The sequence below is a fragment of the Ochotona princeps genome, chromosome 4 (assembly GCF_030435755.1).
Source record: "Ochotona princeps isolate mOchPri1 chromosome 4, mOchPri1.hap1, whole genome shotgun sequence".
Classification (NCBI taxonomy): Eukaryota; Metazoa; Chordata; class Mammalia; order Lagomorpha; family Ochotonidae; genus Ochotona; species Ochotona princeps.
Genome location: NC_080835.1, coordinates 107,157,539 through 107,229,627, shown reverse-complemented (window position 1 = coordinate 107,229,627; position 72,089 = coordinate 107,157,539). Strand labels below are relative to the sequence as shown.

General features: G+C 41.4%; 1 long non-coding RNA gene across 1 annotated transcript; it reads left to right on the top strand.

Annotated features, from left to right (window-relative positions):
* The first annotated feature begins 43,810 nt into the window (after positions 1 to 43,810).
* On the top strand, positions 43,811 to 58,500 carry LOC131480122 (uncharacterized). The gene is made up of 3 exons (XR_009245262.1): positions 43,811 to 43,922; positions 58,137 to 58,228; positions 58,317 to 58,500. It is a non-coding gene; the product is annotated as an uncharacterized LOC131480122 (long non-coding RNA).
* Positions 58,501 to 72,089: the final 13,589 nt, after the last annotated feature.

Below are 72,089 nucleotides of genomic sequence, written 5' to 3'. Positions count from 1 at the left end.
CGGCTCCCATGGTCTTACCCTTTCCATTCATTCCCCACCCCACCCTGCCATCACATATTACTGTACATTTTGCTTACTAAAGCCTACCCTGTTCTATTAATACTAATTTTTGAATCTAAAATGTGACTTAGTTTTCCATTCCCTCAAAACAGCTTGCTTTCTGAAAGGTACCACCAGTAGGTGACTAGTAGCTGAAAACAGGAAGAAAGTAAGCCGTCTGCATATTTTCCTATTCTGGTCCCTCATCAAACCCATAGCCATGTTAGACACCATTATACAGGACTTTTATTAATAAAGCTGTTATTTTTATAGATATCACCAACTACTTTGTTCTGCCATCTTCTCTAAGTCTAAATGATTCTATTTGTGCTATGACCCATGTTTGTAAGCAACAACAAATGTAATCACCTAGATTATATTTATGCTATGACACAATCATATTTCAGAGAGTTCATGCAAAAAGCAGTATTAAAAACACATTTTGGAGCTGGAGAACTTGGCCTGCCCTGAGGGCTGGTTCCCAGACAGTGGGGTTCTGAGGCTCCAGCCCATTGAGCAGCCATGTGCTTGAAGACACGTGGGCTGGTTCATCCTAGGAATGTGGCTCAGTTCAGAAGGCTTGGGCCTATTGGGCTGCCAGGTGCTTGGAGCCAGAGGGCCAGCTTGCCCCTCCCCTCCCTTGAGGGGAGAATATGAGGACTTTAAGGGTCAGACCAAAGCACCAATCCTTGTGGAAGATTGCAGCTGGAGTAGTAAGAATCAATTAATGCTGAGTACCACTCACTGCTCACTAAAGCTAGGGCTGAGGCCTACCTGGTAGGGCTAGAGCACAATACGCGCCAGTGAGAATTGCAACGGGGAACGGGAAATGTTATGCCATGCCACCAACCAGCATGTGAGAGAGCTAGGTCTGGGGACAGCTTCTATGGGGAATGTGTTGGCCCACCCTTGTGATCTGAAATTTCAGCCGTTTGCTTGAGAACTGGAGGTGGTGACAGGCTGAGCTAGGCATGACCACCATTCATGCATACTGGGGCTAGGTACAGGTGGGTTGGCCCAGGCTGCAAAACACCTGCAGGCACACCCAAGAATCCAGTGTGGGGTAGGCAGGGCCACAACATCCACCACTCATACATAGGCCAGGATGGAGGGAGTAGTGTGTGACTGGTAAGGTCCTAGAATACACTAGCATGTGCGAGATCTGGGCGTGGGATGGGTATGGGTATGGGCGCGGGTCTGATGGGGGAGCTTGGGAAACTCCACCAGTGGGCCATAGCCCCCACTCATGAGCATATGCCTCAGGCTTAGGTGTTGATCAGACTGAACAGGGTAGTTTCACTCATTGGCAAGTGTGCATGTGAATTTTGGAAGTGCATGGACTGGGCAGGGCCACCTCTTAGCTCACTGCCAAGTACAAGAGTCAGGCTGAAATGTGGAGCATACTGGACTAGGCTATCATACCTACCAGTCTGTATGAGTCAGGGATGGAAGTAGACTGTGCAGTGCCAGACTATAACACCAGCAAGAGTTGGGACTTGGGGTAGGCCAAGTCAGGCCAGGCTGCATGCAAAGGTCAAGACAGGGGATGGGCTATGCCGAGGTGGATCAGATGAACCATTGACATGCACAAGATCTGTGGATGGAAACAGGCCTGGTTGGAGAGCTAAGGGGATGCCCTAGGCTAGGGTGAGATTCCCACTGATGAGCGTAAAAGCCAGAATGGGTGTGGTGGTTTGGGCCGCATAAGGCTGCAATGTCCCTCAACGTGGGTGTGGACTGGATCTGGGCTGTACCATACTGGACTTAACTCCAGCACCCACTGGAACTCATGACAGCCAGAGTGTGTGTAAGATAGGCTGGCTAGGTTCCAGCTCCCACTGGGCCACATGAAAGCTTCATCAAGGCAAGGACTAGGTGTGGCTGGGCTGTAACACCCAACTGTAAGAATCAGATTGGGTGTGGGCCAGTTGGGTAAGGCTACTATTCTGCTAGGATAGAAGGTAGACTAAGTCAGCCCAGGCTGAGGACTTACCTATGTGCCCAAGATCTGCCACTGGGAGGAGTCCCAATAGAGGAACCTGGGAAACTCCTATGTCAGGGCTCAGTCCCTGCAGGTGAGCACAAGAACTAAAGCACGGAGTATCCCAGAGCAGATCAGGTTACAGTACCTATCAGCATATGTGTGGCTCAGGTCTGGGGATGGGTCAGGTGGGGTCAGTTCATAACACCCACTAGCAGATCTGAGAATCAGGATGGGGTGCAAGACAGGCTGGGTCTGGCCACATCACCATCAGTTCACATTATGGTCAGTACTGGGGGCTGTGCTGGGTTTGGAGACGGCATCTAGCAGCGTGTGCTGGAACAGACCAGGTTGGGCCAGGATACAGCACCTAACAGCTAATGCCAAGGTGAGGTGGGCCACTCCAGACTGGGCCACAGCACCCACCAGCACATGTGAAACTGGAAGATGGGGGAAGGTGTGTGAGCCTGGTAGGGGAGTAGTAGGGATTCACCTGCTGGGACACCGCTCCTGGTGTGCATGAGCACTGGGACAGGGGAGGACCAGGCCAGACAGGGTTACAGCACATTGGCTTACATATGAACTGGGTTGGGGAAGAGCAAGGCTTGACTAAACAATTTTATCCACTGGTACAAGTATGAGCCAGAGTAAGGGTAGGTGGGCTGGGTTTTACCACAGCATCAACTGGCAAATGCTGGGACTGAGGGCAAGTAAAATCAAGCTAGACTGCAGAACCACCTGGAGTTTGCAAGATCCAGGGCTGTGAGTTGCACAGTAGGGACACTGTGGGCACCACTCTGATGGGCTGCAACCCCCACTGGTGAGCATGAGAATAAGAGTTGTGGGTGGGTATGACTGGAAAGGTGGTGGCACCCACTGGCATATATGTGGGCTGGAGGGTGGAGTTGGTTTGGGCATATACATGCCCAAATAATGCATATGAGATCTGAATGGGACATGGGGCAGACAGGACCAGTTCACTGCACATGCTGGCAGGCACAGGAAACAGAGCTGGGGGCTGGTCCAGTGGGAGCTAATGGTGGTCACTCTGACTGGGCTTCAACTCCCCCTGGTGTACATGAGAGCCAGGTATGAGGCGGCAGAGTTGGGCTGGGCCATAGCACCCATTGGTTTGCAGAGGAAGGAGAGCAGAACAAATTAACTACCCCAGTGAAGTTTGACAGCAAACTTTTGGGTGCACGGAGACTGTGAGGTGGACTATGTCAACCAATTGACCTTGCAAGGATTTCCTCATCCCTGGAGTAGCGATATCAACAGCATCTCAGAACTATCAAAATCACTTGAGCAGAACCCTCAGAACACGTTCCATAGTGGGGACCCTGGGATGACATCGGGTACCGGGGAGGCTGGGTGTGGTCTTTCCCATTGTATTCTACCCTCCCCCAGATACAGGAAAAAGAAAAAGAAAATGTGGAACCAATGGTCTTGCTTACTTTCTCCTGATTCTGGACCCTTCCCACCCTGATCAACTATGTAATAATCATCACAAACAAAAAAAAATTAAAGAGATACATTTATTTTGGAGCAAGCAATTAGAAATCTGTGAGCAGTTTTTTCATAGTACACTCCTCCATGGACCTGCTGAGGACTTCTTTGTGTGGGTACAGACATCTATTTATGTTTCTGTGACATACTTCTGCTCACATCATCAGATACTATTTCTTGTTTCTTTGTGATTAATTCAAAACATGACAAAAGTCTTCTTCCCCTTTCTCTTTCTCCTTCCCCTGAGCTCTGTGAATTCAAGCATCTCCTACACTGAATCTAGACTCAACTCTAGCTTCTTTTCCTTCACAGGTTGATGTTGGCAAGCAGGAGAGAGCACAGACTTTAGAAGGAGCTGGGGCTTGCTTCCTCTTGCTGTATTCTTGCAATGCTAAGACCCTCATAGGAGCCCAGGTGGGCCTGCTCAAGATAGCGTGGCCGCATGTATAGGTAGGCAGGAATTGGCAGTCCTCATTTTCCTTTGGGTTAGCCAGTATCCTAGCTGCTGCAACATGGGCTTGCTGCATTCTAGATCACCCAGTGTGTTAATCTTGGTCAGTGGAGTTCAAAAGAGATTCACCATGACCAATAATAGCCACCTACTGATACACAGTATGATACACAGGTCTGATCATGGTAAACAACGTGGCTTCTGGATGTTTTATATATATATATATATATATATATATATATATATATATATATATATATATATATATATACAGCCATAGATAGCTGTGATGTTCATAAACCTGGAAGTGGTAGAATATGTTTCTGACCTCTGCCATTTTTTTCTAGGCTTTAGGAATTGTTTTCATAGATTCGGTATTTGTTTCACACCCAACTCTTGACATTGTAGTGAAAATGAAGAGATGCTTGTGTAAAATGCTAGAAGTTGTCCATGCCATTCATATGTATGTAGAGCCTCCCATGTAACTAATCATTTCTAGATGCTTGAAATAAACAGTATACAAAACAGACAAGCATGACTTCTCATGTATCCCACATCCTAACAGAAGGAAATAGGGTATAAAGAAACAATCAATTAATAGGTTACGCGCTTATTCAGCATCTCATAGGAGCAAATGTTCTTTGCAAAGTTCACTTTTAAGATGCCCAGAAACAGAAGCCAGATTAACAGGAGAAAAGCATGCACCTTGTTTTTTAAAAAAAGTGTAGCATAACACAGAAGCCTTCTGAAACAAATACTCAAATAAAGAGGGGAGAGCTGGAATTTTGTGTATAGCTGCACAGGGTGTGATTGGAGATGAAGTGTTTAAGCTCATGAGAATACAGGGGGATCATTTCAAGAACTGATGATCAGATTTCTCACTGTGTCTCATTGTGGGCAGCAGCTCGGGAGTTTTCGGGGCCTGCCTTGGAGACAAAGTGCACCAGAGAACTTTCTGGTTTGGGTGGATGATGCAGTTTGCTCAATCTTTCTGCCTTACGTTTCCCCATGCTCAGCTGCTCTCTTCAAAGCATGTCATAGGAGTTAAGAGTTAATGGGCATGAGATGCATGATCAGGAGTTGGTAATTGAGGGAGCATTGCGAAGAGGTGAGATTACTTGCCTTGAAGATCTCTGAGGGAAGAGCATTGGAGGTAAAGAAAAATCCTCACCTTAAGGTCAAAACAGCGGAGAAGGTAAGCTAGAGAAGTGACCGAATTGTGGGATTCCGTGGCAGTGCATGAGTTTGTTGAGAGAAAATAAGCTGCAAAGAAATTTGCTCAAGTTTTGACCTAAGCAACTAGACAGATAAATCTTCTGTCAGCTGAGAAGGGAGAATTTAAAAGCAAATTGATTAGAAAGAAAAAGGCAGGGCCAAGGTTGGGGCAAGGAAACATTGAGACTCTGATCTTTCTGTATTTCCTCCTCTCTGTGTATCTGCCTTTCAAATAAAAAATAAACAAATGCTAAAAAATGTAGTTACATCTCCAAAAAATTTAATATCACAATGCTGAATATCATCAGCAACTTCAGGACTTTCACTTAAAATTTCTCGTTATTTAACATTAAAACTCAAACTTGTGTTTTCTTCTAATTTGATCAAAATTGATTTCATGTATTTACGCTGCTAGCTTTCTATTTTCATTTGCTCGTATCAATTTTTCCTGCAGTTTTACCATAATTTTTTCTGTTAACATGATTTTACAAAATCAGATTTTGGTTTCATGGAAAAAGTCTGTGGCTTAGTCTGTATTTTTTTTCTATTCCTAGCCTTTACGCTTTTACTTTAGTTATTTGCTTTCTTTCATGACTTTATAGTTAATATTGTTAGATGCACAGTTCATTAATGAATAAAAAGTTTCCAGTTGTTAATTTTTAAATTTGCATATGTCTTATCTCTTTTACTTCCATCTTTTCTCTTTTTTAATAATATATTCATTTTATTTTTGATGATGTTTACAGAGTTGAGAGGGATGCGTGTCTAGGTATATCATTGATTAAGGTGGGAAGTATTGAAAACTGGAGTTAAGTGGATGAGACATCTGCCTCAAATCTCCTTTTTTCTTCTGATATCCAAGTAAAGTGGAGAGAAAAGAGGAGAGGGCCACTCCCAGCTATTATTCCACTCCCAGGAATTAAAGATGGCTACCCGATGCCATCCCAGGCCCCCTATGTGGAGTATGTTATGAGGATACTGCATATGTGATTTTGATAGTTTTGTTATGCTGTTTTCATTGCAGCAAGGTGAAGGAAATTGTTCCAAAGTCTGTTGGCTGACGTAGTCCACCTTAGAGTCTTGATTCGCCCAGGTACTTGTCCTGGAGAGCTATCCAATGTGTTCTGCCCTCCATGGTACTAGACATCCTCTGCAGGCCTCAATAAACTGGTTGCCATGTCCCCTATATGCATCTGAGCCTGCTGTCTACTGCACAGGCCTCAGTAACCATGGAGACCTAGTTCTGTCGCATGCATTCAATGGTCAGACCACATATCCTGTGATTTTCATGTGGTTTGAGTTCTGAGTCTAGTGATCCATTTGGGAGTTCCCAGAAGAAACCTTGCTGGAGGTGACCCCAGAGCCAGTGTGTGGCCTGTCTCAGTCCATCACCCGCATCAACCTACACACAGGCTGGTGGTTGTAGTCACCTGATCAGTTCTGGTCACAATTCCAACTCACACGAAAACCAATGCATGCTTCAGCCCAGCCAAATCTCCCCACCATACACTGTCCTCGTGTGCATCAGCAGGAACTGCAGCTTAATGGGGGTGACACCCAATAATCCCGACCAGGCCTGTCCCCAGACCTGGTTCTTATACATGCTGATTTGTACAGCCAACTTGTATAGCCTGTCCCACATTCCATTATGCTCTTGTACTCATCAATGGGTCTTGGATCCTAGCTATCCAGCCAGTGCAACTCACTATCTGGCCCACTCTCATGCTGGCAGATGTCACCACCTGCCACCACCAGGCCCACCCCCCAACTTCTGTTCTTGTGCTCACCAGTGGGCTCATCAGCAACCTATCAGAGTGTTGCCCACAGTTGATGCTGTGGCAAAGCCCAACCAGCCTGCACTTACTCTGGCTCATTCCTACACCAGTGGACATGGTTGCGTAGCCCAGGCTGACTCTCCCCCTAACCCAGCTCACATGAAGGCCAGCACTATTGTAGCCCTGCCCAGCCTGGTATGCCTCCAGTCTCAGCTCTCACACTTTTACCAGCTGGAGGAGTGGCCCAGCAGAGAAGCTACTGCAGCTCCCTGCTGGGCTCATCCCCCATCCTGGGCCTTCTGTGTACTGGTGGGAGCTGTGGTCCAGACTGCCGTGGCTCATCTGACCAGTGGGTGCTGTAACTGGCTCAGCTCAGCTCATCCCCAGCTCCAGCTCTAAAACTGCATTTAAACACAAAATTCTGTCCAACTACTACCTAAAGTACAACCTATAATTTCAATATGGTGACTTCCTATGTTATTAAGATATTATAATCTATAAACCTATTGTAATATCTTCTTTAATACTTGAGTGTCTTAAAAGTACATATAAGTGGGCCCGGCGGCGTGGCCTAGCGGCTAAAGTCCTTGCCTTGAAAGCCCCGGGATCCCATATGGGCGCCGGTTCTAATCCCGGCAGCTCCACTTCCCATCCAGCTCCCTGCTTGTGGCCTGGGAGAACAGTCGAGGACGGCCCAAAGCTTTGGGACCCTGCACCCGCGTGGGAGACCCAGAAGAGCTTCCAGGTTCCCGGCATCGGATCGGCGCACACCGGCCGTTGCGGCTCACTTGGGGAGTGAATCATCGGACGGAAGATCTTCCTTTCTGTATATCTGACTTTGTAATAAAATAAATAAATCTTAAAAAAAAAGTACATATAAGTTACCAAGTACATAGATGTGTGTTCAAATTGTATTTTCACTGATGGCATTGCACTGTGGTCAGGGGGCTCAGGGTATGTATTTTATCTTTGGAACTTGTGAATTTAAATGTACAATATGCAAACAAACCCTTGTGATAATGACTTAAAATACCATTAATGTGACTCTGAAACATCATCTAGCTCCTGTGTTCTGTTTAGCTCTATTTTTTAATAAAGATTTATTTCTTTGAAAGCCAGAGTTACAGAAAGAGAGTTTTTTCATCCACTTATTCACTCCCCAGATGGCTTAAGGTAGGAGCAAGGAACTTCTTCCAGGTCTCCACGGGCCATCAGCAAGGAGCTGGACAAGGAGAGAAGAACCCAGGATTAGGAACAGGTACCCAAATAGGATGGCAGCACCTTAGGCAGCTGTTTTACATGCTAACCCACAACCACAGTCCCTAGGCTGTGGAGATACAAAGGGTACAAGGTGAGACCCACCTGATAAATGCAGCAGTGTGTAACATGGACTGTGCATCTTGAAATATGCCTGACGAATCCCTTCAGATGGTGACCGACATGACAGATCTTGGGATGATTGCTTTTGTGTGAGAAGTTCCTGCTTGTCCCAGGGCACAATATTTCCTCAGAGGCATTCCAGCTAGACTGACAACTGCTATTTGGTGGCTCTAAAATGAGCTGGTGCAAGTTGCATTTGTACTGTGTGGAGGGAAACTCTGGTCTCCAGTGAACTCTATTCATTTCCTTCCCACTGGTCTTGCAATTTCCATAGATTATTTTTAACCACAAAAAGACATTCAGTAGACACATCCACAACCAGTGTTTTTTTTTTTTTTTTTTTTTTTTTTTTTTGCTGTGTATGAACTTCCCCATGCCCTGTGCCATTAAATTCAGTAGTTTCTTCCTGATTTTACTCAGAATAGACTCCTTCAAAAATTTTTCTTTTATTCTCTCAAATCCCTTTGAAACATTTCCAACTGTGACACAATCTAAAACTATGTCTTCGCCATACTCCTCCTGACCATTTGAAAACCACCAAAGAAGTGATGCAGCTTGCTGAGCAGTCTTACTTGTTTTCTGCGACCACAGTCCTTGGATGGCCCTCAGCATTACCTAGAAATCCTTCTTCATTTTTTCATCCTGGAAAATAAGTGTAATACAAAATGTACCCTTTTAACTTTAGTGCCATTAAGTAAATAGCATTGTGAGGATGGTATTGTTGCTCAGTGAGTTAAGCCTTTGACTGTGATGCCTGCAACCCAGAAGAGCCCTGCTTCTAGTTCCAGCTGATTCACTTCCATCCAGCTTCCTCCCCAGGTTCCTGGGTAAGCAGCAATAGATCCTGACCTAGGACAGCAGCAGAGAGTAGCTGCACCTGGGACCCTGTCACCCATGTGGAAACCCAGAACGAATGCCAGGCTCAAGGCTTCCCCCAGGCCCAACATACCTGTTGGAGAATTGACCATCAAGTGGAATATTCCTCTTTCTTTCTCTCTTCTGTCCCTGGATCTGTTTCCCTCAAATAATGAATGAATGGATAAATAAATATTAAAAAAACAAGCTTACTACATTGTTGTGTAGTCATAGCCATCAACTGACACAATGTTTTTTATTCCATACTGAAATTCTGTGCTCATCAAATAAAAACTCATCATTCTCCATCAAATCAACTACTGGACACCACTGTTTCACTCTCCATCTCAATGAACTTGACAACTCTAAGTAGCTGATATACATGGGTTTTTATTATTTGGTTTTTTTTATGTGACACAGTATCTTTAAGTTCCATCCAGTTTGTAATATGCTTCACAATTTCTTTCTTTCCTTCCTTCCTTCCTTCTTCCCTTCCTTCCTTCTTGTAAAACAATAATATTCAGGCCCGGTAGCATGGCTTGGCAGCTAAAGTCCTTGCCTTGATTCTGCTGGGATCTTACATGGGCACCAGTTCTTATCCCGGCAGCTCCACTTCCCATCCAGATCTCTGCTTGTGGCCTAGGAAAGTAGTTGAGGATGGCCCAATGCTTTGGAACCCTGAACCCGCTTGGGAGACCTGGAAGAAGTTCCTGGCTCCTGGTTCCTGGCTCCGGATCGGCACAGCACCGGCCATTGTGCTCACTTTGGAAGTGAATCATCGGACGGAAGATCTTCCTCTCTATCTCTCCTCCTCTATATATATATCTGACTTTGTAATAAAAATAAATAAATCTTTCAAAAGCAAAACAAAACAATAATATTCTATCATAATTTTAAAAGACATTTATTTTACTTGAAACATAAATTTTTCAGACACAGCAATGTGTGTGTGTGTGTGTGTGTGTGTGAGAGAGAGAGAGAGAGAGAGAGAGAGAGAGAGAAATCTGCTGGTTCACTCCCCAAATGACTGCAACAGCCAGAGCTGAGCTGGCATGAAGCCAGAAATTTGGAGTTTATTTCTGGGCCCCCATGTGCATCTATCCTCTGCTGCTTTCCTAGGTCCTAAGTAGGGAGCTGGATCAGAAGCGAAGCAGTAGGGATGCGAACCAATGCCCACATGGGATTTTGGTGCAATAGGTGGAGGATTAGCCTATTATGCCACCCCATGGCATTCTGTACCTCAGCATGTTTCATCTTGTCATACATATTTGGGTTGCTGCTCATGTTGGTTAGCATTAGTAACATAGTTATAAGGGTTCAAATATTTTTGAGGTCATTGTTTTGATCTAGCTCCAATGTGGAGCTGAAGAACCATATCAGGTATAATTCACATACAAATTTTAAAGATCTTAACTACTGTTTTCTGTAGCAGTTGCATCATTTTCATTTTCACCAATAATATGCATTTGTTTCATTTTCTGTGCATCCTCATCAATAATTTGAATAGTGATGTTTCAATAATGGCCATCCTGAGATGGATGTTTAGAGCAGTGGGCTAAGCTAACTTGGACACCTGTATCCCGTATCAGAGCATCTTTTCTTTCAGTCCAGTTTCCTGTCACTTCATCCTAGCAGGTAGTAGGTAATGGCTGCTTAAAGGCCAGCTGTGCTGGATACCCAGATAGAATCCAAAGCTCCAAACCCATCTCTTGTGGTTGGGCAGCATTTGGGAAGCAAACTCAGAAGTGAAATCAATCTCCTCACTCCCTCCCTTTCTCTCTCTCTCTGTCAAAGTAAATAAACGTTTACAAATGGCACATTCAATGTATCCCTTGATTGTGATTTGCATTTCCCTCATGGTTGATGATGTTGAGAATCTCCCTGTGTGTTTATTGTTTTCTTTGTATGTTCTTTGAAGAAATAATGTGCTTTCAAATCCTCAGCCTGTCTTTGAGTTCTTCCATCTGCTGCTTCACTCCTCAAATGGCCATAATATCCAGGGCTAGGAGCCAGGAGTTTCTTCTGGGCCTTCCAAGTGGTTGCGAAAGTCCAAGAACTTCGGTCATCTTTCACTGCCCTCCCAAGCGAGTTAGCAGGGAGCTGGAACAGAAGTGAAGCAGCTGGGACATGAAACAGAACCAGCACCCCTGGGAAGTGCTGGCAGCTTATGGCCTTAACCACCACACCACAATTCTGGCCCAAAACCTGATTTTCTAAAAAAAAAAATAAGAAAAAGTAATAATGACTCTTATTTTTAACTTTAACTGTTTAGCTTTTGGTGTTATTACTGAGAAATCATTGACAAATCCAATGTCTTCATTTTCTGTGACTGATTTATATTTTGGCTATTATATTTAAACCACTTCCTGTTATTCTTTTATACAGTAGACTATAAAGGTCTAGTCCATCTGTTTACTTGTTGAGATACAAGCTCTGCCTCACCATTTGTTTGAAGCACTTTCTCCACTTTGTATTCGAAAAAATCGTTTGACTATGTATATTAAGGCTAAATTTTGGCCTCTGTTCTTATTCATTGGTCCATATGACTTATTATCCCCTTAATGATATAGTTTTGATAATTACTGCTTTCTAGTAAATTTTAAAATCAGGAAATGAGACTTGACAACCTATCCTTAAATCTATCTATCTATCTATCTGTTCTTCTTAAATATGTATTGGCTATTTGGAGTCTGTTTTTTCACACAATTGTGAATTTTTCTATTTGTGTAAAAATATTCAAAATTTTGTGCAGGCTAAGCCGCAGATCACATTGGTCATCACTGATAATCCTCATTATTATTTTTTTCAGAAAGAAAAAGTCTTTAACCTGTTTGATTTAGTTTACTTTTCCTTAGTACTTAAGGACTGCATTTTTTAATACTATTAAAAATAAAGTTCTTTGGTTTTCTTTATGCATTGCTCACTGTTACTGTAGAAAAATGCAACTAAAATTTGCCTATGGCTGTAACTTGCAGCTTGAATTATGAGGCCCAAAGCTCTGTATGTGTTTTGGGGTGTGTGTGTGTGTGTGTGTGTGTGTGTGTGGTGTAGGAATGTGTATATGTGTCTGTGATCTCTAGGGTAAGCTCACGCCTTTTCGGAAAGATACAGTTTTAGTTCTTATTTGCCGATTCGGGTGCATTTTTTATCGCTATGCATTATTCTTCTGACTAGGTCATCCAGTACTGTGTGAATTAAACTAATGAGAGAAAGCCTCGTTGACTTGTTTCTGATCTGAAAAGAAAAGCTTTCACTCTTTCACCATTGAGTAGAATTTTCTACAGAAGATCTTTCTTATATTAATTTCCTCATGTTCCTAGTTTCTTGAATACATTTGTTATGAAAATATGTTTAATTTTTCAAATGCTCTTTGTGCACCAATTGAAATGATTATGATTTTATTTCCATTATTATAATAATAATAATTTATATTTAATTGTTTGATTTTTATGTGTTGAACCATTTTCAATTTCAGGATAAAAATCCTGTTTGGTCACACTGTGCAGTCATCTCAATATGCTATTCAAGTTGGTTTGCTATTTTTTTAGGATGTTCTCATCAATATTCATAAGCAACATTGTTATAAAATTTTCTAGATTTTTCTTTCCATATACTAAACCTTTCCCTTGATATTTTCCTTTTTATTTTCCTTTTTATTTATTTATTTTTTTTTTAATTCATTAATTACATTGTATTATGTGACACAGTTTCATAGATACTTGGATTCTTCCCACCCCTCCCCAAACCCTCCCACCATGGTGGATTCCTCCACCTTGTTGCATAACCACAGTTCAAGTTCAGTTGAGATTCCCCCATTGCAAGCATATACCAAACATAGAGTCCAGCATCTTATTGTCCAGTCAAGTTCAACGGCTTCTTAGGTATTTCCTTTTTATTTCTTGAGACAACATATTTTAATTTATTTTGTGGTCAAAAGATTTGTGACTCTACTGAAAAATATTTCAACAAATATAAATAATAATAATAACAACAATAATGATACAGTCCAAAAAGGAAAACAGGCAATAATTCAATGTAAGATATTCAAGTTGAATCTTTGCTATACAAAACACTCATTCCACTTTATCCAGTGAAAGACCATTTTTATATATTATTTCAGAAAAAGTTACCAGTTTGCATAAATAAATATATAGGATGTTTTCACCTTATCCTTGGAATGTATTTCTAAGACTTAGAATAATTTTCTATTGATTTTCCAATAACAGTTTTTTAAACCACAGAAAGTGACAACTTAAAAAATACTTATAATTTGTCAGGTTCACCAATTTAAAAAATGATGTTATTTTTAATTCTTGCTAATATGGAAAAAATGTGCATTACTTCATTTACGCAGAAATACCAAGGACAAAGTAAAGCCAGCAATATAGAAAGACACAACTGAAAGAATTACACCCGTTGATACCTGTCTAAAAGTTTATTGTTTGCTGTAAAAGCACAGTTACAGAGAAAGAGGGAGAGACAGAGCTCTTCCATCTGCTGGTTCACTTCCCAGATGGCTACAAGAGTTAGAGCTGGGTCACACCGTTCCCCAAAGCCTGGAGCTCCATCCGAGGCTCTCACATGTGAGATCAGAGATCCAAGGATTTAGGCAGTATCCCATTGCTTTCCCAGGCACATCAACAGGAGGGTGGGTTGGAAGTGGAGTGGTCAGCATTGTAATCTGAATTCATGTGGGATGCTGGCACTATGAGGAGTGGAATAACCTGATGTGCTACAAAACTAGTTGCAGATTTTTTATTCTTGTATTTCTGGTATGTGATCCAATGTGATACAGGATAGGAAATAAGTTAATGAAACAGAAAATGACGTGTTCTTGGGAGTCTCATTACACTAGTATTTGTGCTTGAGCAAACAATTCATGAAGCCACCGCATGCTTCTCGTGTGGACAACTGAGTATTTGTGTGACTCTCATCCTCATTTGGCACAGCTGTGTTCTGGACCCCATATGTAACTTTATCTTTCATGCTCTTAAATTTTACCTGCTTAGTTGCTGCTCTTCATTTTATCCACGATTCTTCCACATTCTGACTGTTATTTCATGTGGCTCTTCAGAGTTCCTAATGTCTGTGAATTTGACAAACAGGCTATTTCGCATTTTTCTCTTATGTATGACTTTATTTTTCAGATTCACAACAATCTTAAAGTGAAAAGGGAACCGTTAGAGGGTCACAGCACCAACTCCCACTCTGCTATGGAACAGCACTGCTTCTTATTCCTGTGGCAGCCTGTAAGAACACCTGTTATCTGATCTGCTTCTATCCTGTCACCTCCCACTATCTCAACCTGTAGTCAGCCCTGTTCGAAGTTCAGAACAACTTTTTCTTTCACTTGTATGCATGAGAGAGAACATAAGGCATTTGTCCCTCTGTGTCTGAAACACTTCATTTAACACAACAATCTCTGGCTACATCCACTTTGCTACAAATGTCAGGAATCCACTCTTTAGAGAAGTAAGACTTGATTTCCTCATTTCACAAACGAAGCTGGCTGAGTTGCTTACTTTCGGGTAATTTTTTGTGGACAATAGCTCTCCTATGGCTCCTCCATGGCCTCAACCTTTGCTGGGACTGCAACAATAGGAGCTACACTGGTGCCACAGGTTCCAGGAGCAGTAGCCACAAAATGCAGAGGGATCATCCAGGAAGACAGGTGGGAAGTTGTAAGCAGTGCCACAGAGTGTGGGTCTACTGGTAATAGAATGGAACAATGATGGGACAGGCAAAAAACCACTCTGCAACAGGTGGAAGTATTGGTTTCCTTTATGATGCTTGGAACATCTGCTTGATAACCAGCCCAAGGAAATGGGGAGGGTGTTCAGCATTCCAGCATTGAAGGCTCCCACTTTGTCTCCAGTCCTTACCAGCTGTACATCTCTCATGACTTAAGTAGGACCACTGGAGATTTTAATGTTGATGCCAAAAGCCTGGATAAAACAAGTTGTTTTGAGCCCCAGGCCAGTGTTCTCAGCTGGCACAGTGACTTCACAGAGGGCAATAATAAAAGCATAAACAGCCTATATCAAACGATTGGCCAGCTGCAGATGCCACTTCCCAGTGAGGTTCTCCTTGGAGAACACAAAATCTACAAACCCAGGGTATGAGGCAGGATGCTTTCCAGAGCCAGACTGCGTTCCAAATGTCCTCGGAATCCAGCATTTTATGGTCAGAAAATACTGTGCACAGGTGAGCACAATTTTTGATGTTTCTATTGATTTCTGCCATTGTAAGTAGTACTTCAGTGGAAGTCTTAATGCATATAAGTCTGTCACGTGCTGACTTCTTATCTTACAGATATATACTCAGAAGTAGGATACCTGGGTCATATGTTAGATCTATTTTTATCCTTTCCAGAAATTTCTAAACTATCCTCCATAACAGCTGCCCTAATTCACATCCTCACCAACAGTGAGAAAGCCCCCCTTTTCCACATCTTCACCAGAATTTGGTTTTCTTCTTCTTCTTCTTCTTCTTCTTCTTCTTCTTCTTCTTCTTCTTCTTCTCCTCCTCCTCCTCCTCCTCCTCCTCCTCCTCCTCCTCCTCCTCCTCTTCCTCCTCCTCCTCCTCCTCCTCCTCCTTCTTCTGCTTTTTGATAATAGCCTTACTGGAATTGGGTGAAACCTCATTGTAGTTTTGATTTGAAATTTTCTAATGGATAGTTAATTTGTTTAACTTTCTGTAAGGTCATTACTATCTTTTGATCAGATCTTTTACCTGTTCATTGGAATTCATTATATTGTTTACAGTATTTTACTTCATTATATATTGTAGGTATTAGTCTTGCGTAGGATGCATCATTTTCTAAACAGTTTCTCCAATTCTTTTTGGTTGTGCTTTCATTCTTTTCATTGTTTCTTTTTTTAAAAGATATTCCATCTGTGGATTCACTCCCCAGGTAGCTGCAATGGCCACAGCTGCACTGATCCAAAGCCAGGAGCCCAGAGCCTCTTCTTGGTCTCCCACACAGATACAGGGTTCCAAAGGATTGGGCCATCCTTGACTGCTTTCTCAGGCCACAAGCAGGGAGCTGACTAGGAACTGGGGCCATTGGGATTAGAAACTTCACCCATATGGGATCCCACTGTGTGTAAGGCAAGGCTTTTAGCCACTAGGCTACTGCACCAGGTCCTCATTATTGTTTTTGTTGTGTAGAAGTTTCATAGTGTATATAAGCTCATTTTTCTGTTTTTATTTTCTTTCTTGTTTTCCTTTTGATGCTTTTGGGATCTCATGCAAATACCCTTGCTTATCTTGAAGTGTTTTTTTTTTCAAACTCTTTCATATTTCCAAGTCTTTCCTTTAGATATTTCATCAATTTGACTTGATTTATGTATAGCATAACGGGTAAGGTGTCTTATTTTAATCTTCTGTATATAGATATCCAGTTTTCTCAGCACTCTTTGCTAAAGAAGCTGTATTTTCTGCAGTATCTGATTTGGCATCTTTGTCAAAGATCCTTTGGCGATGTATCGTATCTGTATTCCTCTTCATTGTTCTGTCTGCTGTCACCACCATACTGCTCTGATTGCAATAGCTCTGGTTTATATATTAACCTCAGATGCAATCCTGCTGGGCTTGTTGTTTGTTGAACACTGCTTTTGCTATTCAGGGTATTTCGTGCTTCCATATAAGTTTCCATTCCAGTTCTGTACATGATGGATTGAATGCATTGAATCCATAAATAAATTTAGAAATATGAACATGTCAGCAATATTAACTCCTCCAAAACATGGACTTGGGATGTCTTTCCATTTTTTTGTGTGTCTTCAATTTCTTTCATCAGCATGTTGCAATTTTTGTCGCAGATGTCTCAAATTGGTCGTTTGACAAGTTCCCAGGAAATGCATTTTTGTAGCTGGTATGAATGGAATTGCTTCTACAATTTCTCTCAGTGAATTTGTTATTGGTGTGTAAGATGCTATGATTTTGTGTGCTGGTTTTGTTTTCTACTTTACTGGGCTGATAAACTCAGTCTTACAGTCTCTTAGGAGCATCTTTCCTATTCCTTATATTTTGAATAAAGTTACTTCCCTGTTTCCTATTTGCGTATTTATTTCTTTTTTCTGACTCATAGCTGTGTTAAAAAACTTGCCGTACTCTATGGAATTACAACAGTGACTGCAAACAACACTTGATTCCAGATCTCAGAAGCAATGTTTTCAGTTTACTACATTCAATATGACTCTAGCTATGGGTTTTGCATAAGCAATTTTTATTGTGTTGAAGCATGTTCCTTCCTTCCTGACTGGTTAGTAATTTTTCTATCACAAATGAATGTTGAATCACATTGAGTGCATCTTCCGCACATACTGATCCTGAGTTTTAGTTTCTAATTCATTTATTTCTGCCTTGATCCTTCTTATTTCCTTCCCATGCTGATTTGAGCTTTGGGTTTTCTCGTTATTCACACTCCTTGAGATGTTTCACTAGACTACTTGTTTGATAGCTTTCTATGTTGTGTGTGTATGTGTGTATACATATATGCACAGATACATATTGCTATGTAATTGCCTGTTAGTATTATTTTGGGTTGGTTCCATAAATTGCATTTTCACTTTAAGCAATTTTAAGAAACTTTTCAATTTCCTTTTGAATTATTTTGATGACCTCTTACTCATTCAGAAGCATATTGTTCAGTTTTTTATTTGCATAATTTCTGGGGTTTCTATTGTTACTAATGTCTGCTTTTTCATTACGGTTATAAAATGCATAATATGATTTTGATTCCTTTGAATTTGTTGAGACTTTTGTATAGCCTAATATGTGATCCGTCTAGGGAATGTTCCATGTGCGAATGAAAAGAATATGTATCCTCAGTTGTTAAATTTAGTGTTCTTCAAATGGTTTTTACACTCATTTGGTCTGTAGTTTAGTTTTACTTGGAGGTTTCCTTGTTGACTTTTCTTGTCTGAATGATCTATCTATTGATGAAAGTGGAATATTGAGGTCTCCCACCACCATTGTACTTACCACTGTTATACCTAATGGTTGAACTGGTCTCTTCATCATTACATGCTCATTCTCTTCATCTCTCTAATGTTTTGTCTTAAATTCTGCTCTATCTTACGTAAGTATAGCCACTCCTGCTTGCTTTGGTTTTTATGTACCTGGATTTTATTTGTCTTCTTACTTTCAGTCTGTGTGTGTTTACTGATGAAGTGAGTCTGTTCAACTAAACCTGTCATTGGGTCTTATTTTTTAACCCATTTGTATTCAGGATCATTATATTTTTAAATGCTAATTACTACGATACTTTGTTTGTTTTGAATGCTCTTGGTTTTATCAAATGAATATAATGTATTCAAATGTGTTCAAAGTGGTTGCTTTTTTCTTTTGCTTTGGAATGTGGAACTCCCTATAGAGACTTTCGTAATTTGTTCTGATGGTAATGAACTTCTTAAGCTTTTGCTTATCTTGGAATGTCTTCATTCCTTCTTCATTTATAAAAGATCTTTCCTGGTAAAATTACCAATAGATATTTGCTATTGTCTTTCAGCGGCTGGAATATGTGCATTCCATTATCTCTTGACCTGCATGATTTCTGTAGAAAGTTCTACTCTTATTCCAATGGGAGGGAGATTCTTTAGTCATGCTCTGGCACTTTCCACTTACGACTTCAGCATTATCTTTCTTGTGTGCAGAAGATTCTGCAATCAAGGGAACCTTAGCCCTTAATCAATTATAGCTGCAGCCATGGGAATGGTGGCCCAGAGCCCTGGAAGTATCCATTTGGTACCTATATTGGCAAGGGTATGTTTGGGCTCAGAGGAGCAGCAACACAGTTTTAGTAGTAGTGTTGGAGTCTTTGCAGACCCTGAGCCAGGTACACAATGCCTGTTTACCCAGCCTCCTTTTCTTCACTTTTTTTTTTTTTATTGTATTGTTGTTGACAATCTTTACATAGTTAATTACAGTTAAAGGAAAAAGAAGAAAAGAAAAGAAAAAAAAAGAAAGAAAGAGAAAAAAAAAGGTTCAGGGGGATAGGAAAGTGGGTAATGCTATTATGTCCATATTGTTTCCATCATGTATCTGAGGTAAAGAGGGATATTGAGGGAGAAGCCCTACCCGGTTTCCCACCCACCCCAAGTCCCGGATGTGGGGCATGCTCTGAGATATGTGCTCGAGTGATTACTTTCTCCATATTATCCTGCCTGAGTTTAGGAGAGGAATGTGATGGCACTGCCTGATCCAGTGCTCACGTTGTGCTGAAATCCAGTGCTTACTACGCCCTATTGTCTTGAGTCTTGCTCCGTGTTGCCTATGCACAGTAGGGAGTGGTGAAGATGGACCCTTGTACAAATTCTCATTCTAATGGTAGTAGTATGAACTGTGGGGCCACACTTGATTCTTTTGATTTTACCCCAAAGGTGGTACTGTCTTTTGAGTCTAAGGTTTGGACCTTATTCCCTTTCCTTTTCCCAAACAAGAGGTGTTTCTCTCTATGCTGCACCCCCTGGGGCTACAGAAGAGGAGACAGAAGCCCTCCTTCCTACCTTCTTCAATGCACCTGTGCTTATTATACTAAAATCAGGATTTTGTAAAGTCACTTGGTGCTTGAGTAGTTTTCCAAACTGGACTCTGTGGGGAGGTTGCTGGAGTGTCTTACTCAAATATCATCTTGCTCCGACTTGGCCATTCTCTACTAAAATGTCATTTTTGTTTGGTTTTGTTTTTTGTCTTTGGTATCAGGGTAATGTAGCCACTCCCGTTTGCTTTGGTTTTTGTTTACCTGGATTTTCTTTGTCTTCGTATTTTCAATTTGTGTGTTTTTTTAATGGGGAAGTAAGTTTCTTCAAGTAATGTCGGTTTCACAGGATGAGTTAGGAAGTGTTTCCTGCTTTTCACTACTTTTGAAGACCTTGAGTGATACTGATATTAATTTTATTGTTGTAATGAAATTGGTAATTTTCAATTAAAGCATCAGATTCTTAGTTACAATATTCATTATTGAACTGATATCCTTGTAGCCATTTCTTTTTCTGGATTTTGCATTTATTCATGATCCAATCAGTTCAGTCTGTGTGTTTCTTGGATTTTTTTTTTCATGTAATTTGGATAATCCAAATTTATGGTGTATACTTGTTCCTAGTACTATCTTCTCCTTTTTATTTTTATTAAACCTAGTCATTTGTAAAGTGTGTTGATCTTTGTACTGACCAATTTTCATTGGTTTGTCTTTGTTTTTTTTCTATTTTCCATTTTATGTTGTATTGCTTTTATCATTATTCCCTACCGTATAGTCTGCTGGCTTTGTGTTTAGTTTGTTGAGCTTTTTAAATTCCTTAAGGTAGAAAGTGAGTTGTTGATTTAAGAAGCTTTTTTCTTTTAAGGTAAGCAATTCCAGCTAAAAATAATCTTCTTTTATTTGCACTGCTTTTGCTGCATTCTTTAAGTTTCACGATGCAGTGTTTTCATTTCCATTTTCTCAAGATATTTTCTGATTTCCTTTGCAATTTCTTCTTTTGCTTTTTGACTCTGTAAGAGTATGTTGCTAATTCCCCATGTATTTGTAAACGTGTGCTTTCCCTCTGCTGTTGGTTTTCTTATTTAATTCCATTGTGACCAGAAAAAAAATCTTTGTATAATTGCAATGTTTAAATGCTTTAAGATTTGTTACATGGGTCTAACATATGGTCTTTCCTAGAGAATATAATTTATGCACTTAAAAATGTACAGTCTACAAACATAGGATTATAGGTAAGTTTCTCTTATGCAGATTTTATTTTCTTTGAATATATTTGCAGAAGTGGAAGAGCTGGGTTACATGGTTGATCAATTTTCAATTATAGTAGCATTATCCAAACTGACTTCCACAAACTGACTTCCACGGTGGCTATACTAGCCTTCACTGCTGGCAGCACTGAAGTAGTGTATATCTACAGTTGTCTGTACCTAAAAGGTAAGTACACACTTAAACAGCAGAGTGATGTACTTGTAACAGTAGTTGAAGGACTATCCACTATTGTAATAATATAGGGGAAACAGTTGGGGGAGCAGGGAGGGAATATCCCTGAGCTTAAGGAACAGGATCATTTTATATGTGTGTGTGTGTGTGTGTGTGTGTGTGTGTGTGTGTGTAATGTATTATATATATAATGTGCATTCTGCTCTTGATGCTCAGAGTGCATTTTGCAGATGTCTACTAGTTCTAATCGATCTAAGATCTATCTATAGGCATTGTTCGTGTCTTCTATCTCTTATTGATCTAACTGTCTGGCTATGTTATATACTATTCAAAGTGGGATGTTAGAATCTCCTGCTATTATTTTAGAATTATTTTTGTCCTTTCAATTCTTCAATGTTCGTTTTAGACACTGGAGCTCTGATATCTGATACATATATGCTAGTAATAATTTTATTGTCTTGGAGAGTGGACACTTATTATTTACAAATTAACTGAATAACTGAGTTACTGTAGAATACATCCCAAGACCTCCATCGGGCTCCTGAAATCTTATATAGTACCAAACTTTGTATATACACATATAACAAACTTTATCTGATATACATATATCTATGAAACATTTTAATTAAAATTAGAAACAGCAAAAACATTAATGGCAGTAATAATAATAATGGAACAATGGCAATAAGAAAAATAGATCCTTTATCATAAAGCTATGATGAAGAATAGGAAAATGTAGTCTCTTGCTCCTTCTCAAAATATCTTATTGTATTGTAATAGTTTGTGTTGATATGATGACATATGTCTCTACAATTTAAAGTGAGATAAATTATATAATTGTCAGGTTACAAGCACTGACATACAGCAATAATCAATCTGATCAATGAGATAATTGTTCATTTACAAGCAGGTAGGTAGAATATTACAGAAGAATAGGTTGGCGAGTGGGATGAGTTAGATCCCAGGTAGAATGTAATACATTTTAAGCATGTTATTCATAACAGTGCACAATTTAAAGTGTGATTTTTAAAAATAAATTCTGGTATTTTTTCATGTAATGCTCTCAAACTATAGTTGAATTGAAATCACAATTGAAATCACAAACAAAAATGAAACCATGGATACAGTGAGATGATCATAAAATATGTTTGCCTGATACAAGTATCATTACTTCTGCTCTTCTTTAATTATTATCTCCTTGGATTATTTTTTCTGATTCTTTGCCATTCAACAAATGCTAACAGATGCTTGGATCTCAACTGAGTCTGGTAGACGTATATGGTTGAATTCTGCTTTTAATTTTTTCTCCTTCCATATGTTGTCTTTTGATTAAAGAGCTTGCTTCATTTAATTTCTGTTAAAGATTAATCTTATACTTTTGTTATTTGTGTTGCACACGGTTCATAACATTTTCCTGCTTTTTTCCCACCTTTGTAGTCTTCCTTTATATATTTCTAGATTTTTTAATACAGTCCTGTTATTACAAGGGACATTAAATGCAAAATCTTTTTTTAATGTGATTTATTTTACTTGGAAGTCATAGTTATACACACACACACACTGAGAGAGAGAAAGAGAAACAGAGAGGTCATTCATCCACTGGTTTACTCCCCAGCTACCACAACTGCCAGTGCTGTGCCAGTCCCAAACCAGGAGACAGATGTCTCTTCTGGGTCTTCTATGTGGTTTCAGGGGCCCAAGGCTATGATATGCTTGGTTGGGGCAATTAGTAGGAATCTGGATTAAAGTGGAACAGTTGGGACTTGAACAGGTACCCATATGGAATGCCATTGCCACAGATGGAGGATTAGCCTGGTATGCCACAGCACTGACCCTTAAATACAACATGTCAAAGCTGTAGTCTATTTCAAACTGACACTAATTGTACTCCTGTTTCATAAAACTAAGGCCTCTACAGCTTCACTCCACACACTAGTGCTTTTATCTTGTAAATTAACTCTATATATTGTATATTCAATATGTAGAATTGAATACATTTGTACAATACATATGTAGAATAGACACATTTAATATTCATTACATTATTAGATTTTTGTTTTATTCTGCATATAAAAGAAAAAATATACTGAATTGCTCAGTTTACATGTATCTGTCTAATTACTCTTATGGAAGAGGCTCAAATCACTTGCCTGGGATTGCTGCTCATTGCCATTTGCTTTGAACTCTCAGGATTCCTTTGAACATTTCTCCCAGAGAAGACATGGTGGCAATGAACTCCTTCAGCTGTTGTTTTTTCTGAAAGTATCTTAATTCCTCTAACAGTTTTGAAGAACTGCACTTTTGAATACAGAATTTTTGCTTGGCAGTTTCTTTTTCTAATGCTTTAAATGTATCATTTTTCTGTTTCCTGAATTTCAAGGTTTCTGCTGAGCAATCTGCTGATAATTTTATTGAGGATTTCTGGTAAATGACTGTTTCCTGATTTCTTGCTGAGTTTATGATTCTTTGACTTTTCAAAGTTTATTATAGCGTGTCTATTTGAATTCATGACATTTAGAGTTCATGGATCCTTTTGTAAATTTTGTTTTTCATGATATAGTTCCATGGGCTCAGGGATTTCTTCTTTCACCTTCCCTGTTCCCTCTCTCCACTCCCTCCAATTGATTTTCTCTGTATTATTGCAATAGTATAATCTTTCTACAACAGTCATAAGTCCATCATTATTCTACTCAAGTGTATCCCAATGTTGCAGATATAGACAAATGTAGAAAGTCCAGCATCCTATTGTCATGATACATTTAACAGTTTTTATTTGGACTCAGGAGTAGAGATGCATACTGCAGTGTGTCTTCATTTCTTGGTATGCTAGTGTTCATTATACAGTGGGGAATTACTTTCTACCCAAAACACACCATAAGTGTGATACCAGCACATAGTAGAAATGAAACACCTGGTCATGGAAAACTAAATGGCACGGAACTGAAGGCAATTCTGTTATTAAAGAAATGTTCCTATAAAGGATATCTGAGATGAGCAACCATTGGAAGCAGAGGTCAAGATGAGGGCTAGATTGCTAAAGCTAGGAGATGGTATAGCATGCTTGTGTTCTGAAGGAATGATCCAATAGACAGGAGAGGTGACAGTGCAGAAGAGATTGGAGATGATCATAAGGTAGAGAGATTTTACTTGTGGGGGAAAAGGTTTGATGGGTTACACTATGCAAGGGGAGCTGGCTTCAGGTAGGGATATGATAGCCCCCTCCCACCTATTCATGTTTACAAGACAAAACAAAACTTACAGACCAAGTGAAACAAGAATGAAATTGGGAAGTATGTCATTCCCATGGAGATGAAATACAGCACAAAATAGCTTTGAATGATAATGTAGCCTATCACAACTGCCAAATCTTAAAGTTAGGCATACTGAACATTAATCCGTAATTAAATAGAGTTGCTAAGTTAGTAGCAAGCACAAGCATATCTTGGAATTATAAATACATTGGGTAGATGTTTTCTGTATCTGATAAAACACAGTTATTTTCTGCATCTAATACACTAATTCTGTCCATTCACCCACACTTAAAACCTTTTGTGGTAGGAGGAAGTTCTTATAAACAACTGAAACAAAATAAAGGAATTTGACATTATTCCAAAATGTACCAGGGCAAAATGTTGCTATGAACATGAAATGGATCTTTAGTCTGTGAATTCGAATGGATGACAGACAACAGTAGAGAGAAATCCCCTTGGAATATAGTTAATCCTCAGCTTTGTTAAGGAGTCAGATGGACAGAGACAGAGATATTCTGACTCCTGAATTAAGTGTTTATCTGATTAGTCAGAGTCTGGAAAGGAGTAAGACAAAAGGATCATAAACTAAAAGATGAAGGGAAGAAATTTGTGGATGGATCTCCAAGGCTAGACATGAGAATTGGCAAACTGAGCATGGAGATGAAGATCATGAATAGACTTACAATTCAGGCTTGACTACAACAAGAGCTATCTAGCTACTAGCTCCAACAGCACAAAAATGGGAGTATTACCCAGCTATCTATCAGCCATGTGGCAGAGATTCAGGCCATTGAGTGATTTCCATGTAGGAGGAGAACTTGCCTTTCTCAGGGTACATATATGCCAACACATGTGTCACCATCACCATTAGCCAAGGATTACAGAAGACCTCCCCAGGGACATAATATCACACACAGATTCTTCACATCAACAGGAACACTTGGGAGAGCCAAGGAGATTTGACAAAAGCTCAAGAGCATGAGATTTCCTCTCTTAATCCATCATCTCTCCCCAAACCAGTCATTCTCAAGCATCAGAGGAATAGTAAGCTCAGTGCAGGCCTTGATATGGTAGTATCTATATGGTACCATGCCATGGTAAGTATTAAGTCAATTGTCGATTTTTGAGTATAGTTTTGCATTTCCAATAGCTTCAATACTCATGCATTATAGGCAAGCACCGATGACTGGGAAGAGAAATGGATCCTCACTCTTGCACCCAGTGACCCAGGGGCATAATCTCTACCTCCAATTCATGATAGGTGGCATATTCTATCAAGAAATGTAGCAAATGTTATGCTGAGTACAATTATTACTTGTTTGATTGGGGGCATGTTGTTAGTTAAGCCAGAGGAAGGTAGTTCAGAACTCTGATCACTCTAGTAGCTGTCCAAGAGTGAGGGAAATCTAGAATTTACATAACAGGAAAGAGATGATGACATCAGTGGTGGAGTTGGAAGCAGTAAGCAATATGTGGATCAGTTTTCTGTTACTGTAAGTGGCTGTATGTGGATCCGTCTGGTTTCTATCATTGTGTAACAAAATACCTGGGGTTGAGTAACTCATAAAGGTTTCTACTGACTTTAGAGTTCTGCAACAATGGTGGGAACCACGAGGCAGATGGTAGCAAAATGAAAAAACAGGGTGTGAGTGTGTTGCAGACAGGGAGAAGGCTGTCTTGCTCTTTTAAGTAACAGCTCACTCCCGTGGGGACTCACCCTGTTCTATGCCTCTCTTCTATGAGCAGAATCTTCAGTGGTCTAATAGCCTTGTCTGAGACATCACTTATTAAAAGTTCCATTATCTCTTACTATTGTCACATTGGGGTACACATTTACAACTTGAGATTCTTGTATGAACATTCTCAAATCACAGCAATATGATCCGCCCTGCATGTTCAAGTGCTCTGGGCGTATACTCCTCACCTTTTGGGAGAAGAGCAAAATCGTAATTTTCTCACAGCCCTTATATGCAATAGACATCATATACTGTAGGCAAGAAAGGAAATATCATGGGAAGTCACAATGCCTTGCTCTAGCACTGCCCTGCAGCCAAACCCTCCTCCGGATCCATGCCACACATTTTTCCTCTTGAATTTATAGCTCTTTCCAATGCTTCCAAACTTGGATGGGACACACAGGGCATACTAGGGGATTACATTCAAAGGACTCAATTGTGCAGTCTCTTCAACTTCAACTAAGAGAAAAAAGTGAATTGAAACAGAGAAAATAATTTCCCCTATGCCTGTCACATGAACTATTCCAGTACGTAGATTTTGGATGTGCATCATCAAAGATGATCCACCTGCTGAGCCAAGCATATACCAAGAAATCTGTTTTGTTTGCCTCTTCGACTCACTGTGCAGTAGCAGCTCTTACGGTCAAGCGCATGCTGTTTTGTTTGTTTGTTTGTTTGTTTTGAAGTCTTTGACTACTACTCCACTTTTCCCTTGTGCTTAAACTCTCATCGTGTGTCAGGTCTATCTAGAAAAACTGTGGCATCCAAATGAAGCGCCAGTATGTCTTGTTTTCTTAAGAAACCTTGCCTCAGAGATGCATCTATTTATTTGCATCACAACTTCTTTCTTCTCTAAGCAATTAATTTGCAGGAGTCTACCTATATTCTAGGACCACTGGTGGAGGCCTGGAGATCAGGGATATAGACTTAGCTCTCTAAGTACCACGTTTTTCCTTTACGTACATACATGAAATACAACAAAGTTTAACATGCATTAGACATGGGATAACCAAATCTAGTAATACTGTAGGACAACTGTAATGATACATGTGAAGAGTTTTGTGGGGCAGTGTTGTGGCATTGCAAGTAAAGCATCACTTGTGATCCTAGCATTTCATAAGGTCACCTGTTCAGAAATGACCTAAGTGTTTGGGCCCCTGCACCCATGTGGGAAACTCAGATAAAGCTCTTAGCTCCTGACTTTGATCCTGTGCTGGACTTTGTAGCACTTGGAGAATGAATCAGTACATGGACTCTCTCTCACTCTGTGTGTGTGTGTGTGTGTGTGTGTGTGTGTGTGTGTGTGTGTTTGGCTTTCTGTAACTATGACCAAAAATATTTCAAATATATTTATGTTTCTCTTCATCTCTCAAAACGTCTTACTGTGTTCTCATCTTTTTAGAGACAGCCAACCCACATGAAAGTAAAACATGAATAGGTGGGAGGGGGCTACCATATCCCTACCTGAAGCCAGCTCCCCTTGCATAGTGTAACCCATCAAACCTTTTCCCCCACAAGTAAAATCTCTCTGCCTTATGATCATCTCCAATCTCTTCTGCACTGTCACCTCTCCTGTCTATTGGATCATTCCTTCAGAACACAAGCATGCTATACCATCTCCTAGCCTTAGCAATCTAGCCCTCATTTTGACCTCTGCTTCCAACGGTTGCTCATCTCTCAGATATCCTTTATAGGAACATTTCTTTAATAACAGAATTGCCTTCAGTTCCTTGAGATTTTTGTATTTCCTTGATATCTGCCAAGATCCTGTCGTTACCCGCAAAGGCGGTGCATGCCAATGCTCCCCTGCCCCCGTAAATCAGTCTCTTCCCCACACTTGATGCTCAGGTTCCAGTTTTCACGTCACCTCCCCTTTTGGCAGCATATGGTGCATTTGCTTGCAGCCTCTGAGAAGCACACTGCTTTCGAGAAGTCTGGGATGCCATGACTACTTCCCTTTCTGTCCAATGTAGACTCAGCCTCATTTCCCATACTTGATGATACCTCTGCTCCTCTTGTCTTTAAGAGACTTCTATCTCTTGTTTCTTCGCATGTGATTTTTCCAATCAGGTTTTAAATCCATCAGTACTTTGATGACTGCCAAAATTCTGTCTCCAGTCAAATCTACCCTACCCTGTATACTCAGTTAGTTAATTATCTGTTCAACACCACAATTCGCAAGACAAACAGAAGAAAAATTGTGCATTTGCTTGCATACACTGATGCACACACTTGCACATTCATGCACAGACTTACATACATATGTGCATATACTCTTCTGTCCAGTGTCAGTGCAGTACCCTGTCCTTCCTACAGTTGCTGTCCAAAAAAGTGTCATAAGCATTATTGATTACTCTTTCTTGGTCATACTCTGCTAAAACCACAACAGCAAGCTCCATTAGCATTTTAAAAAATAAATACTGGGTCCTGGTGCTTTCTTGTGGTTTCTCCTGGTAGCACTTAAGAGAAACCACTAAAATGTCTGGACAGAACAAATGCAGTCATTGGCCATCCTTCCTTCCTTCCTTCCTTTCTTTTTATTTTCTTTCTCCTTTACAATTAGTTCATCACATAGTGTCCAGACATATTTCTTCAAACACATAGATCAGATCATCTTATTCCTAGCTCACAAAACTTCAGCACTTTTGCAGTTCACATAGATGTTCTTTCAAAAGTCTAAAATTGCTATTGGGTTTCTAAGAATCTATATAATTAGAACTCTGACTTTGTCATTTGATCTGCCTTTCACAGCTTGAGTCCAAGTTCCTCACAAATTAACATTCAACAGGGTGGTTACCCCAGGACTTATGCACTCCTGTTTGCAACTGTCAAGAATCCTATTTATTAAGCTTTAATGGCTTTCTTTTCTGTAATAGTTTTATCGTTATGCAGTCTATTTTTATTGTTGGTTTCTTTATAAAACTCCATGCTTCTTCATGCTACTTATCACTGTTAGCATACTTTATATTTGCTTTGGTATTTTCTGTCCTCCCTATTTGGTCCATGAGAGCTGGAATAATATTTTTTTCTATCATTTTTCCCCTAGCACATGTGTTAACATTCAGTAAGTATCTGTTGGATGAGCAGATGAACTAAACAGAATGATTCCATTGGTTTTTGTTAATACTTATACATATTCATTTCTGATTGTATTTGCTTAAGCTACATGTTCTTGTAGAAATTTTAGTGGGGAGGAGCAAGATGGTGATAGAGGGCTAGTACAGGATTAAGCTGATTGAGAAATTTTAGCCAGAGTGGAGCAGAGAGGGCAGATTTTAGGAGACAGGAGAGGACTGGTCGACAGCAGAGGGGCACCTAGAGACTCATGGACATAGGGAAGTGGCAGAGAAAATGGAGCTGTGTTGCAGTAACCACACACCCACCAATGGTCAGTCAGTGGAGACCATGGCTCCATCATCATCCAAATGGAAAATGGAGTTCACCAGCAGCTTAGGAGGTAAACCCAGGCAAAGAATTTCCCATCCTGTTTGTTTGTTCTGATCATGAGCACAGAGAGAGCAACAGATCCCAGGCAGGTGGTGCAGGAACAGGGTACATTTCACAGTCCGAATTCCCTACCAGTGCCACGTTTGATGCCATTTTGTACACTGGGCAAAGGCTGTGGGACTGGGGACAACAGCAAGCTGTACATGTACTAAGCCGGGAGCAAAATCACTTATGGTTCAGTGCATTGAACTGGTCCTGCAGGGAAAACAGTGCCAAATTGACATTCTATAGTTTCCACCCAAAACAGGTCTGGGTAACCGCCAGGCCTAGCAGCCAGCAGATCCAAAACCCCACCAGTGCCATGTGGGACTGGAGGGACAAAAGCAAAGTGCACATGTACTGAGCTGGGAGAAAACTCATTTATGGCTCAGAGCATTGTACTAGTCCCGCAGAGAAAACAGTGCCAAATTAACATCCTAGTGATTCCACCCAAAAAAAGTCCAAGTGGCCTAATGGCCAGAAGGTGGCAAGACTAGCACCACCAAAAACCTGGTTATTTAGGATATCTGTTGTCTCCCTAATCCTGGGCACTACTCAAACAAGGAGTGAGAGAAAGACTGTACAATGGGTACAGCCACTGCGCTAGATCACAGGTGTGTCAAGGGTGGTGAGACAGGACCTGGGACTACAGAAGGAGATTGTGGTGGAAACCTAGCACAACAGTCTGGGACTGAAACTCACTTGAGGGAGTGGCACATGAAAGGTATCAAAGTCAATCAGTAAAACCAACCTGTGTACCGATGGGTGACACAGTTTAGAAACATGCCCTAAGAAGAAGCTGCCAGCCAGAAGTGCAATGACCAAGAACAAAAGAAGAGACAGAAGTACAATGAATATTACTGATGCCTCACCTGCAAAGGAGCAAAAGCCTCTACCGATCTTAGGGTTAACTAGGAATACATCTAGAAAATGGGGGATAAAGAATTTTAAAAGCTTGTTATAAGAAGCTTTTCTCACCAACAATGAGAAGCACATAAAGGAGTTGAAGGAATATGGCACACAAGAAATAGCAACACTGAAATAAAAGCAAACAGAATTATTAAAATTGAAAGACACAATGGAGCAAATTAAAAATTCAGTGGAAAGCCTCAATAATTGAATGAATGAGGCACAAGAAAAGATCGCAGAACTGCAGGCATTTCTTGCCACAATGGGAAAACAATCAACAAGTTGGAACTAGAACTGAATCAAGCCAACATAAGTATTCAAGAATTAAGAGACACTATTAAAAGGCCAAATTAAAAGAATTGTGGTAATACCAGAAGGCACAGAAAAGGAAGCTATGTTTAAAGACATGTTCAATGAAATGATAAATGAAAACTTTCTTAACATGAAAAAAAGAATTGGGAAACAACATAAGGGAGGGACACAGAATTCCCAATAGAGTTGACAAAAAGTAGTATTTGCCATGACACATGATAATCACGCACTCTTCAGTTGAATGTAGGTAAACAAGTCTTAAATATGTATGAGAAAAAAATTAATTAATATTTAGAGGAACCCCTTTAGCAACTCAGAGGAAACTGCAGACCAGAAGAGATTGGACTGACACATTCTAGAATTTAAATGGAAAAAAAAGTTGTGAACCCAGAATAACATCCAATAAAGGTTTCCTATATCTTTGAAAGTAAAATAAAATTCTTCCACAATAAAAAAAAGCTCAAAGAATTTGCATCTTCCAGACCTGTCTTACAAATAATATTTAAGATGTTCTCTTAATGGAGAAAAGAAATAGCACCTACCCAGAAAATGACAATAGAAGACTAAATCAAAGAAAGCACAAACCATTGCAAAATAACAGGACCAGATTACTATTTATACATATTAATCATAAATGTAAATGGCTTACACTGAATCAAAAACAAAATCCATCTATCTATTGTCTACAGGACACATATCTCATCAGCAAAGACATACAGAAACTGAAAGTAAAAGGATAGAAAAACATATTCCAAGATAAAATGGAAAGGAGAAGTGAACTGAGGTAGCCATTTTTATATCAGAAAATATAGACTTTGATGTGAATATCATTAAAAAAATTGAGGAAGGATACCACATAATCTTCAGCATAAAGAGACCATCATAAGAAATGTGTACACACCACATGCCAGGACACTAGCAAAATGAAACAAATATTAATGGACTTAAATGCAGTATTGGACTCCAGTACAATAATACTGGGGGACTTTAACATCCCATTAACAACAATGGACAGATCGATGAGACTGAAACTCAGCAAGGAAACAATAGAGTTCACCCAGACACTAGAAAAAATGGACTTAATTGATATCTTCAGACCTTTCACTTGACAGAGAATACACTTTTTTTCATCAGTACATGGAACTTTCTCCAGGAATGACCATGGTATAGGCCACAAAACCAGCCTCAGCACATTCTTAAAAATTGAAATTATACCTTGCATCTACTCAGATCATCATGAAGTGAAACTGGAAACCAATAAGTCAAAATACCCAGGAAGATATGCAAACACTCAGTGACTCAATAATATGTTCCAAGTAAACAATGTGTTAGAGAGGAAATCAAAGGGGAAATAAAAAAATTGCTTGAAGCAAATGAAGGCATCAACACCACATATCAAAACTTATCAGACACAGAGCCTATGAAACTGTCACATAATGCAAAATAATTAATAAAAAAAACTTATCAGACACAATCAAGGCAGTGCTATGAGAAAAGCTTATCTCAATCAATGTTTATGTTAAGAAATCAGAAAATCATCAAGTAAATCAGCTAAACTTGCATTTGAAGGAGGTAGAAAAACAACAGCAAAATAATCCCAGGATTATTAGGAAAAAAAAGTGAATAAAATAAAGAAGGAAATAAACTAAACAGAAACCAAAAAAACAGTGCCTAAGATCAATGAATCAAATACCTGGTTTTTTGTTTGTTTGCTTTGTTTTCTTTTTTGTTTTCTTTTTTTTTTTTTTTGTTTTAGAAAATCAACGAATAGATTCTCCACTAACTCAACTAATCAAAATAAAGAGGGAGAAGATATGAACCAATAGGATCAGAGGCAAAAAGGGCAATATACCAACAAACATCTCAGACATCTATAGAATTATTATGAATTATTATAAGCAACTATATGCCAACAAAGCAGAAGAGCTAGAAGAAATAGGTTTTTGGACAGATACATTCTACCAAAAATGAATCATGAGACAATTAATAATCTAAATACACATATAACAATGATTAAGTTTGAATCAGTAATTAAAGCCCTTCCAACCAAGAAAAGCCCTGGACAAGATGGCTTCACTGCTGAATTCTACTATATGTTTAATGAATAACTTTCCCCAGTCCCCCACAAGTTATTCCAAACAAAAGAAAGGGAGACAATCCTTCCAAACTCTTTCTATGAAACCAATATCACCTTAAAAACAAAGCCAGACAGAAACACAACCGAAAAAGACTGATATCCCTGTTGAAAATAGACACAAAGATGTTGAACAAAATACTAGCCAACAGGAGCAACAGTAAATCAAACAGATCATTAACCTGGACTGGGTAGGATTTATCTCTGGCATGCAAGGATGGCTTAACATTTCAAATCAGTAAATATGATACACCATGCTAACAAATTGAAAAATTAAACCACATGATCATTTTAATAGATTCAGAGATGGCATTTGATAAAATCCAACACCACTTCATGCTAAAATCCTTAAGAAAGATAGGCATAGAAACACCATTTTATAATACAGTCAAAGCAATATATGAAAAACCTAGTGCCAGCATGATATTAAATGGGGAAAAACTGGAAGCTTTTCCAATAAAATCCGTAATGAGTCAAAGATGTACACTTTTGCCATGGCTTTTCAATATAGTAATGGAAGTCCTTGCCAGAGCTGTTAAGCAAAAACAAACAAACAAGAAAAAAACAAAAAAGCAATTTAAATTGTAAATGAGGAATTAAGATAACCCTGTTGGCAAATGACAGGATTCTCTATGTAGGAGAATGAAAGGACTCAATCAAGAGACTGTTGGAACTCATAAGAGACTTTGGCAGGGTATCAGGATACAAAACTAATGAACATAAATTATGGCACCAGCATGCACAAGTTACTCCATGACTGATGAAGAAATTGCAAGTATAGCTCCCTTTCAAACTTCAGAGAGTAATCTTAAATATCTTGGGATTAATCTAAACAAATATGTGGAAGAACTGTGTGATAAAAATTACAAAAAAAAGAGGAATATATGAAGACATTAAAAGATGGAGAAACCATGTTCCTGGATTGACAGGATCAATATAATCAAAATGTCCATAATATCTAAAGTAATATACAGATTCAATACATTCCCAAATAAAATCCCAACAACATCCTTCTCAAATAGAAAAAAAATGATGAAAAAGTTCATTTGGAAGCACAAGAGACCACAAATTGACAAAGATATTTGAAAAAATAAAATCTGAGCTGGAGGAATCACAATTCCAGACCTCAAGGCATATTACAGGGCAGTGGTCATCAAAACAGTCTGGTACCGGTACAGAAACAGAGATCAATGGAACATACTAGAAACACCAGAGGGGAACCCACACATATATGGCCAACTAATATTCGACAAGAGAACTGAAAATAATTCAGCGAAAATGTAGGATCTCTTCAACAATGCTGTTGGGACAGCTGGATTGCAGTCTACAGAGGTAAGAAGCAAGAAGCAAGACTCCCACCTGTCAGCTTACACAAATATCAACTCTAAATAGGTCAAGGACTTAAATCTACACCTAGAAAGCATCAAACTATTAAAGGAAAACATAGGAAGCACTTTCCAAGATATAGGAATTGATAAAGACTTCTTAGAAAACTCACCAAAAGCACAAGCAGTCAAATCAAAGATAAATCACTGGGACTACAGCAACCTGAAAAGCTTCTGTACCGCAAAGGAGCCCATCATCTGCATAAGAGAAGCTACTTCTGGAAATATATCCAAAGGAAATGAAATCTCCATATGAGAAAGGGATCTGTAATTGTATATTTACAGCAGTACAATCTATGATAGCAAAGACATGGGAATAACCCAGAGGAGTGCCAAAACTGGAGAGTGTAGATGAAGAAATGTGGTACATCGACTCCACGGAATACTACTCAGGCATTAAAAAGAATGAAATGATACCATTTTTAAGCAAATTGTCCCAACTAAGGCCATTATGCTCAGGGAATTAAGTCAACCACAAAAGGACAAATATCATATGTTCTGTCTGATATTAGGTAAACTTTATACAAAATACAAGATCAATAGCCTTTTTAATACTGTTTTTCCTACAATGCAGGGGTTTTAAATTTTGTTTTTATTTCCATTTCTTCAAAAAGATTTTTTCTTACTAATTTCCTCACTGACTCGTAGGTCATAGAATAGTTTCATTTGTTTCAAGAAGGTTTTTAATTTTCTTTTCCATTTCTTCAGAAACACATTGGTAATTCAGTAGTATGTTATTTAACTTGATATTATTGTAAATTTCCTATTTTTCTTCCTATTACTGAGTTTTGTATTTCATTTCATTTAATGGGATATACAGTAACTGTGTAATAGGGATTATCATATCCAAATGTATTCATTTCTACTTTCAAATAAAAAACGGACTCCCAATGAAACTGTTACATGAATCTTGGTAACAGGGTGTTTGAGTCTCTGTCCCCATCCATACCTACAATGTCAGGCTAAACTTAAAGACCAGAATGATGGACTTAAGACTGTCTAGAAAGGACTATACTACTGTAATAATATTTGGGGAATCAATGTGGGGTGGATATTTACAGACAGTAGAAGGGAAATCCAAAGCCCTACAGAGTACTATCATAAAATAATAAAAATAAATAAGATTTAAGAAAAAGAAATTTTAGTCTTCCCTCAATGACTGTATATTTTTCACTTTAATTCTTGCAATGTTGGACTTCCTTATGTGTTTGTGTATTTTAATGTTTTATGTTATGAAGTTATTGCTTCATTTTATTCCAGGATGGCTCTGTTTACTATGACCTCTGTCTACTACCATGGAAAGTGTTGTACTGGTTGCCAACGTGTCACGATTTCTATGTTTGTGAGAACACTTGTACTTCATATTAAAGTTGGGATTTCAAGGGCTGTTGCTCTGGCATGATGTGTTAAGCTGCTGTCTGACATTGGTATCTCTTATCAGAGTACTAGTTCAAGCCCCAACTATTCTATTACCAAAGCAGCTTCTTGTGACTGTGTCTGGAAAGACAGTAGATAATGACTCAAGCACATGGACCCCCTTCCTGTCACCTGGCTGAACAGATAACCTGTCCTCCTCGCTTCACTATGTAACCCAGGCTGCCGTGGCCTCTCGGGGTGACAGCATGGCCTAACCCAGGCTGCCGTGGCCTCTCGGGGTGACAGCATGGCCTAACCCAGGCTGCCGTGGCCTCTCGGGGTGACAGCATGGCCTAACCCAGGCTGCCGTGGCCTCTCGGGGTGACAGCATGGCCTAACCCAGGCTGCCGTGGCCTCTCGGGGTGACAGCATGGCCTAACCCAGGCTGCCGTGGCCTCTCGGGGTGACAGCATGACCTAACCCAGGCTGCCGTGGCCTCTCGGGGTGAAAACCAGCAGACGGATGATCTCACCATCCACCTGTCCCCCACTCCCCACAACCTGCCATCTTATTCTATGCCTCTCATTAGCTCTGCCTAACAGATACATAGATTCCTTTGTAAAAACTGGGCTTCATATCATACTGCTGTTCAGAAAAGGGTGTTTGGTTTCTTGTGACCAAATCCTTTCCTGCCTGTGGTTGAGATGAAGGTATCACTTCCCTGCATTCTTCAGGCCAGGAAGTAAGAGGTTTTTTGCTTTTTTTTTTCTAAGTGACCACATGTTGCAGCTCTTACATTTTGGCAGATCTGCACGCACAGCACCGGCTGTTTACTGGTAGCTCTGATGAGCAGAAAGGCACTTGTAGCAGGTATCCTGCCCACTTCCTGTTGCTAGGAGTTCAGCATTTCTGTCCACTGTGTGTGGCATCTGCATCATAAATGGACTCAGTTCCCCTCTTGATTTCAAAGATCAGTTACATTAAATATTTTGCAATACATCTGTATGTTTGAAATGAAGCATAGCTTTCCCTATTATTTCAACACAGTCTTGACTGCCTCCAAAAAAAAAAAAAAAAGCCTGGAATAGCAAAGTGGACTTGTGGTTATTCATGTATCTCTCCTTACACTAGAGCTGGCAAACATGAGCTTTGTAAGGTGCGTGTGTGGTGAGACTCTGACAAGGAGTTCAGCATCAGGAGAAATCATCATTTATCTGAAAAGCGGAATTAGATAGCGTTTTAGTTGGATGTGGCTGCTGGATCAGACTCCCACACACCCAGGAAATAAAATCAACACACACTTGTGCTGTATGCCTGGAGGCCAAGGCACAGGGACCAGCATCACAGTACAACCAGATCCTGAGAACTTCCCAGCTGAATGCGCAGTCCCTCCTTAGCTTGTGGAGTCCTCAGTGTGGATAGGAAGGGTAGCATCCTCCTATCCTCTTTGCTTCATCTACTTGTGGCTTTCTCTGTGGGAGATGAATTTCTTGCTGCCCCCTCTGCAGGGGCACCTGTAATTACATTTAAGTCCCACCTGGTAAGCCAGGTTAACTCTCCCCCTTTATCAAGGCTTCTCTCTCTCTCTTTCCCTCTGTATTTCTGTCTTTCTCTCAGATTTATTTATTTTTGGGGCCTGGCGTGATGGCTGAGTGGTTAAGGTCCTCGCCTTGCACGCTCCAGGATCCCATATGGGCGCTGATTCTAACCCTGGCAGCCCCACTTCCCATCCAGCTCCCTGCCTGTGGCCTGGGAAAGCAGTCGAGGATGGCCCAAAGCTTTGGGACCCTGCACTGTGTGGGAGACCCGGAAGAGGCTCCTGGCTTTGGATTGGCTCAGCTCCAGCCATTGCGGCCACTTGGGGAGTGAATCATCAGACGGAAGATCTTCCTCTCTGTCTCTCCTCTCTGTATTTCTGCCCTTCCGATAAAAATAAAATAAATCTTTAAAAAAAAAGATTTGTTTATTTTTATCAGAAAGGCAGATTTACAGAGAGAAAAGACAGAGAAAAAGATCTTCCATCCACTGGCTCACCCCCAACTCCCTAAATGGCCACAATGGTGAAAGCTGAGCTGATCCAAAGCCAGGGACCAGGGCCGTTTTCTGGGTCTCCCATGTGGGTGCAGGATCACAAGGCTTTGAGCTGTCCTCAACTGCTTTCCCAGACCACAAGCAGGGAGCTGGAAGAAAAGTGGAGCAGCCAGGATACGAACCAGTGCCCATATGGGATCCCAGTGCACACAAAGCAAGGACTTTAGTCACTAGGATACTATGTCGGCCCAAGGCTTTTGTCTTAAGCACATCTATAGCCCCTTCCTTTTGGTGATAAGATTTTAAACAACAAATCTGCACCTTCACTCCTAGCCTTTCAAGTACCACCATAGGATGATTGGACTTGTTTAATTACAGGCCTGAAGCATGGGTCTGCACCAGAAACGCTGAGCAAGCACAGCTATCACACAAAAGGCAGTTGTGGGAGGAGCCAATCCCACGGGGATTTCTGGGCAATGGTTGGTTCAAGAACCGTGGTAGAGCTGGAGCTGCCTTTGAGATCCCAGACACTACAAAGTTGTTTGACAAAAGATGTTTTTTTCATAGAATTAAAAGTTAACAATAACTGAAGGGAAAAAGCTGTCAACCTTATTGTGCTGCAGTTCCCCCTTTAAGTAATTGCAAAAGTTTAAACAGATCATGGATGCAAAAAATGGGGTTACACGCAGATCAGTACATTAATTTTGAGTTCACTGGGTTCAACCAAAGGTGACTAAAAGGCCCTCCCAATAAATCTGAGACATTTTCTGCAATGACTGTGTTTCCTAATTCTGGGGAAGAGAGGAAGGGTGAACCTGACCTTTGGGGGTTACAAGAAACAAGGGTGGGGTTGCAAAAGGCTCAATAAACCAGAGAGGTCAGCAGGGTGAAGAAGTGAGGAAGTCAGTATTTGAGGTCACATGTGTTAAGTCTGGTTCTGAGTGCTGGGTCTCTTCCAAATTAAGTGCAGAAGATGGTTCTTGAGACAAATGAGGTCTCGGGAAAGGCAGGAATATGTACATTAACAAGAGTCAAAACAAAGACGAGACAAACTTAGAAGCAAGGATGCAAATAATTAACCCTCTTTTCTTCTATAGCTGGAAAAGAGTGTGGAGTTGGTTGCATTGTATAGAACCTTCCTTTTCCCAGCATTATCTCAGAGTACCACTTGCCATGTAGAGGGCATCTACAGAGCTGTATTTGTACCCTACAAAATGCTTGCTGGTCATTTACTGCTCAGTTTAAACATATCCAACAAACGCATCCAGTTGCCATTGCCATTTTATAAAGATTTGTTTGGGAGAGAGAGGGAGTGAGCGAGAACTCTTCCATCTCCTGCACCACTTCTCAAATAGCCACAACAACCAGGTGGAAGTCTCCAGGTGCTTGTCTCCAAGATGGGTGGCAGCAACCCAAGTACTTGGACCATCATGTGCTGCTTTTCCAAGCACGCTGTGCTTAGCTGGTCAGGAAGTCAAACACCCTAATATGGGATACCAGTGTCAAAAACACTGGCCGGACATGCTGCCCCACACCATCAACCCTTCATGATTCTACTTCTCAGAACTGATAGAAATACCCGCCTTCACACCCGTTTCATTCTTTTTTTCCCCTTGATTGACCAAATAATAATTGTAATACCTTTATGGGATAGAGTATGGTGTTTTGTGTCATGATAGATTCAAAATCAGTTAGGTTATCCATTGCCTTTTTTAGGTTGTCATGTCATTTCTTTCTGGTGAGAACATTAAAAAGTTGTTCATCTAGATATTTTGAATTCTAGAATACAACTTTGTTGACTATACTGCTGACAACATTGTATCAGAAACTTGACTGAGCTTTTTGCAGCGCAGTGAGATGGCGTTTTATCTGTGTGGGAGTCTATTCCTGAAGACTTGCAACAGTGTGTCCTGAGGGCATTAGAGGTAGAGGACTTCCAAAGTCCTAATCGCCATTCCATATTACAAAACATTAGAACTTACTTGTCTCACCTGGCTGTGTCATTGTCCCACCTCCTACCCTGCCCTGTCCATGGTAACCTTTTTTCTGTTCTCTGCTTCTATGAGCTCAGGTTTTGTAGCTTCTACATATGAGTGAGATGTGGCAGTGTTGGACTATCTGTGCCTGGCTCATTTCACTTACTAGCATGACCTTCAGGTCAACATAGACCACTCTTAAGAAAGGAAAGGGAGACTGAGAGCCAAGCCAGCTCACAACTGTGCCAGTGCTTCTTGTCCATGACGTGTGGAACATTGGCATATGCACCAGCTCATTTTAATTTCTCAGCTACCCTGTGGATGATGGGGCAATGCATTTTAAGAATGTCTGAAACCATTTCAGGGAGACATGAACCATTTAGGATCTCAGGTGGGGCAATCAGTCCAATCCAGGTTTTCTTTGTCTTATATCCACTGTCAGTGGTATTCTGTGTAGTTACTGGAAACAACATCAGAGGGTAGGGCTCCCACCTGCATTTCAATTGCCTCAGATCTGGGGCCTGGGAGGTAGTTAAAATTCTCCTCCCTGATGCTGCTCTCTCTTGAAGGTGGGATATGCCCTGGAGGAGTGTTCCAGCGTCTCAGGCTGAGTAACGTCATTTTTTACATGCAAACTGCTCTGTTCAACTGCCCCTTGAGTTTTTCGAGGTCACAGTTGTGTCTTACTTAGTGGGCATACCCAGTGCCAAGCACATGGCCAGGCCACAAACAAATGGTATCAGACCTGAGCAGAGTAAGGGCATCGTAGTGAACTTGTGGAATCCAGCCAGTCGTGATAAAACATCCTCTGTGTTCAGCCACCAGGCCAGGTGCATGCGGATCATTTGTGTTCATTAACTTTCCACAGCCTTGTGACTTAGCTCTGGCTGCTCTCAACTTACAGAGGAGCAAACTGAGACTCGGAAAGGTGCATGACTCTCCCCAGGTTTCACTGAGGGCACTGGGATCTGATCATGTCTATCTTGTGACTCCTAGTTCAACATGTCCCTCACATCTAACTTTCTGAGTGTCCCTTTGTGGAGAGAGCTCTGTATCAGAACCAGCAGGAGAAAGCAAGTATCTTAGCACAATGGGAGCTTAAGAGAAACAACAGATAGGTAAATATCTAGGGATGCTTACAAAAACAACTTGTTCAATGCCAATAAAGAAATGGCCAGCTAACCAGCCCTTAGAGGTGCCCGTGGTAGTCAGAATGATCTCAGATAAGTGGGGTTAATCAAAGAGGGCTGGGTTTCCTGAAGGAGGTGGCCTGCTAGTCAGCAGGTCTGCAATGCAGAACTCATTCACTGAAGAGCACGCCTTGCTCACTTGCAAGTGGGTGTAATTAAGTCCTTCCCCAACAGCTGCAGCAGGTTCAGGTTGCTGGGGCTGCTGCTGGTGTATTGCTAGTGCCCCCCTGTGCACAAAGGAAGAACTGAGTACTTTACAAGCACATAGGGGCAGGGGCGGCACTGCAGCTCCAGGAGCCTTTGGCCAGGATCATGTATTTCAGTTCTCATCTCCCCAAATCCCACGTTTGCTAACAGCTCCTGTTTGTGTAGCAAACAGCTAAGTGTTGAGCCTTCCCCTTCTCCAAGCCCTGTTGTTATGGTCTGCAGCCATGATCATTACACCTGCCATAAGAGTGCTGTGCTGAGGGCGAGGGTGGAGGTAGGGGACAGAACCAACAGAAGACTTACTGCCTGGCCAGAGCCCTGTGCAACAAGGACCCCTTGGTCCTGTCGATAGAGCCTTAGTCTCAGAGCTGGGAAATCTGACATCTACATGTGATTCTTGTGTTTTGTTTTTTTCATTTTGCAGATGTTTTGTCTTGGAGCTGACCATTCATTCAACCGCTTCTTGACCCTCCAGGGTCTGTACTCAGCTGGTCCACTTGCTTACAGTCCCTCCCACACCATCCCTCATTCTCTCTTGCTTTCCTTGCAGTTTATAATCAGGAATTTGGACAGTGTATTGGGTTAAATGGCTCATCAAGATTAGCACATGTAGAGGGAGACACTTGGTGAGATTCCTTGGTGCCGCAGCCCTACATTCCATGTCAGAACAACCAGCCATTCCGAAGGTAAACAGAACATCGGCTCCTTTAATTGTAATTCAATGTGACACACATTCATTCATTGACTGTTATATGACAAATAAAGGGCTGCCTGCTACCCCACAATCACACTGATAAACTACAGGAGGTACTTACTGGGGTCTTACTGATTATAATATAGAATTATATCTTTGCTATGCTGGCATCTCTATAATGTTGTATGCACATAAGCAGGGATTGGAGAGAGAGATGGAAAATTTAACTTTTTTAAGATTTATTTATTTTTATTGGAGAGGTGGATTTACAGAGAGAAGGAGAGAAAAAAGATATTCCATCTATTGATTCACTCCCCATGACTGCCACAGCTAGAGCTGAGTTGATCTGAAGCCAGGAGCTTTTCTCTGAGTCTCATATGTGGGTACAGGATCCCAAGGTTTTGGTCTATCCTCCACTGCTTTCCCAGGCCACAAGCAGGGATTTTGTTGGGAAACAGTGTAGCTTGGACCAAACTGGATTCCACACGGCATGCCAGCACTTGTAGGCAGAGGATTAGCCAATTGAGCCATAACACTGGCCTAATGTATGGAAAATGAAAAAATGCTTAACATGAGCTGATTGGATAGGTGTTGGGCAAACAGGAATGGGACATTTTAATGGTGATAATATCGTCTCCTCAAACACACCCATGAACCATAGCACCTATTATTAGATGTAAGTTTAGTAGTCATAAGCTGTCACAAAACTGAGGCAGTAGGGAGCCTTTTTCAGTAGAACATCTAGGCAGTTGGCTTAAGTATCATTTCAGTGTCACTATTAGAAGAGGAAATCGACTTTCTCAATGAAGCAAGTATGGAAGAAATACATGGACAATTCATTCACCTGTTCATTTATTCACTTGATGTTGGAGACGCACATGCCCTGGAGGTAAACACAGGGTACTCAGACATGAACAAGCAAAGGAACATCTCTTCAGGTGAATACATATCCAAGAGGCATTTTCATAATTACCTGTGAATGACAGCATCTCATTTTGACAGCTCATTGTTTATAAGTAACCTGTCAGTTCTAGCTATTACTATTTATTCATATTAATGGCATTTATTCTCTCTACATAACCTATTCCGATAAATGGGAAGGAGAAAGGAAAGTGAGAACATGGAGAGTTCATTTTATTTTATTTAGGATACAGAATCAGAGAGAGACACATGAAGAAAGAAGGGAGAAAGGGAAGGGAAGAGAGGAGGGGGAAAAGCATTTATTCATTCACTCTACAGATCTCCTCCGTGGCAGAACTAGGCCAGGCCAAAGTCAAGAGCCAAGAACTGAATCTAAGATTCCCTTGTGAGTGACAGGAACTGAAATAACTGAACCCGCAGCATTACCTTGCAGGACATACACATCAGCAGGAAGCTGAATTCAGGAGCTGGAGCCTACTAATAAACCAAGCACACTCAAGACGGTGCAGGCATATCCCAAGCCTCCTCTTAACTGTTTCACATCACTTCACACTGGCCACCAGCTGACTTAACAATCTGGAAAGCAGAGTTGGAGTAGAGGTTGTGAAAACCTGGCAATACCAACCAAGAAACCTTCACATAGGAGTGAATCTTGAGCTTATCACTTAGGGCACAGTGATCTCACCTCTTTAACCCCCTGGGAATCTTTTCAAAAGAGATGTATTTATTTATTTGAATCACAGAGTTAGAGAGAAAGAGGAATGGAGAGAGAGAGGAAGACACACAGAGAGAGAGAGATTAAGAGAGAAAGGAAACAGGAAACAGATCTTCCAACTGCTAGTGTACTCTCCAAAGTCTACAACAGCTTGGGCTGGTTCACACCTAACCTAGGAGCCAGAGACTGCATCCAGAGATCTCACACTGATAGTGGAAGCTAGATACCTGATCTTTCCCAAGTGCACTAACAGGAAGCTGGGCACGCCAAACTGGAACCTATGTTCACATGGGATGCTAGGATCATAGGCAGCAGTTAATCTGCTGTGCAAATAGGGCATCTAAACAAAGTTGTTCACATCCTTTCTCTCTCTTTTCTTCCAGTCAGCAATCTGGTCTTCAAGCTTTTGATCTTATCTAACAGGCTGGTACAGGGGAAGTCACTACCTACGTTCCTTATTTGCATGGCATCCAGACACCAGCCAACTTCCTAAGGTAAGAGATCCGGTCATGTGAACAAGTAGAAACATGGGCACGCCCTCTCTTGTCACCTTGTTAAGTGTTGGTGAGGCTAATGATAGGCCAGCACAGTCCTCTGCTGCATTACTAATGATGACACCAAGCAAAACCTCCCAGAAGCATTGTTCTCCACTCAGTGGACAGCGGAGCATCTGCTGACCTCATCACGGAGGACACCGTTAGCTGGCGGGCTCCACTGGCTTCCAGAGCAGCCACAGTGATCTGCTCACAGGCTGGAAAAGCTCAGGAGCACCTGGCTTGCTCTGCTCTTGGCTGCCTACTAGTCAGTTAATTATCTAGTCTATCAGGAACAGACTTTACCCGATCACCACCATTTCTCACGAATTGTTCACTCTCTCAAGGACGCGAGGCTAACATTCATAGAAATAAAACAACTCCCTTTTCCTCCTCTCCCCCATATAACATCAAGTCCTCCTATGTAGAAAGAAAGAAAGGAGAAAGAAAAAAGAAAGAGAAAGAAAGAAAGAAAGAAAGAAAGAAAGAAAGAAAGAAAGAAAGAAAGAAAGAAAGAAAGAAAGAAAAGAAAAGAAAAGAAAAGAAAGAAAAAGTCTGAGAGGAAACAGGGTGGGTACTGGGCAGTCCATAAATATTTTGTGACTTTTCTGAAGCAGGGTGTCATTATTTACACCTCTTCTCAAGCTCAATGCAAAAGAAAAAAATTCTTTGAATACCAAAAAAGTTGCAGAGGAAATTTAGTGCAGAAGAATTTTACGATGATCAAACTGTTTTTTTTTTCTTTAAGGAATGTAGTGACGTTTAAAACAAAAGCAAAAGCTAAAAAAATACCATTTGCAAGAAAGTACAACACAGAAGGAAGTAGCTGCTTCTTTTCCATTCATTTTGAAACAATGTTATCCCCCCACTGAAATTGAGTGTGAGAAAGATCCTGCGGGCAGAATTGGGCAAAGAGGGGTTAAATCACTTTTTTTTCTTCTTCCACAGTAGGCTCTGGGGATGCAAGAAGAATCCTGGTCAATAGACAGATATATCGACTTGTTATTATTTAAAGTTGTTTAACCAGGTAGAGATAAACGAAAGCTTTCAGCAGCTGAACTATCACACAAATCACAATTAAGGTGGCATATGTGTGTGGGAGACATAAAATCAATTCCCACAAAGATAATGTTTTAGTCTCTATTTGAACTTGAAAACAGAAGTAAATTTTCTGCAGCAGCAGCTGGGCTTGTTCCATCCAGGAGGCTCTCCATTAACTGTACAAGAAGGGCCTTTATTACCTCTTCTAATGGTTTTCCTCTATGGTTTTGTCTTCATCAAAAAAGCAAAATTGATTGCCCTGGTGCTGTGTACTGATGCGGCGGTGAGGGCTGGGATGGCTCTTGTGAGTGCATTGCATTGCTGATCAAAACACATCAGCGGACCCCTGGGGGCGATGATTTGACCCCAATAGGGAAGGAGGGGAACCTGCCATCTTTCTCAGCATTACCCCCTCTGATAAATGTAACATTCAGGGCATGACTGGGAGAGCATTTGTCTGTTTAAGGGGAGGTATTTGTTTACGTTAAGTAATTTTGTACTTAATCACATAACAGCATTTCCTTTCTCTAGGTGGGATGTGATATCTAAACACTACTAGCTTTTAAACATTTAATCATATAAAGTGTATGTGTGTGTATGTGTACGCGTGTGTGTGTATCTTTCTTCCTAATTTTATTCTATATTCTGGGAGACAAGACTTACAGTTTGTACTACCAGATTCTTTGTTGGATTTATATTGTGTTAATGCAAGGCAAGGTAGATGTTCATAAAAAGGAACTGGCCGGTCCAGAGGTTCAAATGGAATCTGCCTCCAAGCTTAGTTACCCTGTTCATGAGAGCCCGTGGAAAATTCTGCCAATTGAATGTTTGATCCGTGTTGATTTCTCCCTGTCCTTAGGTAAGATTTGAAAGCAAAATCTAAATTGGATGCAATGGAGGGTGTGGCAAAAGTAGCTTTCTTGGGGTCAAGGCGCTTGCGTGTGAGTTAGAGGAAAATATGCTGAAGAAGTTTGACATTCCCAGAGCAAGATGGTGCAAGGTTGCTGTGGTTTTGTGTAAGAATGGGGTCATTCAGGGCAAGAAAAAGGACCAGTGATGGGATAAGGCGTAATATTAGTGCTACCACTGCTATTACTACTCAAGAGGAATTAACAAAAATGTAAATCAAGGATCTGGCTTGTTCTTCTTAGGCCAGTTTCCTTTCAGATGCAGAACAGACAAGCACTATGGGTGCTCCCTTCTTGATCCATCCATGACACCTGCTGCGTAGGGCACTCAGGAGGGTGACAAAGGACCTCACAGAGCTCCGCTCCCCACCGTAACTGCCTCCTGCTGCTGGTTGCCGCCTTTCACTCTTCCCAGTTTTCCCATCAAGGGCTGTACTCAAAGAACTGTTGGGATTGTTCCTCAGGTCCCAAGCTGTGCTTTCACTGACTGAATGAATGCTGAGGCCCACCACATGCCAGGGACTGTTATAGATTCTGGAGAGATGATAAACACACAAACTACCTCTTCTTCTTGAGCTGAATGTAGTAACGTGTTACAGGAGCAGAAAGGGCAAATGGAAAGTAAATGGGCAGAGAGATGATAGTTAGAGATAGAGGTGGTTATCTAGACATACGTATATCTATTCATACTTATAAAATCTGTAGTTCCTATTTGCTTGAATGGGGGACTATTTAACTGAGTAGAGTCTATTTTCATTCTTTATCTTTCATCTTATTTTAGGCTGTGATTTTTTTCTTAAGCTTTCTTGTTTTATCCAAACTAGAGATGTATACAAAAGAAAAATGATTTCTCCTTATGTGTGTGACTATCTTATATGCAGAGCTTGGAATATTGTTCCTCTCCTGGCTTTCCTGTAGGGTTGCAGGGTTCTCTCTGGCCACTGCTTCCCCATGGCTCTCAGATTCTTGACAGTTTGGGTCAGCTTTGGTACCAGTAGCTTGTTCCTCAGTGGAAGATGGAAAGTGTTGATCCTAAGGGGTACAGCTGCAATCTGGAGCTAACCACTGTGGCCTGGAGATTGTCCGAAGATGTGATGTTTTCTTGCAATGGATGGAAACCTCTGACCTCCCTTCTGGAAGGTCACAAAGGAGGCAAGCATAGAAGAAACTTAAGTGGCCAGCTCTTGTTTGCCGTAAATAGAACCCAAGGTGTCTGAAAACATGAGGTCAACCCAAAGGCCAGGAGTCAATTTGATGGTGAACTGGAAAGAGCATTTGATTCGAATGGGAAGAAATCTGGCCAGGAGTTTCCACCCTACTACTCTCTGGAGGGAGGCATCTGAGCTTCATTGAGGATAATGAGGATGCAGAAATCTCCTGAGGTGATTTTGCATATTATATGACTTAGGATATTAGACAGCCTCCAGCACCATGTGTCATTTCCAAAGACCTATAAATGTCAACAGCTTCCTGCCTGCTTGGCTGTCCCCCAGCTGCTCTCTCTGCCTGCATACACGTTGCTGGAATCCTAAGGCTGTTGTGTGGGAATGGGCCTGCCAAAGTGTAATATCCGCCCTTGAATGCATGGCAACAAAGTATGCAGTCACCAGACGGGGCTCTTCACTCACACCATAATTCCCACTTGGGAGTCTTTGGCTCTTCCTCCGCAGTTTCACTTTTTTTAAGGTGAGAATTCAGAAGAGGAAGAGGGACAAGTGTTACACTGTTGCTGAACCTGCCCATAGAAGCAAGATCAGTACAGGCAAGAGCAAGGCAGGGACAATGGGGGATTCTGAGAGTAACTCAGTGAGGAATTTACATCAAAGGGACACATTCAAAAGAGCAGACTGACTCAGGTGCTGGAGCCTATGTCACACGAGCGGGAAGATGTGAGAGACACAGAAATCACAAATGGGGTTGTCCAGGAGACCGAAGCACTGAGCTGAAGACTCCAGCTGTACCAACAGAATTAGTCCTTTGTATCTGAGGACGTCCAGTGAGGTCCTTTACTGTGCTAGCTGACTGTACCACACAGTAACAATTTCTCTAATAAGCTGATTCTCCTCTGAGACCTTTCAGGATGAAGAGATAGCAGCAGAAGAGATTTGATCTTGTAACCAGAGCAACTGTCCTTGCAAATGTTCCATGTCAGGAACAAGGCCAAGAGCCAAAGAGACAGGCTACAGGAGCAGAGCCCAATCTCCCTTCCTCCTAAGGGACAAACTGGAAGGCCACTTAAGAGTTTGGGCATCAGGCATCCACACACATGTATAGTTGATCTACCTAGGCACCAATGACTACACTGAGGAATACAGATAGGGAGAGAAGCTGAGCTCTGTGCTAGATACACGACACACATTTGTGATCAGCGTAATCCCAACCACCAATGGGGAACTGCAGTGCTGATCAGAGCCATCCCTTACACGACACCTGCCAGAACAGCAGGTATGGTGGGTGAAAGAAGGAGAAGACAGAAGCAAGGGCGAGAGAAGAGTTGAGCTGATTGTCATGTTTTCTGTGCCAGTGAGCAGAATTGGCAAGAGCAGGAAGGTTACTAGCTCCACCTTACAGGTGATTATCTTGAGGCTGTAAGAGATGGTGTTCTGGACTGCTAGGCACACACAGCTCATCTACAGCTGCCTCACCTCCAAGGAGCATGTATGGGACACAGATTCATGTGACCCTGTCTTGGATGTGCCAGGACCAGGTACTCCAAGGCTGCACGTGAACTTTCAGCCCCCTGCAGTTTGAGGAGGGCCTCTGGTGATCATGGAGAAAAATGGAAAAAAATCTAAAGATATACCTGTGATGCTAAGTCATTAAAATGAAATGCATTCCTCTTAATCAGAAACAGCTTCTCTGATGAGGTTTGGAAGCTTAACTACCTTTCTGGAATTTGTCTCAAGGTAAGCAAACATCAAATTGTGGTGATGAAAATGCAAGAATGTACTGTCTATGATGGGTGAATTGTGGTATTTCACAGCTCCCCTACCCCTACCTCAGGCTCAGCTATTCTCCATCACCATTTGTGCCATGGCTTTAGCCTTTGTGGATCACATACAGGAAGTGTAGACAGCTGCGCCTTATCCCCACTTCCCCACAGAAATCATCTGCTACTTCCTGGCTGCCTAATCAGAGAACTGCTCTCCTTACCCTCTCAGCGTAGCAAGGAATTAAAACAGCACCTTTTTAAAGGGAAAAAAAAAAATCAAAACACGGAGGAAACGGAGGCTGAAAGATGAATTGCAGATGGTTGATCCAAGGAGCTAGCATTCCTGTGGAAGGAAATCAGGCTTGCCTTGTGCTTGTCTGTTGGTGTAATTAGATGACTCAGGAAAATGCTGATGATGGCTAAGCATCTCCACCTGGAGGTTCCACAGGTCCTTGAAACTCAACTGATCAACCCTGCAAACTGCCTTGTCATTCTTCTAAGCTTTCAGGTTGCAGAATGGTTCCATCTTCTATCCACGTGGACAAAGTGGCTACCTAAGATAGTCCCAATATTCTGCATTTCCCAGCACCCTGTTCATCTAGTCCCACCTACCAAATTTCCCTGTAGCCTCCCTGCTGCTTCTTATTGCTCCCACTCATTTCTTACCTGAATTGTCAGTGACCACTCAGACGTATTTCTTCTTACCTTGTCAGTTTGACAGATCCCCAGTTAATCTGCCCTGTTGCCCGAGCAAATTTCTGAAATTACAAACTCAATAGGACCACCCTTCTAGTGAAACCCTTTGGAATACTCTCTATTTCAGGGCAAAACCCTTTATGTTAATGTTTCCTATGAGGTTTTTTGTCTGTTTGTTGCTTTGTTTATTTATTTTTCATGATACAGTTCCACAGGTGTTGGGATTTTCCTTCCACACTATTAGCCCCCTCAATTATATTATATTATATTATATTATATTATATTATATTATATTATATTATATTATAGTATAGTATAATATAGTATAGTATAGTATAGTTTTCACTTGTATTATTACAATAGTCCTTCAGCAACTCTCACAAGTCCAGCATTCTGCTATCTAAGTGTATTGTAAGTATAGATAATGTAGGTGTAGATAATGGTAGTATCCTAGGGTCAAGATGTATTTAACGCTATTGAGAGTCATCCTTCTATTTGGGAGTAGCAATACATACTACAACCTACCATTACCTCCTAGTATACTTGTCTCCATTATGCAGTTCATCCATGAGAATATATGTATATACATGTTCACCAAAACATCTATTTAACTTGTATCTAGCTTGAAGATTGCCTATATCATAAACAAAGCATGATATTTGTTCTTTTGGAATTAGCTCATTTTACTGAGTGTAATGATTTCCAGTTGGGACCATTTTGTTGCACATGTTAGAATTTCATTGCTTTTTAGTCGTTGAGTAGTGTTCCACGAAGTAGATTACCACAGTTTCTTTATCCATTAATCTTTCGATCGGTGTCTGGATTGTTTCCATGTCTTTGCTATTGCAGATTGTGCTGCTTTAAATATAGTATTACAGGCCACTTCCTCACATGCAGAATTTACAGTGCACAAATTCTGCACACGAGAAGATGTATTGTAAAACTCCTGAGACTCCAGTCCTCACCCAACTTTCCCACGTCATCTCCCTCTATGCTGTCTCTGTTCTCCCCTGTCTCTGAGTGAACTTGACTTGGATGTACTCACTACGCCTCTTTGTGTTCAAGGATGACCCATTTCAAATACTCACTTGCTCCTTTTCTCCTCCTTTTACCAGGCTCATGCCCTCTGGTCCTTAAAGACTCAACTCAGAGTTGAGTGTCTTTGGTCGTGTGTCTTGAGATGGCACATGTGGGTTCCTTGGGTCGTTAGCCTTGGGTTTTACCTAGCATGTGGTGTTATGCTTTCAAATCTTGGCTGAGTCTTTCCTGAGACAGAAGCTGGGACTCCAGTGAATACTCTAAGTCCCTCTTATATATCAGCCATACAGTAATGATCTCTTAGATGCAAAACATAGTTCTACTTTCCCTCTGTATTTTTTTTCCAACACCTCTATGCTATTCCACCAAAAACCTTATTGATGTAACTTCCCAAGCTTGTGTCCTTGAATCATTCAGAACTCAGAAACGTGTTTGTTGTTTGTGAATTTTAATAAAGAATTAACATATAAGATGTGATTTATAAATTTTTTAAAATATATTATAGAAGCTCAGAAAAGTGAGGGCATTGAAGCAAGGCTAAGAAAGGAACAGAAGGGAAAGGGAAGGTTTATTTTGCTACTCACAGCTTTACCAGTTTGCACCCAGTGAGGTAATCCTCCTCAACTTCTGTGTTCTCAGTGAGCACGGGTACTGTGAATGTTGCATTAGCAAAATGAGACTGAAGCTCAGCAAGCATAAGACATTGGTGCAAAGCTACATAACATGTAACTGAAAATAAGTTTCTCCAAACTACATCATAATCATGCCTCTGAAGAGAACTCTTGGTTTGAGGAATCAAAGTTAATGAAGGAAAATATGTTGATTTGGAAACAGCACTTACTAAGTGAGTAAAACTCTATAAATATCCAGACCTTTAAAATGCAAAGAGCTGTGAGACTCTGGGATGGAGCTGAGTTGGGTAGTTCATTGCAAATGGCAGAGTTATTGCCAAGTCTTACCTCATGTTAACCTCTGACTAAACCCTGCTCAGCAATAAGCACAGCTACCTTTTACTGTCACTGAGGCTCCTGGAGCTTTGACAGCCAATGGGAAAGAATATTCTGTCACTCTGCATAGAAACGGAGCTCTGTCTTCACACTAGGTTTGACAGTCTCAGGGTTACCTCTTATTCCCCAGCAGATGTTGTGTTAATTCTAGCACCCATGCACAGTATGTCCTTATGGCCATGCAGAATTATGCTTATGGTTCTCAGCCACCTAACAAGTATTCATTCACTCCATCTTCTTGAACACTGAATATGCCCTGCTCCTGTTCACCCATTTGGTTTTTTTTTTTTTTAATCTATCTGTGTACTATGTCCACTGACTATATTAGCAAGCATTTTATTACTGTGGATAAATGGAGGGAAACAAAGAAATTCCATGATTTTCCCTACAGCCTGAAGTCATGCTGTCATATCTCTACCAAATAATGGTGCTGTGGTGTCCCTTTGACACATTTTCATATCTTAAATGTGAACTCCTTAAACAGACTTACTAAATGTGATGCATGAATGAGAAAAAAGATGAATACATGAGGAAAAAATCAAGGGAAGAGAGATTTTCTATCCAGCAAATGCACATGTGCAAAAAAAGGTTAACAATATGTGCACATTCAGGGTTTTGGTTTATAGACATTGTAGCAGAGCAGGCCCAGTGAGTAAGATCACTGCATCACCATGTCAGGATTTGATACCCGACTCCAGATTCCTTCCAGTGCAAACCTGAGTGAGGTAAGGGTAAAGGGTCAAGTGATTGGGTCCCCATCACGCATGAGGAGGGACCTGGACTGTGTTCTAGGTGCCTGTCTCCAATGCTGGCCCAGCCTCAGTGGTTGGGGCATTTTGAGGGTTGATCGACAGATAGGAGTTTTATCTTTGTGTCCAACATTTTTTGCCTCTCTGGCTCACAGATACATAAAAGATAATCAAAAAAAATAAAACACCTGAGAGTCAAAACTGATAATAGTGTTTGGTATAAATGAGTGTCTTCCTTAAGCTTTCGTCGAAATGAAGAATTAACGCAGTCCTCCCTACCTGTTTCCTCAGTTGTAGTCATGCCCATTGCATGTATGCTTTCCGAGGGTTAGAAGGGTCATCAGAGATGTCTGTCCATCAGCTTGCTGCTGCTCCATTCCCAGCCCTTGACAAAGAGCTTTCTACTCTTTCTATTTTAATACATCTTGATAAGAAGATGTATGCCCTGATTGTATCTCAGAAAGCACTTGTGTATGTACATGTATTTAATAGGGCGTGTTTTAGGTAAAGATAACAAAAATACCTCCAGTCATTTTGAGGCTGTGCTTAAGAATAACCAGATAAAGCCTGCCATGTGAGATGGAGATAACAGCAAAGATTTTCATTACCTTAAGTGGGTTAGTAAATAGAAGTGCTTGCCAAAGGCTAGTTAGAGGATGTATGGGTGGATGGACTGACAGGTTCAGAATGGATAGGTGGTTTAAATAAATAGTTGTGGAACAGTCACATTAGGGAGGTGCGTAAGTGTGTAGATGGAATAAGGGTTAGATAAATGGGGAAATAATATGTGACTGGATAGGTGAGTGGTTAGCTGATGGAGGAATAAATTGGTGCATGGACGTTTGATGGAGCTGAGTGGCCAGATGGAGTGAGAGTGATAAATGCCTATGCCAGCGGAAGAGCAGATGGATGGCTAAATGTTGTAGCTTCAATGGGAGCAGGAGAGGGTCAGGTATGGATGGGAAGAGGATGACAAAAAGGAAGATGAAAAAGGAGAGAGAAAAAGGAAGTACTAAAGATACTGAGATGCTCAGGGAATCTAGAAATATGTTTCCCTGACAAGTCATGATTTTCCAATGAGGCCGAGGAAATTGGAAACTCTCAATCACTGGCACCCAATGTTTACTTGCCTTTTAATTTACAAGGAGCATACACCTCACCTACCAGATTTTCTATGAGACAGAGTCACTAATGGCCCCGATGAGCCCACGTCTGCAGAGGGGCACCACCTCGTGGACATAAATCTCTACATTTTGGCTCAGGGTCTTTGCCAGAGAAGATCTCTGACAATTTCAATTGAAAAAATGTCATCCATTTTCCACGGTGAGTTTCCAATAACCGCTCACCAGTTCAAGGTTTCATTAGGAGGTAGTCATCAGAAACCCAGTAGTTGAAAAAGAAGTAAACACTAGTTGGAGAAGTTTTAAAATTAATTTATTGGAAACACAGATTTACAGAGAAGGAATGATAGACTTTCATCCACTGGTTCACTCCTGAATCCCAAAGTGGCCACAATGGCCAGAGCTCAGCTGATCTGAAGCCAGCAGCCTCCTCCAGGTCTCCCATGTAGGTACAGGGTCTCAGGCCTTTGGACCATCATCTACTGCCATCCTATACTGTAAGCAGGGAGTTGAAGGGAAGGGGAGAAACTTGATTATGACCAGCACCCTTATGGGATGTCTGCACTTTCAGGTGGAGGATTAGTCAGTTGAACAATGAAGCTGGCCCCCAGCTGGAGAAATTTTAACCTCGGCACATGAAGGAGTATAGTTCAATTCCATCTTGCACATCTGGAATCACACATGAAGGTGCTCAAAAGTCAGCCCAGGATCATGCACCATTGGCTGAACTGGGAATGACTACAAGTCACCAAACTGTGAAAGAGGAGTTAACATCCACTCTTCTGAAATAATGTGTGAGAAGGGGTGAAGGTTGGGAAATCACAATCAAAGAATGGGCCTGCTCTCCAGGGCTCTCATTGATGCTGTTCTATTCCAGTGGAAGTAAAGATGAGTGAAAATGAGTCCAAATGTCACCTGATTTAAAGAATGAAGGCCGTCTTGTCACTGCAGTTTCTCATACCTACCTTCTCATACCACCTGTCACAGTGGTACTTTCTTCAGTGGAATTAAGCAGCAGGAACTGGGGAGAAGCCCAATGTCTTAAATGGGCATCATCCAGCAATTACTGTCCTGCAACCTCTTCTCTGCTTTTTGTCTAGTCAGTAAATAATGTAGCCTTTGAGGCTGCAGCTATATTTTAGGCTATTTGTAGATTTTTGATACTCACATGTAAAATAGAAAAAGCTTAGTTTGCCCTATATCCTGACTATGCGCCTGTGAATTGGGAGCGAGACACATGGAAGGATCTAGAGAGAGTGAAAGCCGGGTTTCCTGAGAGTATTCCTCCCAAAAACCTGAAGCACAGATGTGACAATGAGATGTCCTTATAAACAGTCCCCTAAAAGTTACAAACTTCTTTGAACTTTATTGATACACTGCACAATCACAACCATCCTGAATTAGAAAAGGTTACAACTACAATGGAACATGCACCAAATTCAGGTAGTATATTCACCCTTCATACAATTATTGACAGAAATCAAGTCTTCATTGATTTTTTTTCCAAAGGAAAAAAATAAGAAAAAATAAAAGCAAAAAAAAAAAAAAAAGAAGTCTAGATGGCTGATGAAGTTATACTTGCTGCATCATGTGATCAATGTTTAAAGCATCTGAACAGATTTGTTGTAAGGATAATTGTGGGAATGGGCACACCCAATGTCTGACACAGCTATAACGGCACCATTGATAAGTCATATATATATATTTCTTTTAAAATCTAGGGAACTTTGAACATGACAGACACATTTCATACACCACCCACACATTCCTCACAACTGCACTTCACGTGTCACAAAAATCTCTGAATGATTAAAAATGCTCCCTTTAACTAACACAGGGCAGCAATTATTACTTATCATTGTAATTACTGATATCCTTATAAATCTGCCAAATAATGTAGGCTGTAGTCCCAGGAGAACGGTAGAGGGTTCACAATCTTTCTTGCTCCACTCACTGTGTGGAACAATGCTGTGCCATCACAGGGCACCATTGAAAGAAATGGAAAGAGATCTGTCTCAAGAAGCTGGGAGCTGGGCTCAGCCAACTACTGTCAGGTGGAGACAATCATCTCTAACGACGTCCACTCCCCATGCTGCTGGATTCCGAGTGTTCTGCACCTGAAGGCAGATTGCACGGCTTCAGCTCTTTTTTTTTTTTTTTTTTTTTTTTGTTTGTTTGCCACATCCTTTAATTGTACATATATTTCTTCTTCCTTTCATTTACTTCTCTTAAGTAAGAAATGAGGGAAATGAGACTAGCATTTTTATTTGTGTTTTAGTGATCATTAGGAGCTCTCGTCGTCTGGTATCTTTTTGAAAACGTTGCCTTCCTAGTTACACACCTGTGAAGTTTTGCTGCAACAGCTCAAACTTGTTTGTCTTACAGAAAAACACAGGGAAGCTTTGGATAAAAGGAGGGAAAGTGATGGTTTGATTTCGCAGGAATAGATTGTTCGAAATGAGAACCAAAGATTCTAGGCAATGGCAGAAAAGAAAGATAGCAGTGCTTTGCAAAGAAAAAAAAACCTCTACTCCCCTATTTCTGAAGGGAATGATTTTTTGGAGGGAAGCACTGTGGTGGTGAGAAGATCTGGTTCTACAGATTACAGACCTAATGTTTCTTACTCTAATGAGAACTCAAAAGATCATACTGAGGAAAGCGCACCCTGTGAGATCTGAGCTCGTTGCAAGCCCTTCTGCCAACGCTTTTGCAATGGGTTTGATCACAGCCATCTTCAGCTTCAGAGAAGATGTTCCTATTAGCACTGGATGCTGCAAGCGAAGTTTGAAGATTTAATTTAGAGTTGCTCCTGATACAGTGGTAGGGATAAACTCACATTGAAATCAACCATACACTTACTTGGGGGAATCGCTGCCCTTTGGAATTCGTGGTTCTCCATGTAGAAGCAGAACTTGCTAAACACTCTTTGGAGAGGACTTGTGGAGGTGTGAACTCCACCCCAGTTATGGGGTTTCTATAACCCCAGAGCACACCTGCCACCCAGCTTTTGAGAACTAACTGCCCAGCTTATGAGAACTAACTGCCCAGCTTATGAACTGAAGCATCTGGGAAGAGGTGTGGACTTCAGAGGGGAAAGATTGAGAGCAAAAGAGAGCCCAGGCAGCAAAACCAGGTGCAGTGTGATGTGCACTAAATGTGCTCATATTTTGACACCCTTTTGCCTGGTCTTCAGCCTCCCAATTAAAACAAGAATGAGAGACTCAAAGCCCACCTATTTAGATTGCAGTTGACTGTAGCAGGCACTTGACAAGGAGAAATAGGTTTGGCCAGGGTGAACACTCGTGCCTTCATCAGCATTACTTTAGTGGAATTACGTGCAGTATTGAGTTTGGGGATGTGAAAGGAGCTCACAGTGACTGCATTGCTCCCCACACAGAAGCCCCCATACAGAGCTGCAGGATGCACAAAGACTCGTTTCTCCACCTTTGCTCCCCCACCCCCACCACTAGGACCCTGAACACCTGTTCAGTAGACCTTAGCCACCTACCTACCATATGAGATATTGGAAAAGCAAGGGTATATGTGGATATTGTCTTCAGCAAATATATGCTGTTCCTTACACTTCCAGATTTTGCATAGCCAGTGCCCACATAATCATCCTCAGCCAAGGCACTCAAAAAAATGTAGCTAGCATAGGTCTCACGTGAAGAAAAGCTGTTTTTACTCCCAGTGTCCTGGTAGCCTTGGTCTGATTGACTTGATATTCTTTGTGCTACATGAATGAGGATTCACTGTAGTATGTGATGGCACAAATACGTTCCCACCAGAGGTGCGTCCTAGTACCTGATGGGATGGGACAAACCCAAAATCTGCAGTTTTCCTGAGACCAGCCACACTGGTTTGAAAAACTGTAATGATCACCTAGGCCAAATATAACAAATATTGGACTGAGGAAAAAGGGATATCTCATCTATTTCCAGAGTCATGTTCTCGAAGACCACCTACTTGCCACAGCTTGCACATTTATTTTACCTCATAGTAACAAATGCAGCAACCGTGGCTCACTCAAATGACACATTATTCTCACATAGTGTCTGACATCAACCCACTCCCAGGGGCTGAGTGTAGTGGCAGATCTCAACCATGGATATGCCCGACCCTTAATTCTGACTTTGTGCCTGCTCATGAAATTCTCTGGAGCTTAGCATCAGTAGACTGTTTTTTGGCACATCGTTTATGTTCCCAGAACCTGGCTCTTGGCAGCTCACTAGGAAATGCAGATGTCTGTAGATAGCTAGCATTTATCATGTTCATTTCATTCGTACCAGATCAACCTCTTACGACAGAGCTGAGTTTTATGGATGCTGAGAGAGCATGCGTGTGTGCTAGCACAGGTGCACATGTGCCCCTGCTGTAGACACCATGGTCATGTACCAGCACAGGTGCACATGTGCCCCTACTGTAGACACCATGGTCATGCGTCAAGGGGGACGCTTCTTTTGGAGGAAGAAGATCAACTACACATTAAGGGAATGGAACTATGGAGCTCCATGAAGGTCACATTTATTATTAAAAAAAAATGGACCCCAAATAGCTTTCCAACTGAGGCAGGACAGGTATGTAAGAAAGACATTGTTGCTGAATCTTCCTCGTTCTCTCCACAGGCTTGGCCCTGCTTCACAGTTGTGCAATGCTTTTCAATGCCGTTCTTTTGCCTCACAGGCTGCTTTGCAGGATCAATTCACTTATCCCAGAAGACTATGCAGAATAAGAAAGTCCACTCTTGTTTGAACACTGGAGGTGCTTTGAACTTGGTGAGCTAGGGACATTCTTCCCCAAAGCTACTCGAGAAGCAGCCCGCCTTGGAAGGAAGTGTGACACGCATTCCCCTTCTATTTTCAGTGTTGTGTTCATCAAGTGCTTAGAAATTAAGTCAGTTGCTCAAGGGCCCTCAGCTCAGAAGAGTTTCCTGAAACAAATACCAGAGTTGTCAACACACCCGCCATGTAATTGGCCTCCATCAGCTCTTTACTGGGTAATTTTCAAAACAGATCAAACCAGAACTAGGCAGAGAAGAGTCAGCAGTTGAAGTCCTCGCTTTCTTTAATGGGTGGATTGCTGACTGCACATTGCAAACAGACGAGTGCTTTCTGTTACTTTTGTTTTTTTTTTTTTTTTTTTTACTACTAGGTAATGCCATAGCTTCTTGACATGCTCTCTCTTTAAAGACCAAGAGAAGAATTAAAGTTGGTACCTTAGTTTTCAACTGTGAAAGAAATAGCACTAACAAAGACTTTTCAGAGATGGTCTGCTTCCCAAGATGATGTCCTTAAGACACAGATCCTCTTCCGGAAATACAGAGTGACTAACTCTCCATATGCCATGTTGGTCTACCTGTTAACAGTGTCTAATTAAACGGATGGAATATCATGTTCCAAAGAGTGCCTGGCAAAGGGTACTGCATTTCTGTGTTGTGGTTAGCTTATGAGATCACTAGCTTTTATGTGACATCCTGATAGGCAATTTGGAAGATGCAAATATCTGCTGATAGTAGAAGACAAATGAATATAGTGGGATTGACATCATCTGATTAGAGATTTAAATGGTAATGAATTCAGAGAAGTGGGGTGGAATGGGAGTGTTACATTATTAGATTGATAGAGTAAATAGAGAGGAAGACAGGTGGGTAATAATTATAGGGACAAAGAAATCAGACAATTGAGTAGATGGATAACCATATGATTACTCTGATAGCCTGATAAGGTCTAAATAATCACCCATCTATTGCTCAATCTTTCATGAGTTGGATGATGTTTTTAAAAGAGAAGCACTATCTTCAAAATCCTTCCTCCTTTTACAGTCACTTGGCTTTTAAAGTTTTAGTTTCAGGCTGCATGCAGAGCCCCAAACCTCCAGTCCCTGCAGCTGGCAGAAGTAATGAATAGGATGGGTGACTAGAGAAGGTGTGGGATTTGGATACAGTGAAATAAGTTTCCAGAAAGGAAAGATGTGAATCCCAATGGGAATACATAATAATAAAGAGGGAGGGGATATGTACATTACAATTAGGAAGATGATCTGAAGCATAAGATACAGATAATAGGATGATAGGACGCTTGGATGTAAACCTCGTTATGCACTACACAGAGTCAATTTGTGTCTTCAGGGTGTTTATCATGAGACACATTTTTTGCCCAAATGGAATTTGTGGTTTGGTGTGTGGTGGTGGTGATGGTGGGAGCTCATGGTCATGATGATGGGAGGAGAAGCAGAGGAAAAGGAAAAACCAAGGTAACAGGAGCACATTCCATTTTTGGACACACCCATGAATGAGTATTCTACACGTGGTAGAACCCTGCCCACCCCTCCCCCCAACCCCACTCATTCCATTTGGAAAACAAAACCACATAAGTAAACGAAACAAACAACAACAACAACAACAAAAAAAAACCCTACAGACAAAAAAAAAAAAAAAAAAAAAGAAAAGAAAAAGAAAGCAGAAAAAAAAGAAGCCCAAACTGGTTTGCCCTCCGCAGTGTAGATTAAAGTCTGTGATATGGAGAAGCAGGCGTTGCTCAGAGGACCTATGGTTTCTTATCAAAACTTGATGAAGAAGTGGGCAAAGAGAGTCCCTGAGAGCCAGAGACAAGCCAGCGCTCTCGAGGCCGAGTTTACACCATCAATGACTGCTCCAGGCCCTGCGTAGGGGAAAGAGAGACAGACCTGTTAGCTGCACCCAAGGACACCATGCATCTGCTCTGACAAGAAAATACACAGACATGCTTCTCTGAGAGCATTCCCCGACTTCCTCCCCATACCCCAACCTCTCCTTTCCTGGACAAAAAAGAACTGCATACTGGACATATTTAAAAACTCAAAGGGTGCAAATCATTGAACACTTCAGCTTACTCTGAAATAACAATGTGTATTTTTTAAAGATTTATCAATATTATTTTGAAAGTCAACATCACAGACAGAGGAAGAGACACATTTATACACACAGAGAGGTCTTTCATCTGCCTGCTGGTTCTTTCCCCCAAACCCCTACAATGGACAGTGTTAGGCCAAGTGGAAGCCAGGAGCTTCATTCAGATCTCCAATATGGTGGCAAATGTCCAATCTCCTAGGACATCTACTGTTTTTCCCAGGCTCTTAGCCTGGAGTGGATTGGAACCAGAACACTTAGGGGGTGATGCCCATATAGGATCCTAGCCTCAGAGATAGCAACTGTATCCACTATGCCACAATGCAGACCCCTTGGGGGCATATTTTTAATGTTTATTTATTTATTTGTTCTTCTGTTTGGAAAGCAGCGAGAGAGAGAGAAAGAGAGAGAGAAAGAAAGATTGGGGTGAGGTGGACAGTGGCTTCTATTTACTGCTTTGTTTGTTAAATGTCCTCAACAGCCACAGCCAGGCTAGATCAAAGTCAGGAGCTCAGAACCCACTCTACTCAGATCTCTCCCTTGGGTGACAACATTTGGCCACCACTATCTGCTTTTCAAAGATACCAGGCATTTTCAAAGGAACTTGTATCAGAAGTGGAGTAGCAGGCACTTAAGCTGCTACAGTATGGGGTCTACTCCAACCACTGAGCCACAGTAACTGCCTCTGAAAGACTTGGTGTAAAGTATAGAAGGGGATGTGGAGCAAAGGGATGTAGGCTTTTGGCTTAGCTGTCAAAAGTCCTATATCCTTTATCAGGATACCCGTGTTCCTGACTACTGCCATAGACGCCTGACTGCAAATTCTTACTAACGTAGACCCTGAGAAGCATCAGTAAAGACCTAAGCAGATAGGTTCTTGCCTCCCATTTGGGACACTCAGAATGTGTTCCTGGCTCCTGACATTGATTTCAACCTAACTTAGACCTGACTGTTCTGGGTATTTGGAACATGAATCAGTGGACAGGAACTCATTGTCTTTCTCTCTCATTATCTCCCCTCTCTTTTCAACACTCCCTTCTTCCCTCTCTGTCTTTTGTCTCCCTACCTGTAAAACAAATATTTTAAAAAATGAGGGATTGTGAGATAATCATTTATGCCAGTGAACCGAAAAATTTGAACAACAGGGATCAATTCTAAGGCAGGAGCTAATGGCACCTTCAAAAGATGTGCTTCTCGTTGTGCCTAACCCATGGGAATGACATCTGTTGCAGACAGAGATGAATCGTGGAAGAGGGTCTGAAAGGACAAGAAGAGGAAGGGAAAGAGAGGAAGGGGGTGTAGGAATTTTGTTGCTAAGAAATATACATGTGGGTGGGGACCATGTGCACCAGTGCTGCATGGTGCAAATAGGCTGTCGAGGGAGCCTCCTGAAGGGCTGAGGCTATGAGAGAAGTTGTCCTCACAAGTTCTATTGATAGTGGGGTCCTGTGTCTGGCAGCCAGGAAGACTCTGCCCTCCCAGACTGGAATGTCACGTAATAACCACATCTAAAGAAGACCTCCTTTTCCCTTTTTATCTTCTTTCCTACCTGTCTTCGTTTCCTACTTGTACCCACTAAGGCTCTTAGGCAAGACCAGCAGTTCCCAGATGTACTGTGTAAGTGAAAGCAAAACTGGCTGTGGCCAATGGAGCCATCAACAAGCATTTCCAGAAGACCAGCAACAAAGGGAAGAAGAGATAGACAGGAAGGCATGTCACACCTCTTATCTCATCTCAAGCCAAAATCGTGTCAAGATGCAAATTGGTATAGTGGTAGCAAGCATGACTTCTTTGCAAATGGAGGTGGTATAGAGGTGGTCTGCAGATAGTGCCTGAGTCGTTTCCTTGCCTGTCAACCGATGGAATGGACTTGGGCCCTGTGTGAGAATGGATTCATGCCAATGTTTTGCTGAGGGAAGCTTAGGGCTCTCTTGTCAACAGGCAAAATGTGTTTGTCCCAACTCCAGCCATTCCATCAGCCATTCTTTCTTTTATAGAATATTCACTATGCTCTAATGGTCTAAAACATTAGGTTTTAGGTGATAGTGTACTTCATGCGGCTCTGCATCTTTCTTATACCATGATCATAAAGAAGGGAGGAATTTAGGTTCTAACACAGTTCTGCTAGTTGCCATGACGGCTCCTTAAGTGTTGATATGAATCAGCCTGATCCTGGGGCCTTCAGACGTTCTGGCACATAACCTAAGGAATCCTGCTGGTCTACAGCATGAAGCTGGGTGGGAAAATACCTTAGATAGATATTCAGTGTCATTCTAAATATTGTCTTTTGCAAAATATGAATGACTTAGAAGTTGAGGAAAATTTACACGGAATAACAGAGATCCGTGTGTTCCTTTTAAAGTATCTTTCCATTGGTACACAAGCATTTATTTGGAATTTATTTGGGATTGGTTTGATGGCCATTTGTACTTAGCAGGGGCTGGATATAGAACTCCTGCAGGTACCAAAGTCCCCATGCATGCTCATCTTCCTTCTATAAAATCATGTAATATTTTCATATGATCTGTATCCATCCTCCTGTGTACTTGACATCACATCTACAGTGTCTATAATCCAAAATATAATGTTAATGCTAGATAAATAGATGCTCTCCTATGCTGCTTAGGGAACAATAACAAGAAAAGGACGTCTGCACACATTTTTTTCTAAACAGTTTTGATTTGTGGCAGTGGAGTACAGAAATGTGGAATCATAAGACATGGAAAGCTGATGATTTATACACACAGTACATACCTCACTTCAAAAGCATAGACTTTTTCCTAGAAGTATGTTAATTCCCTATGTGTGTATTTGTGAGTGTGCGATGCATGTGCATGCATGTGTTCAATTTGTTATACTGATTTCAGATAGATTTAAAGCTCCAACATGACCTCCACCCAAAAGAATGAGAATTTTATCGTATGAATTATTTTATTCCAAGTTCTATCAGTGGATTCAAGCACTTCTGTGGGTATTATGTGTGTCTGTGTAGCTGAGCCAACAGGGAACAGAAGTGTACAGGAAAACAGCACAGTACAGTGAGGGCTTGAGAAGAGAGCTATGTGGGATGATTGCCATAAAATATTGATTCTGAGCAGGTGCAGAGTTCATAGCCACACTCAGCTTGTGCTTTGTGTTCCAAAGTCTGGGAACTCAGAGGATGACGGGAACAACGTGCAAGCACAATTTTAAATGCTCACTCTATTGTGACTCATTTAAACATCACAATATCACTATGTGCTGCTGTCATCCCCACTTTATAAAGGAGGAAATCAAGAAACAGCAGTTTAACACCCCACTTATGACCACACAACTGACATATCTGGAGATAAATCACAACGAAGTTACTGCCCATAGAGTTTGTGACTTTGACTTCTACACCTCTGTTTCTTATTCTTCTTGTGATCCTCTGTGTATGTTTCACAAGGACCACAGCAAAGTGGAGTGAGGAGAACAATGGACAGGGGGCCTACTTTAGAACATCTCCTCTCTGGGCCTCTGTCCTCTATCTGCAGATGGAGTGGAGACAAAGTTTGACGGCCAATAAGGCTTTTGTGCTATTGGCTGTGTTGCTATGTAAGCAGAAACTCCACCTGTGGTGGTAGATGGGACAGCTGGTGAGACACCAGACAGCTTTTTCAGTTGGTACCAAACCTCTACCACCCTCGCTTTTTGTACCCATACACATCATCTCCTCTTGAATCATGAAGAGACTACAAAATATTCCTAGACCCAATTTTCCATCTTTTGGCTCCATTTTCTATTCAGCCTCAGGGAGTTTTTAAATATTCTGAGCACCTGATTGGCAGCAACAGACGAGACGGTCAAATTAAGATCAAAGAATCTTTGGTCAATCAATTTTTGTGAAATGACTGAGCTGCTGTGGTCAAAGAGTTAATCTCCTTCACTGTTACGGAAATTAAATCTCGTATTTTTACCCCACACATACCCTGAACACATTTGGGATCTGGCAGCTGGGCTAACTAAGGGACAGTTGGGGGTTTGCTGGGAGGGGAAAAAGAGGGTTTCATTCTCTAGGTTGGAGGAATTTGAGATGAAAGTTATCAGTCACGATTTGGTTCTTTAATTGCAGTCTCCCAGTAGCCCTGTTTGACAGGAGAAGAGGGGAAGAAAGCACCAGGATTGGGTCTCTGCCATTGGTTGCCCGTGTGCTACGCTTATTTTCTGGACTTAGGCAAATGCCTTTTTATGCTTCAATAAAAAAGAAATGCTTGATTGCTACTCTTTAACTGTTCTCAGGTGGCCTGCAGGCCTGTTGGCAGTCACACTTGGTCCCTTAGACTGCAGGGGTCCTTTGCAAAAGTTGCTGAGTGAACACAACGGAAACATCCTGTGTTATTTGGAAAGGCATGGTATAAAAGTAATGATTCATCCTAAGTTCCATGATTGTAGCCTCATAGCTGGAACATACATTTGCAGTGTCAGGGGAAGGATAGCTTTCCTCTGCCATCATGGTGGCTTTTTCAGGAATTAACCAAAAAGACTTCTTCAGATACATGTTTCCCAAAATGACAGAGTTTTAATCACAATAAACAGTGTTGTGAATTTAAACTGTGTCTTCAATTATTTTTCTTTTGGAGGAGGGAAATGAGGAGGCAGGTGATTTTTACCTAAAACCTAGAATGCAAAATTTGGAACAGTGAGGATGATACTCAGTTGTGCATCTTTCCCCAGAAAAGTAACCCTAAGATAATCCCTGGATAAAGGTCAGAGGTTTGAAGAGAAGATGGACATGAAAGAAAAACTAAGGAACAAGATCCTTGGGATAACAGGGGCAAAGTACCCACCAGCTACTTCAACAAAATTCTCCTCCCTTTTTGGCCTTACTACCTTGGCTGGGCAGCCCTAATGTCCTTTCGGGTAAAGTAAGTGACCACTATAAAGGTATGACTAATCCAGGCAAATTGGGATCAGTATATTGATTCTGTATCTTTCCAGATAAGAATGTCTGCCAGATTTATAGGACTAGTTAATGGGTGAACACAGTATGTGCTAGTGCCTGGTGTAAAACAGTCGTGTAACAGGATCAGGAGCCATACCTCACCACACATGTGTGGGCACGCACAGGAGCAAATTCCCACACACATACATTTCTGTTTCTAAGTTGGGATGAGAGTTGGCTTAGTTAGGTTCCTTCCAAATATGCTGAATCACTGGGAAGTCAGTAGGGAAATGAGTGAAGATGTTAAAAATGTTGAAGCCCAGAGTGTTTATCGCTGAGAGAAGATGTTAGTGCGAAAGAATCTGGCGGACACAGCGCGTAACACAGGGTGATGAGAAAGGAGCAAAGACAAGGTCGGTGGAAAGGGTGAAGGGCAACATGCCCGTTCTGCAAAGGAAACACTCGCCAAGCCAGCCTCAGAAGAGGCATGGCCATTCATTCAGCAAGTCTTGGGAGTGTGCCACACGCCAGGCTCTGCTTTTAGGAAGTCAGTTTCTGCCTTCTAACACCAAGCATATTTTTCTGTCCTAGCTTAAATACATAAATAAGCAAACAGATAAATCTATATTTTTAAGCCTTCACAGACTCTAGGAACAAAACCACTTGGAACAAATAACCCCACATCCCTTTCATCTCAGAAACATCCTTCCTGTTGGATAGTTTTAAGAGGACTGCATTTAAGAATCAGAGAGAACTGAGTTTAAACTCTGGCTCTGCTACACACCAGCCAGAGTACATTGAACAAGACAGTCAACTTCTCTGAAATATTTTCTTTCAAGTGTACAATGAGGAAAGGGCGGTTTTATCTACCCTTGCAGGGTTGCTCTGTGAATTAGTTAAGATGGTGTGTAACATACCAAGTATGCACACATACACACACAAAAAGTTTGAACAGTAGGTGAATTAAAAATCAGAGATTATCTACTGAAACTTAAAATGACGGGTTGAAGGGAATCCTGCTTTAAATAAACAGACCAAATAATTAAACAAATCAAAAGTCTTTCTGAACTACCACACAGTTTATGACAACTGGAAGAAAACCTGGCCATAGCTAGTGAGTGAGTGATTTGGTCCCTTCCAGAAAAAACAGAGGTGGCTGCTAAACAATTGATAAAGACACCCCCATGTACACTGGCTATTTCACAAAAGTATATTTAGAAGCCAAATTATTTTTCTGAGTGATTGCCACATTTAAAAAATTCTTCTCTTTTCATAGATAACAATGACTCAATTCATCTGAAAAGCTTCTACAAATATCAGGCTTAATTAAATATTTTTTCAGGGATAAATTGACAATGAAACCACATAACTGTGCCCTTTCCCACTCTTCCAGTTCCTCCTCCTTCACCCTTTTTAATGCCAAAAATTAATTGCTTCTTTCATGCCTGAAGTTGAGCATCTTCAAAAATAAGAGCAGATAAAAGGATGTAAAGCCACAAAACAAACAGTAAATGACCACAAGAAAACAGCTTGGGAACAGATCTGTTGAAGGAATTAAGTTGACCTTCACCACAAAGAAAAAAGGAAAGAAATAGAGTAGCCAGATAGTCAAAAGACAAACTTAAGAAATGAAAAAAATAGTATGAAAATGTGGTCTATCAGGTCGACAAAGACTGCCCAGACATGAAGTTTGATAGTGAAAAGAAAGAATAAACACACAAACCTATAAATGAAGGCTACCTCAGACACTATGCGATTCAGCAACATGAGTATAATAACAAGAAAATTGTGTTGAGTTTAAAAAAATAATTCAACTGGCGCTGCAAATCCAAGGCCAGGAGTTGTAAACCTGGCTAACCTGGGACTTGGGATTTGTGCTGCAATGAGGGGGTGGCTCATCACTCTCTCAGGCAGCTGGTGTTGACAGCCACACTACCTAGGCTTGACAGCACACAGCTGCTAGGAAAATCGACACATTTCCTGATGAGATCCTGCGTTGTAAGATATTTAAACACACTACGGGAGGAGGGTAGAAGGTATTAGAATGTGTCTACTTTTTTCTCTCCCCTCTGTACAATTACCATGAAAATATGGTACAGTTTTTCAGCAACAGTAGGCTGAATAGCTGTACTTCTACTAAAATACCAGGTGCTAAGGTAATCACATTAAAAAAAAAAAAAGGAAAAACGGGGAAAAATCCCCCCCGGCAAGTTGGACTTGTTGATAGCATAGCAAGATCAATGTAATATCTGAAGTCTAACAAGAGACTGTTCAGTTCTGAAATTTGGATGGGTTTTGTAAGTGTGATTATGAACTGTGTGACCTTCCTAATGAGGAACCAAAAGGATAATGATGTTCTTGGTGATTAAAAGAGGAGCAAGAAATCTAATTAGAGGATGTATGTGTTACATGTGTTGGTGAAACATAAACCTATTTTCAGCAGTGCTGGCTGATGAAGGCGCATCATTTCCCTTGAAAGGAAACTTTCCCTCCATTGTCTTTAATTACAGTGGAAGACGCGGCACTGTGTTGTTTTACAAGTAAGATTAATCAGGCTTTGCAGCCCAGCGAAGACTGCTAAGACCGGCAGATAAAGGGGCAAAAAAGGCAGGCATCTCTGTGTTGTTCTGTTTAACATGCCCTGTTTCGTGCTTAACCACAGAGACAAAAGCTAAGAAGTTCGTATCAGAAGTTAATTCAAATCTGTAAGCTCATCACAAACCTGAAGAAGAGACTTTAGTTTGAGCAGAAACATAAGCGCGTGTGCCTCTGCTGACATGAGCATGGCCCACGTGTTCCATGTTCAATTCCAAACGCTTAGACTAATAGCAGATGTCAATGATTCGGATAGGGGAGGGTGGGGCAGCAGCCAATGACAAGGAACCTCATCAGGACTGAAATGTGAAATGTCTGCATTTTTCCCCCGTATGTCAACATTTTGCAGGTTGGAGAAAATACAAATGATTACACTGCTGGCATCAGCCGAAAGCAATGGTATTTCTCTCTGACTCATCCCCTCCCACCTGGATTTAAATGGTGGATTTGGAAAATGAAAATCATATACATTATCAGCAGGAAATGGACAAATATGTGCAGCTTCTGATGTGTCTGCAAGAAGAAATCATGCGATGAATGTCTTTCGAAGCAGCGAATTGCAGCGTCTGAAGGAAGACCCTGGGGAGAAAAATGCTGAGTTCCAAACTCAGATTTGAAATGTATAGGAGGCCAGAGTAATAATAACTCAGAAATGGTGATTTACCTTCCCCTCAGAGAGAGAACTATAAACCCTTTCAAACATTTGACTTTCCTTTGGTTAGCACTGTTTCAGAGTGAATACAGGCTGTAACAGCTGCCCCCCATGACTGCTGGAGATAGTTTTTAATTCAGCAAATGTTTACTGAGCCACACCATTGCAAGATCCAGGGCTGTGCTCTTAAGTACAGAAACAAATGCAAAGAAAATGTAAGCTTAAGGGTAAACTGTGAGGAGAACCTAAAAGGTGAATGATTGATTCTTCTTTGGTGGGGCTCACAAATGATCTAGAGAGAAGTCCAGTTGTTATCAGGGAAACAGGACAAATGCCTTGGTCTATGAGTCTACAGTACATCGGAAGAGATGGAACACATGAGGGCTGGAAGGAAACAGAAAATAGTCAGGCATTGGAATATGACTGTTGCCAGTTCATTCTATCCTGGAAACCCCACCCTGGGAAACTCAGACTCACCTGTCATTTAAATTCTCTGAGCTTCAGGCTCCTGTGTGTGCAATGGAAATCATGGAGCTGGCATTGTGATAAAGTGGATAAAGCTATCACTTGAGATGCCAGTATGCTAAAGAGGTGCCTGTGTGAGTTCTGGCTGCTCCAGTTTCCATTCAGTTTCCATTTCCTGTTAATGTGTCTGGGAAAAGCAGCAGAAGATGGCTGAACGTGCTGGGGTCCTGCAACCATGTGGGAGACCTGGAGATGCTGTGGCTCCTAGCTTCAGCAGGGCTAGCATGCTAACCATTCTCTCTTTGACTCTCTATCTCTCCCTCTCTCCCTCTCTCCCTCTCTCTCCTCATACTTCTGTATCTTACAACTAAACATCAGTCTTTCAAATAAAATACATTTTTGCTAAAAAAAAAATAGAAATCATAACAAAGTCTTTCTCAAAAAAAACTCTTGGGCTCTAAAGTATCTGTGGCTAGCCTCCCCTATCCTCTAGCATGATGCTCCTCCTATTCCATTGTAATGTTCTGTTGTACAAGGTGAGAAACTATTAGTACTCAAATTTCAGTCAATCCTTAAGGAAAAGGCCTGGCTTATAGTAACTACTATGCAAATATTTGTTGACTAAATTAATAAATAGGTGGGTCATGGAGACTGGAAGCAGTTCCTCCAAGGTTCAGCTATGTGCCAGATCTATAGATCTGCTGGGTGCATGGACTATAGCAGCTTGACACCTGAAACTGAGCGGGTTGGACACAGAGAGCATAGACTTTGTGCCATCCATTGTGGTCAGTAGAAATTCAGGCACTTGTGTTTTCTTATCCTTGAAGATAACAAAGACTGTGATAACCTCAACCCTGGTGAGGGTAGGGGTGCAAGCAATGGAGGAACCAGAAGTGAACTAAAGTAGAAAAGCAAGAATGCAACCGCTGGTTACATCACAGATGCCAGAAGGGACATGAGGACTTCAGAGAGGGTATGGAGCTGACAGGTGCTGGCAGTGAAGGGACACAGACTGTGCCACTTCTCTTGCTTTAAGAGGTTTGCAGGTGGCAGGAAGAAAATACATAGCATTGCACATGACAGGCAGCCTGTGGAGAATCTGTACATCTGGAGCTACGTTGAGAAGGCGTGGTTGTAGGACACCGTGAAGAGAGAAAGGGAAGTGGGGCTGTGGGTCATGGCAGGATCTGACGGGCTGTGTTTGAGGGGGAGATTTCTATGCAGGAGGGGCAGAATGGCTCAGCACAGGTGCTAGCTGAAGAAGAGGTAGTGTGGGAGAAGTCTGGTGCGCCTACTCTGAAGGGATGGCCATTACCAGAGAAAATATAGATGCTATCCTAGTGACCTGAAGAGTCACCATGCAGCTTGGCAAGGCTAAGGCTTTGACAGAAGAGGTCACTCAGAGCCCAGATATTACCTACACTGAATATTCCCTCCATGTTCGTTCATGACTACAAGATTCCTGGAGTTGTCTCTGAGTGTTGTCACTAATGTGCGTGGTCAGGATTTCACAGGTACAATGGGAGGATTCTGTTTTTCTCTCTGCAGCAGGCCCCTCTGGGTTGATTTCAGCATGTTCTCTGTCCCTCTTCTGTGTGTGTTGGTAATCCAGGCAGTTACACGCCTCATTAAGTGCATCATACTCTGCAGAGCTGGACGTGACCAAGTCCAGATTGTTCCTCTTCGAGCTCTAGGGACAGAGAGAGGAGGCTTCTTGCTCAAAACCCAGAGGAGACAAATGTGCATTGGCATGAGGGGAGAAAGAGAGAGAGTGCTGCCAGCTACAGAGCTGTGGCCAGCAAGCTGAGCCTGGCCACCCCTGTGGCAAGCAGGCAGGCCTGACAGACAGACGCAGGTGCCAAGACTCCAGGTGGGCCATAAATGGCTGTGTGCATCCAGTGAAGCTGAGAAACACTGCGGGAAGCACCTCTGCCACCACACGGGGCGCTTGCCACCGTTTCCAAGGACAACGGCTGTGGCAGATGTATTCTCCACCCTGTGTTTTCAGTGTTTCTCAGATTCAGAACAAAGACTTAGCAAGCTGGGAGTAAGCTGGGTGTGCCCTTCTGTTCTGTTCTATTTTTACAGAGAACTGTAAAGTGTTTATCTGAATCAGAGTCGGAACTGGAACCCAGTTCTCCCGGCTACTGGTGTTGTTCTGTTTTCTGCTTCCTGCCTGCCAGAAAGTAGAAGCTTTGGCATGAGCCTCTGAATGGGCATTTTGTTCAAGTGACCCTGGTACCCCTGTGGCTTCGGCAGGGAAGGCAGCTGGTGTGATGAGGAAGCACAGACGCACTTCCTATCATGCCAGCTATGTGTTGGTCGTTAATGATTGCTCATGCATCCTTTCAATCTCACATATTTTCTAATCGTTTCCTATGTCTACCCACTCATCAACACATAGTCTCCCCCAGTCTTTGTCTTCTGGATTCTTCTGAAATGGGTAGTATCTCATTTACATCTGTTCTTGGCATGCAGTTATGGAAATATGTGAAAGGCACAAGTACGTGTGTGTGTGTGTGTGTGTGTGTGTGTGTGTGTAAGTGGTTTATGAATTTAGGTGCTTTCCTTTTAAAAGCCATGTCAGGGGTAGGGCCAGACTGTTGTGTGACAGTAGAATTTGTTACAGTTGATGACTCCAAGCTACCAATTGTTGGTACTTGTTGATGATCTGAAGGATCATTCTCTCCCATCCATGACAGGTTACTAAATGTTACAAGTTGGACTGAAATAGTAGAAAAATGCTGAGGCCGGGGAATTGGAAGGCATGACCTCAAATCATAGCTACTGCATGCAAACCAGAATCATTCATGTTCTCTGTCTAACCTCTCCATTTCCTGGTGTGTACAGTTAGGATAAATATAACACTTACTTCATAGAATTAGCAACTTGGATGAAACACAAAACCCACTTAGTCTATCAGGCCTGTATATGGCAAGTGGTTTGTTATAATCGGCTATACTTATGGGTTGTTGAGGACTAATCAGACCCCTCATGGCCAGCAGAAAGAGTGAGTCAGCTGGCCCCTGTCACTTCCTTCTTGTGCCAAAACTACTGCCAGTGATAGTGTCAGAAAAAAGAGATCATGTGGGGACTGTGGGCAACCTTATCCACCATGCGTTCCCAAGCAGGAGG